Source organism: Phalacrocorax carbo, chromosome 1 (genome assembly GCF_963921805.1).
Source record: "Phalacrocorax carbo chromosome 1, bPhaCar2.1, whole genome shotgun sequence".
NCBI classification, from domain to species: Eukaryota; Metazoa; Chordata; class Aves; order Suliformes; family Phalacrocoracidae; genus Phalacrocorax; species Phalacrocorax carbo.
In genome coordinates, this window is record NC_087513.1 from 102,649,651 (window position 1) to 102,721,739 (window position 72,089).

A 72,089-nucleotide genomic window follows, 5' to 3' on the forward strand; every position below is an offset into this window, starting at 1 on the left:
TGAGGGGCTGCCGCGGGACCCCCGGACCGGGGGGCAGGTGCTGCGCGCCCGCGGAGCCGCCGCGGGATGGGGGGGGGGGGGGGGGAGGCGGGGCGCGGTCCCCGCCCCCGCGGCCGCTCCCGCCACCACCGGGACGCCGCCGCGCTATAAGTGCGGCCGCGGGGTGCGGCGGCCGCCGAAGATGCGCTGGCAGCCGGTGCTGCGCGGCGCCCCGCCGCGGCCGCCCTGCGGGGAGGAGGAGGAGGAGGAGGAGGAGGAGGAGAAGACGAAGGAGGAAGAAGGGGGAGGCGGCGGCGGCGGTGGTGGTGGCGCGGGGCGGCCGCGGCCGCGGCCATGAGCTGCTCGGACGTGGCCATGCAACAGCCCGCCCCGGCGGCGTGCGGGGCGCCCCGCTATCTGGTCGCGCCCGCGGCGGGCTGCCCGCAGGTGAGCGGCGGGGAGGGAGGGGTTGAGCGGGGAAGTGGTGGCGGTGGGGCGGACTGGAGGGTGAGGGGCGGCTTTTTGGGGAGCCCTCCCACACCCCCCTTTAGCGGGCTGCATAGCGCATCGCTGGCTGGCCGGGGCGGAGACCTCCGCCCCGGCCAGCCAGCGATGCGCTATGCAGCCCCCGGCCTGATTTGGAGATGCGGGGAGCTGGTGAGAGTGCCCCAGAGCAGCGCAGCCTGGTAAGACCTTTTTTTTAAAAAAGAAAAACGATTTCCCCCCAAATTCTTCTATTTGCGGGGTGGGTGTTGGCTTGCTCGGCGGGAGTGGGAAGGGGGAAAAAGTTATTTCTCGCCTTCCTCGCCCCCCCCCCCCCCTCCTCTCCGCCGTCGCTCCTTACTTAACGAGCCTCCCCGCTTTGCCGGGGCGGCGCGGTCCGCGGGCGCGCACACGGGCGGAACCTCCGCCGGCGGCGGGGGAACCCGCGCTGCTCCCCGCGGACCGGCCGGGCCGCGCCGCGCCGCTCACAGCGGCTCTCCTCGAATATCGGCTCCGGCGGGTTTCCAGCTGAATTTGTTGATCAGATGTATTACAAAAAAAAAAAAAAAAAAGTGAATCAGGAAATTCTTATCAGGCTGACAGCATTTTTAGACTATGCAGTGCGTGGGTGAAGTGGGACTAATATTGACTTGGCCCTAATGTAGTCATCTGAGAATACATTTTTTGGTTGTTGCTGCATTCCATAAGGTTTTATCATTATTATCCATGAAGATTGTTTTCTCCGTACATGGGAAGTGACCCCTAATATCAACTTGCCTGGGAGACATGAATATGGGCTAAAACATTAAAATTCCAATCGCGTGTTATTGGGTTTTTTCTTTATTGTTGGGAGAGAGAGCACGTTTGCAGAAATGATACCCCAGCAAACTTTTCCAGGTTGCTCTTGTTGTACATTGTAAATGCAGGCTCTGGAAAACTTGCGAGTTTTGTCTGTTGCAGTGTGCCTTCGTTATTGTTTCTCCTCTAATCTAGGTCACAGCTTGCAAACCCTTCCATCTATACAGTAATTTTACTTACGAACTTTTTTTTACTGCATGAACAAATCATGCAGGTTAGCCTGCATGATTTGGAGGGAAAATAAATAAATAATCTCAAATAACTTGACTCTTTGACTAAGAGACCTAGAAGTAGAAAACTGTAATTGAAACTTTGGTGAACTTTTTGGCGTTTAACCCTGTAGGTGATCAGCTGTATTCCTCTTCCAGATCTGGGGTGTAGAACACACAGTACGTGAAAATCTATTGAACGATCATTAGCAGCTGTGTCACGCTCAAGTGCAATTGCTTTTTATTTTTAAACAGAATCATGAAGTTTCTCCACCAGCTGAAAGCAGCACCATGTATTAAATGTCCCAGAGGCACCCTAATGAATGCCAAAGTTTCTTGAAATTTCATTTTAAATTAACTGAGTTCTTGTGGGTCATGCTGTTTAAGAAAAGCGGAGGTAGATATGCAAGGCAAGAAACGTAGATAACTCTGTTGAGCCAGTACAGCTCATGGGCTGTGGCCAGCACGATATATCCCGTTACCACCAAAAAACATTCTAAACCTTGCCATCCTACATGGTATTGATAATTTGTTTTAGTTAATCCTGCTTGTGCCAATTTTCCTGAAATATTTGGAGCTGGAGGGTCTTCACAAACTGGTCAGATGTCAGACTGGAAAACCGAGCTGTCGTTGCTGAACTAAGAATGTTGCACCCTACAATTCTAGCAGCTGCGAACTTTAGAGCAGTTTATGTATTTTCTCTGAATCCAATCCTATTTAAATAATAATTTAAAAAAGTATACATAGAATGAACTCATGCATGTGTAGTTGTGGTGGAAAGATTTATTTTTTGAGTAACGAATGACATTGTGAAAGCCTCTGTTACTTCAGAATTGTCCTGTCAGGGACATTTAATCAACTGGTAAAGAGCATAAGAAAGAAGGATGAAGAATCTGTTGCCAGGTTTTTGTTTCTTCTTACACATGTGTTCAACATGTAAAATGCTCCTGCGCTCTTCGTGAGGATGATGACCATTTTAAAGAATGTTCTTTGCCGGAATTAAAACTGTGGTTTAAAAATAACGGTGAGGGAAGATGAATTAGTGGGATATCTTAAAAATAAAGCTCCTCATTGGATCTGATAAAGCGGAGCTCACCCTCAAAATATCCAAGGACTCTATTGAAGCATTTTTTCAGTGTTGTTGTACTACTCTGGTCTCTTTCAGTACCCAGTAAAATGGTTTGTTTTCTGAGAGAGAGCTCCCCCGTGCTGTGCTCCTGTTGGCTTTCCTTCTCTTCTCAGTGCGAGGAGACGTAGGTGTGTTATTCTAACTAAAGCTTGTGCATCTTCATAGGTATTTGTAGTAAATTTGTCACAAATGTGTAATAAGTTACGCCTGCTTTCGCTATCAGTTTTGCACCCTTTAAAGAGCCAAGGCAAGATCCTTAGCTGTGGAGCTGCTGTCGCAGGCGTAAAGGCTCAAGTTCTGGGCTGCGGCGTCTCTCTGGAGAGGTAACTTCATCGTGGTTTATAGGTCGCGTGCCGCGTACGTGGGTCAGGAGAAGAGTCTCCAGCAAGCGGCTGGCACTGTGTCTCTGTATGCAGTGAAAGGGGTTTGAAAGGTTGTCTCATTTTCTTTTGTTTTCTATTTTTTTTAAATAACAGATTGCTTTTAAATGATGGACTAGCACGCACCCGGGTTGCACAGAAGAGATCTTTTTAAATTTTTTTTTTTTAGGGGGTGGTCCATCATGCCTTTTGAAAGTTACCCCACTCTAAAGTTATTCCCACATTTCTGTATCTGTAGTTTTCACTCCCTTAAAATCAGCGCGGAACTGATTTTTGCCTTGCACAAAAATGCAGAATTTCTGGAAGCTTAGCATTCACCAATCTGTAGCCAAGAAAGAACTTGCTGGCAAATTAATTCAGATGGGATTTTTTTTTAAAGCGCTTAATGGACTGAAGCCTGAATTCCTATTGAATGTTAATGGCAGTGGAGGCTTAGCACCTTAGATCTTTGAGATTGCTGAAGTCCAGGGTGTTTGCTGGAGGGAGTTAAGTGGAGTATGGATATACGAATGCTTACACGGTGCCAGAAGGAACTGATGAAAATGGGGTGTGGCCCTAATTCTACAGATAAATCAGGGTTTCCATATTCCTTTGCCAAAAGACAGAGCGAGCGTGTGCCGGCGTTACAGTAAGAACGCGTTCCTCTGTGTGGTAAAGAGCCGTGCCTGTGCGAGCGTAAAGCCCTGCAGAATGGCGAAATTAAAACGCTCTTCACTCTGTGCTTTCCTGCGGGGCTGTGCAGATGTAGTAGTAAGTTTTGACTTTCTTACAGGTTGGGCGAGGAATGGGTGTAACAGAGCTGCTCATTCGAAGAGACTCTGGAAACACATAATCAGTGAAGAATCCCATTGTACTCTTGGCGCACAAGAAATGCTATATGGCTTGCCACGCCCTGTCAATCTAGGTATAGCAAGGTGCAGAGCTGAGGCTACGGTAGGATTCACTCTGGCTCATGAATAGCTGAGCTTAAGACCTTTGAAATGGGAAGTTACAGTAAATGGTAGTTTTGGAATTTCTCCATGGTATGTAGATGTAGCGAGCTAAGCCAACACCATCCTTGCTAAATCAAGGCTTGCATAAAGAGTTGTGATATGCTCAAGTCAGACTTTCTGCTGGCAGTGCTGTAGACAGACTTTTTCCAGATAAGGGCTTGTCTCCATTAGCAAATTAGGTCGCTAACTCAACTCTTCCTTCCAAACTAACAACATTGCAGACAAGGACAAGTTGCGTTTAACTTTGTGTCAGCTGGCTGTAGCTAATCCCTAATTCACGTACTGTAGCCTAGTTTTTCAGTGAAGTTCTTTGTGTCACATGCTCACAGCTTTGAAGAGGGATTATTATACTGCTTATAGAGTGTGGCATTTTCAGTATCTCATGCAGCAGACAACAGCTTCACATTTACTTTTTGTAGTTCAGATGCTTTCTCAAGGCTTGTTCTGAAGCCTGGTGGTTGCTCTACTAATGACTGCACTGGAAACTGCATCAGACCCATATAACTCACCTTTAAAGGGTACTTTCCGAATTACAGGTTTTAAAATCTGGATTAAGTCTTGCCCTGTGGGGGGGCTTTTGTTTTGTTTTGTTTAATCCCACCAGAGACTACTGATCTGAAAAATCTGGCTTGCTTTACCTTGTTGTTCTGAGTGGGACCAAATTCTATTTTACCTTCCTCTATCTACGTAAAAATAGATCTTTAGACTTTAATTGTACACCTCTGTTTAGAAGTACAGCAAGAGATGCAATAAGTTAATTCTTTTTCCACTGCTTCCCTCCCTCAGTGGAGCACAGCAGGAGCTCCAGGCTCTACTGCTGCAAATCCAGCAGCTCACCTGCAAGCAAGCACACGGCTTTGCTCTCGGCTTGCTCATTTGCGAGGGTAGACGGTAGCATTTTGTGTCTTCAGGGCATGCCGTAGATAGCACTTTCAGACCCAGCATTCCATGCTCTGATTGCTTGAAATTGTCGTCTTCCTTGAATACTTTCTGTGTTATCAGTAGGAGCCTGCTTGGCAGACAGCTCCACAAATGGAGGACTGTCCGTGATTTGCCTGGAGTTTGTTGCTGAAATTCCTTCTCAGAAGCTTATGTCAAATGACAGCCTTTTTCTCAGGATAGGGTCATATAGTGTTTCCTCAGTGTTTCTTTATTTTTGGTTCCTGTTCTTTCTCTCATAATGGAAAATCTGTAACAGGTGGCCACAGGCACACCAGACTTTCATGCTTGGGAACATAAAGGACCATATGCTGTATGATGGCATGTATGGAGATAATAAGTTGTAGGAAGAGACAACCAGCTTATATGTAAAATAAGAGCTGGCCTGAATTTTGAATTCAGACTTGGCTAAACTAAAATGTTCTCTGTTTTCAACTGCTCAGTTGTTTTTCCTCTTTTGCTGCCTACTAGCTGGTTTCAGCTGGAAGTGAATTTTTTTCTATTTGCAAAGAGGAACGTTCTGACATTTTTACCAGACACCCTGGGTGAGATCTGGGACCCTTGAAGTCGGTTGGACTTTTGCCACTGGCTTTAATGTGGCCGGAATTTCACTGTGTAAGAACTGTTTTGCTTGGTTCTGGATAGGGTATGTCAGAAAATAACAGGCATCTTCAAGATGGGAATTTTTTGTGAGATTTTGGACCACATGCTTCCGTGGTCTGAAAGTGGTCATTCTTCCTCCAGAAGACAGGATGATGCTTAGCCAGCACAAACCTTCTCTTTAATATGGCCATATTAATGGTGATTTGTTATTGACCTTTAGTTTCCTTTTGTTAGACAACTTGCAGAAAGAGTTTAAATTCTCTTTGCAAGAGCCTGTTTGTGAGTATATGAAATAACAAAAATAATGTTGGTTTAAGCTGAATTCAGCCCACGCTGTACAGCATTATTTACCCAGAGGTTGTAGCATTCACCCTTCAGCCACAAACTTGGGCCTGTTATCTAAGATGCCATCAGGTGCTGTAGACGTTGGGTTTCCCTAGTTCCTGGTCTGCTAAGCTGACTTTCATTTCTGTATTCTGGGTCTTGGCCAAGATGAGATATTGTGTGTTTGTTTTGTTCTGTTTTTCAGAGGCTGCTTAATCTCAGTCTCTAGTTTTTAAGGAAGAGAGAGGTGAAATTCATTAATATATTAAAGTATTGGAGACCTGAACGTAGGGAAGAAATAACATTGTGTTTGGTCAGAAAATACTCTTTTTAAAGATCTTACAGATACTGTTGGCTGCTTAAAATATATGCCAGAACTATTTGTATGGAAAAAGTGCAAGTGAAACTGGGCTAGCCCACATGAGTTATCAAAAACCTAATCTGGTGTTTTTTGTTTGTTTTTGTTTCTTCCCCCTGCCCCCGCCCCATGATGGTGGGGCCAATTCGTTTAGCAGTCGATGATCCTGCATACTTTTCCACTCACACAAAAGCAGCCAGAAATGCTATGAGAAGATTACTGTTAGGGTCAGAACAAGAAAGACAGAATTTTTGTGCGGGCAGGGTTTTTTAAGGGAGTTAGGGGGAGAAAAACATTATTGGAGGATGTGTACAGTGGAAAAGGTGTATATACACTGCCTACAAGGAAACTTCTTTAGCCACTTTATCTCACTGTAGTCTCTTACTTAGAGTCCTGTGATGACAGGCTGATAATTTCTTCCTGAAATACCAATTAAGTAGATCTGAATCTTATCAGAGGCTTGATGCAGTTTTGAAAAATTTAATTTAGAACTCCCATCCTTCACAAAAAACGCACCACAAAGCACAACTTTTCACTGTAAATCTTCAGTCCGCGCACACGGCTTTGCACTTGTCCATCAGTACCACCACCTTTTTTTTTTTTCTTTTTACATTTAAAAAAAATTAAGAAGACAGATTTGGTGTTTTTGAAAACAACAAGTGCTCAGAGTATCTTGTAATGACTGCCCATGGACTGGAGGGGAGGGAAGAGAGTTGAAATGGAAAATGAATCAGATTCTTAGGCTGTGGAGGGGGGGAACATTCCTGCACAGAGAAGCGACTCTAGAGATAAGTTTTAATTTCCTGAGCTCCAGTCTCTATATAGGAACACTGAAAGACTTCCTTCCTGAGAAGCAAGTCATGCCAGGGGTTACATTAAATGATGTGTTTCTCTATATAATCCCGTGCTTGTATATGTATTTACATACTCATGGTATAAATACAAATAGCGTACCTATAATGACAGAAGTCCGCTTTTGAATGTGTTGCATGAATTAAAGGTCTGGCATATACACTGCACCTGAGATGTCAATATATTATGACTAGATATATTACAATATCTGTTTAGACCTCTATAAAGGATCTCTTTCCTACTTTGTCTCTATGTAAAGAACAAAACCCAACCAAAAACAAAGTGAAAAAACCACCCTCCCCAGCACTTGTCTTGCATTTTTAAGAGGAACTGGGTTATGGTGCACTTTTAGGAACGATCGAGTCGCTGAGGTAGATGTGTTACAGACTTCTAATGCATATATATCCTGTATATGCAATAGTGTTATAACCATTTCTGTCTTACCAAGGACTCATCGTTCCGTGATTACTTAGGCAAAACCATGAAGATCACTAAAAGTGATACCTTAGTAAGCATTTCAGGAACAAATGTTGGGAGGCTTTTTCTTTGTTTATGGAAGGCACAAAGCATTTGCAAAAAAGTATACGTCAGCCCCAATTCTGCATTGCCAAAATTAGTTTCAGAGCCTCAGGCTATATTTCCTTTTAGCAACTAGTTTCTAGTAAAACTGTTTTAATTTGTCGTATCCTTCTTTGGTTCTTTCCTTTTTTAAAATGAATCCCTCAGTTTTCCTTTATATGTTACAGGATTTTGGGATAAAACTGTATGTCTAAATAAGTAATTGTGCTAAGCAGAGCCACAGTATAACTTGTTTTGTGAAGCACAGATTTACTTGAATTCCAGACCATTGTCTAGGTATCCCATACCGTAAAACAAAATTACTTACATCCCTCATTGCAGTTCATGTAACAGCATCAGTATTAAAGTATTACTGAGATGTTCTGTTTGTCAGTTAACCTGCCGCAATGTCAGACACATTGCTTAATTTCTACAAGCTTTTAGTATTATAGGTTTTAGTTCCACTTGTCAATAGCTGTTTCTTACAATTATTTTTTCATAACCATTCATAATTAAAAATAAGCCTCACAGTATCTATTTTGTGTCACAATGAGGGAATTTGTATCAGCTTACATGACTTTAGAAAGCACTGAGTGTAAATATATTGATGGTATATAAGGTTGGAAAATGACTTTCGATTATTTCTAAATCGGACAAGCCTATTTATTGTATAAATGGAACTTTATAGACTGTGTAGTTTAACTCTTTCTTTAGAACAACTTTGGAAAAAGGGAAAAAAGCTGTAAACTTAAAAGAGATTCTGATGGTGCTAAAGTGTTGCCAAGCAAACCATAAAAGATAAGTTAAACTGTGATTCTATAGAAAAGCTATGAAATACTTCTACATATGTGCTGTAGTTGTTTTGGGGTTCCTGAAGCTGCCTGTGTATAAAGTCAGCTGTGGAAATGGCTAGCCAGCTAAAAGCTATCATTCCTGCAGCTTGACTGTTGTGGGGAGGTACTTTTTTTTTTTCTGTGAAAACAGTTGTAAAGTGGAACATCTGAAAAATATGTTCCATGCAAAATGGATCTTCACACACATTTATTTTGACATTTAGGTTTGATTTGAGAGAGAGGGAAGATTCTGAAATAGTCATTCACAGATGGCTTGTGCGGGTTTTATTTTTTTTTGTATGCCTCTCTGTGTTTTTGGTTTGGGGTAGATTATTTTGCATGTGTTTGCAGACTTGTCAGTTCCCCTCTTCCCCCAGATCGCGTGTTTAATTTTTTATGACTTGAATTTTCATCCTTTTTTCCAGAAGCTGATGTTTAAAAAAGAAAAAGAAAAAAGGAAAAGGGTCAAAAAAACTCCTATCCCAACCCCAAAACAACAACAAAACTCCACCCCAAACCAGCCAAACGCCACCCCCCCTCCCCAAACCGTACTCACCATCCTAAGGCATAGCTCCCTATGATAAAAATTTTCTTGGCAGCGAGCGAGAATTTATGTATTTGTGGACTTTGATAATACAGTGGCAAATTTTTCAGGAAGCACCAAATTCTCCCATTTTTACGTCTTCAGCAATAAGTAGATGTGGGGAGTCCGGAGTCTCAACTGGGGAGCGCAGCTGGCAAAGCCTGGTGCATGTTCAGCTAGATGGGTGAAATGCAGACGTTGTGTTATCTGGCCACCCTTCCACAGAGCTGGACTTGACCCCTGTAGCGTTTACTGAAGGGAATAGCCTTTCCAGTTGGGAGTCAGGAGTGAATTCATAGAATTGCTAGATCCTGTCTGTTTTCTTTTGAAGGTATTGACTGAAAGCCGTTGCTATTAAACTGTGGTTGTGAAATGTGCCTGAGCAGCAGGTCCATCTGGGTGTGAGGAATAAAAACTCTAAGTGGCGCTGGTAATCTCTTCTTTGTGAAATGTCGGTGCAAAATATCCTTGTATTTCAACTGTAATTATGAAATGACTATTCAATGTATTCAGTTATTTTTCTTTAAGGAAACCAGATGTTGAGCTTGCACTGAATGCCATCAGTGATACATCTCTTGTTTGTTTTTAATCCCAGAAGAAGTTAGCTGTATACAACAAGATGCAGGAGTCTCTGGAAGTGACCCTTCCCAGCAAGCAAGAGGAAGACGAGAAAGACCAGCCTGCTGAGATGGAGTACCTTAACTCTCGCTGCGTCCTTTTCACTTACTTCCAGGGAGACATTGGTTCAGTAGTGGATGAACACTTCTCAAGAGCTTTGAGCCAAGCCAGTAGCTTCAATCCAGAAACTGCCCTTACCAAGAGCAAGGCAGGACTAAGTCCTCTGTGGAGAGGTAAGAGGAGCAGTAACTTGCTGTCTGTGGTGTGGCTCACTCGGTCTCTGTAGCAGTAACGCATATTGCATTGCAGCTGAAATTTTGCTCCTCTGTGGAGGTAGAAAAATCCCCCTCAAATTTGAAAGAACCCAGTTGCTTCTTGGGGTTGAGTGATCTGAAGTATTAAAGGGGAAAGAGGTGCCAAAGGAGTGGAAGAAGCAGTCATCTCCCTCTCTTGCCATAGCCCGCGGCTCTGCCGAGGCCTGGAAAGAACAGGGCAGAGCTCATGTAGCTTCAGAAATGTCTGCTGCAAGGTTGGAGGCTTATTTTTAAGCTCCAAGTGTGAAACTTGGCCTGTGAGGCAAGAGCAAAGCTGTTCGGAATGCTGGCCTTGGACGTGAGGAGACCCATGCAGCCTTCTCGGGTGACTTTGCCAGGCGATTAAGATTCGTCTACGGCTGCTTTCCAGGTAGGGAGGAGCCAGCACAGGCTGGAACAGGCTTGGGTGCAAGCCCTGGCCCACGTGGCTGCAGCCTGCCCAGGGGCAGAGCTCATAGGGAGATATATCCATTGCTACTGGCTTCCCATGTCTAAAACAGGGACAACGTTACTCTGCTTCTGAGCAGGGAGTACACAGGTAGTAGGTGCTGTGAGGCATTTGCTTACTGCCATAACACTTGCCTCTTGTAATGAATATAAGCATGATCAACATAACAAAGAGCAGATCTTTCCAGATAAACTAGGTAGACCTTACAGATAAGATTTCAGAATCAGTGGCTGGAGAAAGCACGCTGGTAAGGTGCTGTTTCTGTTCTGTTGAATGTGGCAGTCTGAGTAATTTTTCAAATCCACAGCTGCATTATTTCTGATCATGTCTGTACGTGGACTGGCAAAGGGCTGTGAACTAAGAGTTGTGAGCAATGGCCTTGCATCGGGTTGAGTGAGAGAGATACCATGAGGATCCTTGTAGGAGTGGTGGTGGTGGTCACAATCAGTGATGTTGAGCTGAGAGTGTATTGATGAAAGTCACAGATAATAAAGAGAGACGGGACTTTTGGAAACCGCTGTGAAGAGAGAACTAGCACAGAAGGGCTTGCTTTCCAGAAAGATGATGACAAATCCAAGGAAGTTTAAGCAAAGGTCAGCCCAAGCGGCTAGGGAGCTAGAGGAATTTATGGCTTGAGCCGGGACCATTAATGTTAATGGGAAATTTTCCGTCGACTCGACTGAGAGCAGGATTGAACCTATGCTTACTAAAAGGGAGACTGGAGCATTTATAAATGGCCCAGACAGGCTATAAATGTTTCAGAGATGGGATCAAGGCAGTCCCCAGAGACCCCGTGCCTACAGCAAGCCCTCCTCACTGGGCTGGGAGACATACCATGGGTGGGGTTGTGTGTCTTCTCTTTGGCCTCAGACATACCCTGCTATTTTTCCCTGGACCCTGGCTCCCCCCACGGTTACACAGCCTTCCCCAGAGGGCTCTGCAGGGGACAGGGTGGCCTAGCATAAGGGTTCTTCAGCCATGATGCCTCCTGACCCAGTGTGCCCCTTGCTGTCAGCAGGGAATGGAGGTCTGCATGTCCTGAAAGTCTTCTGGGAATAAAGTAAGAGGATATGCCCTCTGCCGTCACTGCACCTGCTGAAGTCGTACGAAAATCCCCAGGGAGGCTGCTGGGCAGGGCTGCTTGGTTCTGCGGTGTGGACGCTGAGAAAGCTGAGGGTATTTGCTTCTCCGGAGAAGGGAAGCTGACAATAATTTTATCAGGCACAAATGAGTTTCTGAAACATGCCTGCTTGAAAAGAGTGGGGAAGGAGAGATGCTAACACCTTGGTCTTCTGGTTGCTGTACAGTTGTCAAAGATGCTCAGTTACAGCAAATGGATGTGAATTTGTATCCCATTACCTAAAGTTAAAATACTATCGGCCTGAAGGTCTTGTATAAATAACCTTCATGGGAAGTCATAATTTTTGTCAATAAATTACTCAAAGATAAATAACTAAAAGCAAGGTTTTGCATTTGCAATAGCCATTTTGGAAGGTACAGATTTAAATGGAAAGTGTGTAGGCATGAACTGGCTACTCGGCTCACTGTGTTATTTCTCCTTTACCTGAAAGGAGGGATTAGTAATGTTTTCTGCTTTTTTATCATCTTGTTGTGCGATTTTTGTAGTGTCCTGATGGAAGAGCAAACTGTACATTCATCATTAAGGTGATACTGTGGGGTTTTTTGTTTCTATGAGGGATTTTGCTTACATATAGAAAATAGAACCTGTTGTCCTGAAAAGAGCAAGTTTTCATCCTTTGTACATTGAAAATACTGATCAGTTTAGGCTAAAATAAACTTCAAACTGACTTTTTATAAAATATATTTTCCTATAACAGGCTCCAGTAACACGGACTTTGAATATTCAATTGTAGGCGTAGCTACCTGAAGTCTTTTGCAGGGGCTAATGGAACTAATGATATCTTGAAACTGATGTTACTTTAATGGTATTTTTATCAACATTTTTTTCCTAGCTGAAAGTGTTGGGTTTTTTTTCTTTCTTGTGTTTTTGTTTCTTTGGTTGGGCTTTTTTTTGTTCCTCCTGCCTTAAGTGAGAAGTAATGTATTACAGAAAATTCCATACATTGTCGTCTTTACAGCATGTGCGCTTTGGCATATTTTCAGTGCATGTTGGCCAGCCACCATGAACATTTGCATTAGTCACCACTTCGTGGGATGTGAGATGTTGCCATCTCCCTGCCTTCCTGTACTTAGAATAGGAAACTGTGGTAACCGTATTATCTTTCCTGGCAGACAATTTTTGTTAAATGCCTCCTTCCCTGCTCCTGAAAGCCCTTGGAAACTACTGAGATTATTTTAATTTCTTTCTCAAGGACAACGCTGAAATGGCTGTTTCTCCATTGCCATGTCCCATAGAGGCCAGATATCTGATATGATGGTGTCTGTAAAGAGAATTGGTTGTCCTCGCTGTTTTAAAGGTGGAACAGAAAGGACACCCTTCAAACACCGTGGAAATGTGTGGTAGTTGGGGTTTGTGGTTCAACAGAGATGATTGTTGTTTTGGGTTTTTTTATGGGGTTGCTGCACACTTAATATTTAGTAGGATCCTCTGTGAGCACTCAGGGTGGATGAAATTTGCTTTCATGTTCATACAACCTGGATGGACCCTGTATCTCTAGTGACATGACTTGACCTTAAACAGTGAGGTTGGTCTCTGCAGCTACACTCAATGGTGTTTCGGTGGGGGCTAATCTATGACAGTTTCTGACAGCAGTAATGGCTTTGTGAAACGTGCACAGGTTTGAAAAATGGAGATGACCAAACATGTTTTCTGTGGTCTAGACCTTCTGCATGATTGGTAAGGCCAATCTGGTATGAGATCTGGAATGAATTCATCTTGGCAAATTCAGTGGCTTAAAGTGCTCTCTCCTGATATTAAATTTGTCCTGCAGATACTTTGTGGTTTTCTGTGCTTTTTAAAAGTGAAATGGTTTGGATTTAGGGCTTTTCTGTGCAGATAACAGCCAGATAGTTTCCAAAAACTCTCGATTACAGAGATTGATTTTCCAGAATACTGGCAATGCATCGTCAAGCTGTGCTCCTCCATTAAGCAGTGAGGAAAACAACAGACTGGACATGAAGAAGCTTGGTTTTGTTTTGTTTTTTGTCAGCCCTGCTGCCAACACTGTAAGCCTTGTGCACTCTCTGTCTCGGCCTAATCCCTTGTAACAAGGAACGGTTTACAAACAAGGAACAACAGCAATTTCAAAGGGGTGCTGAGGCTTCTGTTATATGCTCAAAGCTCTCTCCAGTCTTCTAGCATGAATTAAAATAGAAAATCACTGCTAAAAAAAAGAAGCAACCTTTTGAAGAAAGCCATGTTGGATTATGGTCTGCTAGATAACCTTGCAGCCTCTGAAGCGGTTTGGCACGAAAAGAAGCGCTCTCTTTTTGTCCACAGTACATTTGCAAAGTTTATTTCTAATACCAGAAGTTAATGGGGTTCAATAAACTTCCTAAATCAAAGCTAACTGATGTGTGGAAAAAATTTATATGATTTGAATGGATTTTTAAACCAGGTACACAAGTGTCCTATTGATGCAGTCAGAAAACACTTTTAGGTTTTGTTTCCAAAATATTTTTGTCAAAGCGAACTTCAGAGGCAGGAGTATTTGAAGAATCTGTTCATTCTCAATGGTGTCTTCACCCAAGTCTCATTCCAGTTGCTTGTTAAACAAAGCAAAACAAAAGGTCATTTTAAAAAAATATATAAATATTTTTGTAAATGTTATGTGAGGAACAGAGGATTCTTTGCCTCCTCAAATATTAAATTTCCCTGGCTTTATTTCTCTGTAGGCTATTTTTATGACTGTTCTTTCATCAGAGGTAAAAAGTCCTGTATTTTTATGTTTCCATCTTTGACTAAAAAACCCTATTTGAGCTGAGACATATTGAATGAAGCAGTACTTTCAAACATTACCTGGCAAAAGGATTGTGAGAATGGAGATGCCAATACTTTCGTACACATCAAAACCACTAACCGCTCCTTCAGAAAAGGAATTTTTAGAATGTGATTTCATAATGTAGAGGTATTGGAAGCTATTTAAATAACACTTGAGCCCTAGCTGTAAGAAGCAGGAAGGCTTTAATTTCTGACAAAAGCTTCTTTCAGTTACATAGGTGAATCTGCTTGTCAGATCCTGCTGGGTACAGGGCAGTGTATGTTCTGTAAGGGACTAACGTACGATGCATTAGATATGATCTTTATCCCATCAAAACATGCAATTAGTTTGAGAAGGTCTGGTATTCTTCATTTACCAAATGTCTCATATTCTGCAGTGTGACCTGGTTCTCTGTCGTCAGAAGCGTTTACAGCCACAACAGCTGTGTTTCTAAGTGACATGTTCTGCTCCTGTCAGGAGTTAGCCTCTCCTCATAATTTCAAAATTCCTGTACCAAGATCCTCAGAGACTTGTGACTCTTCAGGCTGGAGAAGAGAAGTCTTCTCAGGGGGATCTTGTCAATATGTGCAAATACCTGATGGGAGAGGATGAAGTTGAGGGAGCCAGGCTCTCCTCAGCAATGTTTGCTTCCAGGATGAAAGACAATAAATATGAATTAGAAAACAGGAAATTTCATCTGAGCACAAGAAAACGCTTTGTTGTTTGTTTTTGTGTTTTTGTTGTTGTTGTTGTTGTTGTTGTTGGGGTGGGGTTTTTTGTTTTGTTTTTAATCTTCGAGGGTGGCCAAACACTGGAACAGGTTGCCCAGAGAGTTTGTGGAGTTTGGATCTTGGTCAAAATCTGACCTAGACACAGTCCTGCACAGCCTGCTCCAGGTAACCCTGCTTGAGCAAGAGGGTTGGACTAGATGGTCTCAAAAAGGTCCTCTCCTACCTCAACTCTCCTGTGATTCTGTAATTGCTGGGGAAGCTTGAGTTCAGTGATACAAATTTGAAAGATTAGAAAATCATTGTGGGGTTTTTGTCATTGAATTTGTTGTTCAGCTTCAGTCATACTTCATTTCTCTCCTCTCTGCCAGAAAACTCAGCAATTTCAAGCCAAAGGAGCAGTTTCCCAACTTCATTTTGGACCAGCTCTTATCAGCCTCCCCCTCCACCATGCTTAAGTGGAGTACACCCTGATTTCCCCGTTACTGCACCAGGCACCTTCCCAACACCAGAGCCCGGCAGCTGGCCAGGACACGGCCTTCATCAGACTGCCCCACCTCCTCCCCCTGCTGCATCTGAATCCTGGCATTACCCTTTAGCATCTCAGGTGAGCCCTTCGTATGCACACATGCATGACGTGTACATGCATCATCATCACCCTCATCCACACATGCACCATCATCATCCCAGCTCGCACCGTGACCCCCGGTACGGGTCCCTGCTGATGCCTGCAGTCCGCACAGCCAGGATTCCTGCTCCCCAGTGTGACGTGACAAAGACAGATCCCGCTGCTGTCACCAGCGCTACCTCAGCATGGGCTGGAGCCTTTCACGGAACGGTGGACATTGTGCCAAGTTTTGGGTTTGACACAGGTAAGGTGGTTTGATTGTGTCTGTGACTTGTTTTAGCAGGAAGAATTTGAGTAAAGTGGACTCCCTGCAGCTGAAGCAGGTTTTGTTCTCAGAGCCTTTCCCATATATATTTCCAAGTGGGAATCCCTCCTGAAATCACTGTTAGGGCAGACGAGCTGTGAAACATCCAGCTCTTGCTGCCTTTTGCTGAGAGACGTTTGCCTTGGTCCCATTCAAGCCAAATGAGTTGTGACATGATATGTGGTTTTTGGTTTAAATCTTGTGGGAAATGGTTAATTAAACTTCCATGTGGAAGCTTCCAGCTGCTTCAGCTAGTTCATATGTTCATTCATCAAAATATAGCTCCAATGAGGACTGGACTAATAACTTGTCAGTACATGAAGGCTGCATCCTACTCATCTAAACTGGACAGTGCAGCATTTCCTTCCTGTGTAGTATCCACGTCTCACATAGAGAGTAGAGATGCTGGTTGAGCTGTGCTTGCCATCAAACTAAACTTCTTTCTGCAGGGTCTAGGCAGAGGTCTGTGGATTAGATCCATTTTACTGCAGGGTCTGTAGCCATAGGACAGCCTCCCTAAACTACTTCTGCAAGCTTTGACTGTCAGGCTCTCATCTCAGTGTTAGGAACAGTCCAGCAGCCCTCACTGTTTGTAGCTGCTTGTGATCAGGTGATGGGTGACTAACAGTTTCCAGTGCATCCATCCTGGAGCTCGTATGCACTATTGAGGTCTCCTTTTTCTGCTTCGTACTTGTCTGACCAGCAGCAATCCTTGCAGATTAGTACTTCTTAAACATGTTATGTTATTTATTAAGGAACTACTAGGTTTGCATCCCTCTTCCTTTTTCCTTAAGGTATCTGTTTGTCTTCTTGATAGCTCTAGCTAACTGATTCAATCTGTGAGAAACACTTCCTTGCTTTGATCAGTGTGCAGGGGAACAAAGAATTGGTGGAGGAAAAAAATGCTGTTTCTTAAATATGAAATAACATGAATCTGATTATAACTGAGCTAACCTAACACAAATATCTCTCTTCCCTTATTAGCAATTGGGAACAAATAATCTCTTCTAAATACCATGCCACTTGCTGCCGCAAGAAATTAATAAAAAGCATAATAGGCTTCTTAACACTAGGCAGTTTTATATCTATTAATAACATTTCCAGCCATGCCAATGATACAAGAGGAATTATATTTTGTGCTTTTGGGTATGTGTCGTGGTTTAGCCCCAGGCAGCAACCAAGCACCACGCAGCCACTCGCTCACTCCCCTCTGGTGGGATGGGGGAGAAGATCGGAAGAGTAAAAGTGAGGCAACTCATCGTTTGAGATAAAGACAGTTCAATAGGGAAAGCAAAAGCTGCACACAGAAGCAAAGCAAAACAAGGAATTAATTCCCTACTTCCCATGGGCAGGCAGGTGTTCAGCCATCTCCAGGACAGCAGGGCTCCATCACATGTTAACAGTTACTTGGGAAGACAAACACCATCACTCCAAACGTCCCCCCCTTCCTCCTTCTTCCCCCAGCTTTATATGCTGAGCATGATGTCATCTGGTATGGAATATCCCTTTGGTCAGTTGGGGTCAGCTGTCCTGGCCGTGTCCCCTCCCAGCTGCTTGTGCACCCAGCAGAGCATGGGCAGCTGAAAAAGTCCTTGACCAGTGTAAGCGCTACTTAGCAACAACCAAAACATCTCCACATTATCACCCCTGTTTCCAGCAAAAATCCAAAACATAGTCCCACACTAGCCACTACGAAGAAATGTAACTCTGTCCCAGATTAAACCAGGACAGTATGAAATGATAATCTGACAAGACTGGGATTTCAAGTTTTGCCTTTCTGAAAAATTCCATAATGGGAGCAAGCTATCCTCTCTGAAGTGTGAACAAATTGTCACTGTCACAAGCCCCCTGGTCTGACAGTAGCCCCAGCAGTCCAGCTCCAGAGCTATAGTATTTTACTTACCTTTTGGGGATGGAGCCAAGAACTGTGTAAGGGACTGTTAGTCAGGAGGAACCACTTCCTGGCTTAGGTATGAGTCCAGCCTAGGTTGTGGGTTGTTTCAGTGCTGGGCAAGTTGGTTTGCTTACAGCTGCTTTCTTGGTAGTAGTACGCATAATAAACCAGGTGCTTTTTCTTCTGTAGGAACACAGTACCGCAAAAAGGACTATGGGTTATAGCACTGCCTTACAGGACTAATACAGCCTTTGCTCAATGCTGCCTGCTCCTTGTGAAAATCCCTATGGAGGGGTACAGTTGGATGCTAATTTTATGAGGGTCCTGATTTGGCAGTGCTTAACAGTGGCTTACATGTCTTGTAGTTGTCTACTCAGCATGGGAGGCAGTGGAGAAGGCCTGAACTGTTAAGTTCTCACCCACGCCTGATGTATGGGTTTTAGTTCATGAGTTCCTGTGGGGGATAAGAAAGAGGGGAAATGTGTGACTAGTTTGCAGGAACAGAGGATCTCAGCAGAGAAATGTCTCAATTGTTTGTGACTATTCAAAATGGCCACACACTGAAACACAACAGCAAAACCTTATAAGGCAGGCCCAGTTTGGCATGTAAAGCTTTGGAAACAAGGGAGCAAGCAACAAAACACAGCAGTTGGTGGTAGCCTGTGACATTACAATCATTTGCTTTCTTATCCTGCACACTCATCAATCCTATGCTCTCCAAGCAGAGGCTTGCTGGGAAGGGCAGGAAGGCTCTGAGCTCCCTTTTCAGCCTTGCCTGCAGCTTGTAGATTTGAGACAAATGCTTTAGTGACAGGCATTTGAGGCCTGATCATGGTGAAAAGAGGGAGCTTAATTGTCCCAGTGTTTTGCATGCATCTCAGATGGTGTCATCCCAGGGAAGGTGTGTTGTGCCGCTGAGGAGAGGAGCGGGCTGCTGAAGCACCACACTGAAGCATCCAGCACTCACCAGCACAGTTGAGGCTTTTCTTGCTCCATGTTAACTCCAGGGGAGAATTATACTGGATCCACATCACACAGAATTTCACTACATTTAACTCTAATGTGAGACAGCAACCTCAGCAGGGAGGCTAAAATCTGAAGGGCCTGGAAGCATGTACTGGTTTTCTGAAGCATAGAAGTGGTTTCTTCAGAGTAGGATAAGGCCATAGTGGCAAGAAAACTTCAGTTCTGGAAGTCTTTGCTCATATATCCCTGGAGAATAAAATACAATAACCTGAGGAGCTGTCAATATATCAGATTCTATGAGCTTCAGATGATTTATATAAAAAAGCTCATTTGGTATATACCTAGACATTGCTTTTCAGAGTCCGTCAGATACGAAAATTATTTCTCCCCCCTTCCCTTACTGTGGGTCACATTTCTTGTGCTACTGTCACATGTGATTATAGAAACATTTGCAAAATTCCTCACGCTGAATTATATGGAATGATAGTGTTGGGATCAGGGCAGGCTGGCTGTAATCTTACCCTCTTCCAGCTACATTGTTGCATCTCTGCCATACTAAGCCACATATTTGATCTCATGAATGGATGATGCTCAATCACTTCAAAGGTTAAGAGGGGGTTCCCCTTGCATGCATGGTATAGTTTGGGAATTTATGTTTCAGAACAGATTGTGTAGGACATCAGCGTATCACTGTTCATGGAGCTAACAAAGTATTGATCTGTCTTGCACATCTGTTTGAACTTACATGGTCCTGTTTTAGAGGATGAAGAGGGATTTAGCTACCTGATTCCCATTAAATGTGGCTTAATCCTCACATTGTGTGCTGCAAATTAACCCTTTTGGAAGCTTCTTTATTGGTACAAGGGGGATTAAAGAAAATGCTAGTCGACATCAATACCTGTTACGTTTGTGGTGGCTGGTATGCAGTGTCTTTCCAAAGCTGAAGCACCCAAGCTATAATGCTCAATATAAAAGGATGTTTTATATCAAACATTGATATAAACACATTGATATAAGCACAACACGTTCGTACTTTAGACCACAATTCCCTGCCCTGCTGATGTCAAGCAAAGCAAGGTCAGCCCCTAACAGCACTGACTGCAGTTCACAGCATATGTACAGAGAGCGTTGCTGCAGCCATAATCTCAGTGTCGGGGCTAAATCCTTGTGTTTACGTTAAAGGTGCACAAGCCGAGTTGAGCACTTAAGACCAGGGAGGTGGGGAGGGGAACTGCTGTCTTGCAGTGGAGCTGATGGTTACGGCTGTCAGTGTTTTCCTCAGGAGCAGAGTGGGAGGCTACAGAACTTTAGGTGGTCAGTCCGATCCCGCTGCACTGGGGAGGAGGGCAGAGCAACTTGCCCTGCTACTGCAGAGCCTAGGAGGATATCCTGTCCTGCTGTTGGGCAGATGTGCTAGAGGAGGCTTCCTGTAGCCCAGCATGCTAAAAGCAGAGCAGGATTATGGCATATCTGAGGGCTGTAAGTCTATCTTAAAATTGAGGTGCACATCCTTTATCATAAGAAGTTATGCACGTTGAGGTGCATAACTTTAAATTTCGGTGAATTAATCAACATCCTCTAGTCCTGGCTTACTATGGAAAGCCCACTTTTGGAAATGCCTTTACATCAGTGTGTCACGTTGAGTATGGAATTTGAGTGGTCAGTCTACTGCCTTCTGTAGAGTTGTTTCTCTTCACACACACCCCATGAGTTTGTCACAACTCATTAAGATTGTCTAGATGTTCCCACAGAACCTGCATTCTGCTTTGTGGCAGTTAGCTATAACGTTGGTATCCCAGAGACAGGGAGTTGTGCTGGTGTGGTGGCACTGACTTATGCACCGCAAGCGAGGATGTCTTTGCCAAGAGGAAAATATTCTTGCAGCAGGCTGCAACTGAAAGTTTTCAGTTAGTAGCAGGGTTGCACTTGGATGACATGTTAGGACTGCAGGTAGCCTTGCCATGAAGTAGGTGGGAATATAATGAGAAAAAGGCATGGAAAATGTTCTGCTTTCGGTTCTGTAACTAAGGCAACTTTGGTTTTTTAGATTGTTTTCTGTGGCTGTTTAAACTTAATAGCTATACCTTAAACGTCCTTGTTACAGCTACCTCTGTTTGTTGCAAAGATACCTAACTAAGAAGGTGTCTGTTCAGCTGGTTATTCCCCTTTGACCAGTTGCTACCGTCAGGTGGACATCCTCCTAAACAGGTGTGTGTGTCATTTTTTTTAAAGCTGCTGGGAACCATATAACCTGTTGCCCTTCTCATCAGCTTCCATTGCCTCTGGTGGCCCTTAGTGCTCCACTGGTGAACTTAAATTACTTCCTTACACTCCAAAGGGTTTCTCCTGCCTGACTCCCCTTCTTTTGTTGTTGTCTTTGTTTAGAAAAATTGTAAACAGCAGGGGTAAAATAACACAAAGTTGTCACCACTAACTTTGAGGGAGCTTTGAAGGAAACTAACAGCAGTTTATGGTGATTCTGCCTCGAAAACAGGTAACTCTTAAGCAACAAGGAGACATCCTCACTGAGTAAAGAGCCTCTGAACATGTTTTTATAGGCATGCTTTAGTTGAGGGATATCCCAGGTTTTCCAGTCTAAAAAAACAGGTGCAAGTGCATATGAAATGGAGCAGAAAGCCACTGAACATGCTATAGCTGTGTGCTCTGCTTTCCCTACCTGTTTACTGCTGGACATGCAAGTGTTTGGACACCGCTTGGGAATCCTCACATGGATAGAGCCATATACTGGTATCTTTTATGGGACTATTAATTGCTTTGTAGCTCAACTCTGAAATTATGTTGATCATCATTAAAGATTTCACTGCTTGTATTCCTAAAACAAAGAGGTGGTGGTCAGATCTGAACCTGTTATGCCTATTAGGCTTTCTGAACACATGGGTCTTCCTTTGTGTTTCACTATGTGATCAGATATGGAAATGAGAGATCCAGGGATGGATTTGCCCACATGGTTCTGTGAATTTTCACAGGTTAATGATCAAATGGTCGTGGAACTTCAATGGTTGCAACATCACTGGGGTCTGGAGTTGCACCTACTTATAGTAGTGGTAAAATTGGCCCTAAATTCTTAGCAGATCAGGCAGTCGATGCATTGGTCTTAGTACACAATGTAGCAGGGCAATATATAGTATGACACAGAGGGGAGCATTGCTGTCTATATAGAAATAATGATTTACAGTGGGAAGTGCACCTTCATTTTACGAAATGTGATTTGCTGGTTCAAACTGTCAAGGGGCAGGTTTTAAATCAGTGAGTCCTAAATGCCTTACTACTAATACTACCTATTAAAATACTCGCCTGCACCTCACTCCTTTCTACTTGCCCTATAAACGAGCAAGAATGTATCTTTGGGAAGTTTCATCCTCACCTCCCCCTCTACTGTCTGGATTTTAGGTATACGCCCTGTTGGGTGTAAATCTAGCGAAGATTGAATCCCTCTGGAGCAGAAAAATCCCAGATTATAACACAGGTTCCAAGTCTGTAATGCTAAATCCACAACATAGCACCACATTTATTAGATAGTCCTCACTTTTTATAAAGGAAAATGTTAGAGGAACTCGTAACAAATGCAAGCTGAAAATCATTAATTTTTCCCATGTGGAAGCACTAGCCATTCTTGGCTAAAAATCTGACACTCTGTAGGTGAAATTATTTGGGTTTTTTACGTGCTGCAGGAACGTTTTCCCTCTTTCCCCTGAAAGATGAAATGCCATAGAAACTGTGAGATCCTAAAGTGTCACAGGCCTTTTCTAAAAGAGGTAGAGTCTGTGGCTGGCCCCTGTGAGGAAAGGTTATTCTGTTGCATACTGGATTGTCTGTGCAGACCTTGCTGGAGGATTTTTATCACGCCATGCCATGCTCCAAACAAGGCCAAAACAAGGAAGCGCAGACAGGGTTTTATCAGCATTCCTGAACTGCCTGAGCCAGTCTAAAATGTAAGCGTGGTTTAAGCTCACCCCACATAAACTGTAAAGTTGGGAGCAATAGCAATCAATGTTACTAACAAGTCCACTAGGCTGGTAAGTTTGGGGGCTTTTTTTGTTTTGTTGTTTGGTTTTTGTTTTTTTTAAATCAAAAATGTTTATCCTTACTTTCGTTGCTTGGGGAGGGGGAGGAAAAAGCTCTATCAAATTTTAAATTTTCTTTTTTCCTTTTCTGGCATGTAGGTCTACAGCATCAGGACAAAAGCAAGGAAACTTCTTGGTTCTGAAGTTCAGCTAAATTAAGACCAGCTAGAGCTGGAGTAAGCGCAGTTGGGCAGGCGATGCAACAGTTGTTGACTCCTTCTGCATGGGGCAAAGGACACACATGAAGATGAAGAGCCAACCATTCTGGTTTTGCTATTGAGCCTTTTGTTTGTAAGGCCATTTATGGGTCCCACAGTGTTGGAAAAAACCAAAAACCTAACTTCTCTTTCTTTCCTCATCTGAGCCTGCTGCAGCTGGGCAACCTAACTCCTTTCGCTCCTTTAACAGTGTTTTGTTTTGTTCAGCTTGATATTTTTATGAACAGTCTCAATTGTCAGGAAAAAAGACTCTCCCTTGACTACAGTGCGCCTCCTTTCAGGAATACAGTATTTTGTAGCTCTTTGTGCATCTATTTTTGTAGAAATACAGAAAGTTTGGGTAAGGATTGATGGGCTATTTTAGGATGACATATTTTTTTAAAAAAAATTGTAAAATTGTTAAGTTCTGTTTAAAGAACTTGCTCTCAGAGAAGCACTGGCAAAAAAATGTATAAAATGCTATTTTTAGATGTCTGTGATGTGTTTGTGCATTTTGAGTTTTTTGTTTTGTTACCTCAAATGTCTATCTTTCCTTTCTTTTTAAAGAGCTAAACCTTCCTTGTTTCCACATCACTAGATTTTGATGTTTTTGTCCTTTTGTTCTAGCTTAAGCAAGTGTAATTCGCACCTAAAGTTTCAGCCAAATATTTTTCCTGCTGGCGTTAGATTGTAGTAAGGGTGTTTTTATTTTCTTGCTCCTAAAGGTGGCTTTGTGCTGTGCCGATTGTCAGAAACTTGCAAACACCTTTAGCATGGAGGAAAGCCCGGGGTTACAGGAATTGCATTTCCAACCCATCCATTCTTTCAAAATGGACCAAATACTCTTACGGATTTAAATCAGACATGAGTTTGGGCTTCATCCACGATCCATTGAAGCTGTTGAACACAGTCCCCTGTGGGTTATGCTTCAGGCCCTCATAGTGCTTGTCAATATCAGTATACTCTTATTTTAATTCATGAGGGATGACTTTCAGCTAAGCCATTTCAAGGGTGGTAACTTATAACATCAATATTCAGGAGAGAAATGGCAGTTTTATAAAACCATGCGACTTGTGGAAACAAAATGTTTTCAACTAGCCTGATATTTTTGCTGAACACCTCAAGGAAAGCGCTGAAATTTTCAACTCCTGTTGACTTCAAGACCTGTTTGTCTAACCTAAGATTTGCTGTGGGCCTTATGAGACCCAGCTCCAGCTCTTGAATTTCTTGAGAAGTTGCACGTGCTCAGCGTGCATAAATTCAGGCATCGCTGCTGTCTGGGTAAGCACCTGACCTTGGAAATGACATGGTCACATATAGCCACATGGCTCTGCAAAGTTTTTGGGAAACCCAATTTCTGGCCTGGGCCTTGGATCTGACTTGATAGTAAGGACTTTAGTGGAAGCCAAGGTGAACATGATGCAATCCTGAACAAGGGCTGCAAGATTAACCTTGACAGCCACAGTCCGGCAATGGGCTGGAGCTGGGTCAGCCCCCATGCCCAACCCTAGTGACTCCAGTGTGAGTGTCAGCATATGCTTAGGTGGGTCTGACCACAGGATCGGGGCGTGGGTTGCCAGACCCTACCTATTGCTTGGAGATGTTGCCCTTCTCCTCTGTGCACCCAGGGTCCCTCTGTGGTATTTCCCAAGGCTTTTGAAACTTATTATATTTTTCTTACCACTGTTTTCAGACATCCCTGTCTGAAAGACAAACCAGCTAAATGGAAACCAAGACATAAGCACATGGCTGAGATAAGAAACAGTTTCATTTTAAGGCAAAGAGCATTATAAATGTAGGTTTGTCAGGTGGAGACCACATGGATCTGCCTGTGAAAGGGGAGGGGGAGTGTTGGGATATGCATGCCACTCCAAGGTTCGGGCCCCCTTCCCTGTGCTGCTGCTTCTCACCAGGCTTTTTGAACTTGCTCCTATGAGGTGTTGAGCGTTCTCTCTTGCCACGTGAGAGGGCTTGACATGCTGGCACTGGAGGCATTAGGATTATGTCACAATTTGGCAAGACCTTTAAGTGTGTACCTTGTTGATTTGAAGTTTGAGACAGCATAAAAGTACTGAATGGACTATGCTTAAATATTATTTTAAAATAGTAGGGTTGTAGTTTCTGTGTTGGGATGCTGAATTAAATGTGGTGGGTTTTTTTCCCCCTCATCTTTATAGTCCATCAGTATTTCTCTTAATAAATTTCACTCTCATGACAATTCTATGTATTATTGCTGCTCTGGTGGAGATAGCTCCTCAATTTGTCAATTAATTCATAATGCAATGGGAAAACTGTATGGGAGGGAACGTAGTAATAGCTGACACGCTTCACTTTCTTATCAGGACAGTACAGTTCAGGAAGTATCTCAAGAATAAGAGTTCTGACTTAAGAATTCTGACAGTATTAGAAATACTGGGAGGAAAAAAATCCAAGCTTTTTTTTTATTTTTTTTTTGGACTTGACAAAGCTGGAAGGCAAAGAGGCAATGTATCCTCTTTGAGCTTCGGGGCTGGAGAATTTGGGTGGCGGAGGGAGGAAAGTAAAAAGCACCATTTCTTCTGGAGGTATAGTGTGTTTGACTTCCTGAAATAGTTTAAAGTCTAGCAAGAGCAGTCTTGCATTGCCTTCCTCTTTGCAAGTTCAGATGATGAGGGACCTCCTCCTGCTCCCTATAGATGTCAGAGCAGAATGGGACAGGAAAAAACAGGCCCACAGTTTGCACTGGAATCTCTTTCTGGATTGTTTTATTGAGTTGATGGGTAATGGGGATGAATATGTGGTGACACTATTGCCTCTTCCACCTCAAGGACTACTGTCATGTGCCCAGTTTCCACTGCTGGACCTGTGAGTGCGCTGAAGGAACTTCTGTTGCTCTGCAGGCTTGGGGAGACAAGTGCCAATAAAAACCTGCTATCATCTATAGCCATTCATGCACCAGTCAATCAACTTTGAAAGTCAAATAAATTTTTTTTTTCTTCAGTCACTAACCATCCCCTGTACTAACAAGTGAGTTGAAAGTAAAAGCACGAGCACATAGCGGTAGCCCTACTTCTGTGTTCTACAGTCTGAAGGATGGGAAAGAAAAAAATCCTTCCCTGTGACAAACTTTTAAGTTAAATTCGGCAGATTTACTTCTCTCTCTCACATACACGCACACTTACACACATGCACAAATGTGCTTATGAGAAGCAGATGTTGTGATGGTTTTGTTCTTTAAGAAAGAGGGGAGTGCTTGCTCGCATTGTTGCAGTTACAGAGAATTGATGGCAGTGAGAAAGAAACAGAAATGTTAAGACTGCTCAGGTTTCCAGAGATAGGAGAAAAAGGCCCTTAAAATCAGGTCACAGACAAGTTATGTGTCTTAACACATTACTAAAGGAGTTGTTTCATTCTTTTTGTGCGTGGTGAGTTCTGATGCTGTCCCAAGAAAGTGGATGATTCATTTCGTGAGGACTTATAAAACATGATGTACTCTGTCACTACTTCTGGGAGAACATAGGGAAATTATGGTTTTATTTTAAGAAAATCTACATACTAAACTCCTTAAAGTTGTCCAGGATTTGATTTTATTCCTACTAAAGTTGAGAAATCTGCCATCAATTTTTGTGTCTTAATTTGAAGACTGGGAGGGTTCAAGCTGTCCACCACTTTTTGAAAAGCAGATACCAGTTTGTTTCATCTGGGCATTTCCATCACAACAAGATGATGGAGTAGTGCAGCTACTGACTGCCCAGCTGATTTGATTTCTGGAGAGCTGAATAAGCTACACTTGGCAATAGTAAAATGCACTTTGTTCTGATTCGTCTCCTCACCAGACACATAAATTCAGTTATCAGTTTATCTGATACCTCTTTCATAGTGTGAAGATCTTCAGTGAATGGCAGTTTTCTCTCAGTTTTCTACTTCTGCCTCATAACAGTCTTTTGAGGATGAATCTCTCGTCACAGCTTTCAGAGAGAGCAGAGGTGGTTGGAGGGAAGTGTCATGTTTCCCCTCACCTGCACTTAGGATCAACTTGCCTGTAGCCAGCCTTTCTGCTTCTAGGCTATTGTGCATGTCTTGCTCTCCTCCCACAATTCTTTATGTGCATGTATATATATGTGTATGTGTATATACGTATATATGTATGTGTATATACATATATATGTATGTGTATATACATACATATACACACACACTTGTAGCAATACTTGGTTCCCTCCGTTCCACCCTCATGCTTCAAATGCACATCCTTTGGAAACGAAGTGAATGGACAGCACTAAACCTCATCTGAGACTGAGAAAATGTAGGCATTTTATTGCGTTCTCTGTAACCTCAGTAGCAAATGGAATTTTTTTATACTTGTAAAAAACCAAAACCAAACAACAACAAAAACCCAACCAAAAAACTGAATTCAAACCCCCTGATTTATTGTATCTGTGAAGATGACCATGGAGTCAGGAGAGTTATGTAGAGAGGTGCAATATATTGCCTTTCAGCAGACAAGCATATCTTTTTGATTATGATTCTTTTAATTAATTTCAGGTACAAGCTTTTTCTCCATACCAATCAACCAGCAACATATATTTCTTATAAATGATTTAGAAATATATATATTTTAAAATTTGACTTCTTGGCTTTAATACATCAGCCTTTGAGCTTTTAAAGGGTATTTGGATGATAAATATTGTTTGTGTGTGGATTTTTAAAAAAAGTTGATGCATGTTGTTTGGAACTGAAATCTCAAGTAAAGCAGGAAGGTATTTAAAAATAAATACTGCTTTTACATGTTAGCCCTATGGGCACAATCTGACAGTTGTGATGCAGGAAGATGTCCCTTTAAAGACTAAGGGACTCTTGCCTGAGCCAGGTCAAAATCCAGTCCCTGTGACAGGAGACACAGGAGCAATCTTCTTGCAAAGGCTGAGCTGGTAGAGCTGTAAGCAGAGACGATCCTCTCCAGCATTGTATGTAGATGGTTGGGCAGCCACCGGTCAACATATTAAAATTAGTTTGTGTTGGCAGGTTCATACTTTCCCTGTCTTATGGGGTGAACTGGTTGCCAAAGGGAATTTGAGATGCCCCTGGAAACCTGTGTTTTAACTGCCCTTGGTCTGCACAGTGCCCATGACCCTCTCCCTCTTCTTGCTCTGCGGTCTCCATGACACCACAGTGGGACCTGTGAAAGCTGGGCTGGAGCTACCTGTGAAATGCAGAATGTTTTTAGCTCCCAATAAAGATATTTTAGGGATGGGCATAATTAAAACATCATAGTTGTCTTCTGCACCTGCTTAAAGACTCGAGCCTTCAAGCTGGATCAGCTGTGCATCACTGATGATGGCTGTTTGCATACAGTAGCCCAAGTACTGCTTCCTCCCCTCAGTGTTTTTGGAAATCTTCGATGGCATTGAGATCATTGGGACCAGCCTCAAATGCCTGAATTGCAGTCCAGTGTTGGCTGGCACAGGGTAGTGGCCTGGGGTCTGGTCCAACATCGGTGGACGTCAGTTGGAATCAGCATTGATTCCGGTGAGCTTGGGCTCAGGTAACTAGTACCTATAGACAATCCATATTTATAGCAGTTGAGGTTTACAGTAATCTAGTAAAGTATCTGCAGAACTATGCTGCACTTTCCCTGTTAGCTGTTTGTAGCTGTTGTTTAAAACCGTCAGTCAGATCAGGGTCCCTCTCCTCCCCCCACCTGTTTTCCAACCCTGCTTCCCTCAAAACTCCATTGAACTTTTTTGCCCCTCTCATCCAAACTGATGGGGTGGCTTTGTATAAAGAAAAATGTCACTGTTTTAATTACTGAATAAATAATTTAATGTGAATTTTATTGTAATATTTTTATGTAGCATTTTTTGGTTCGGTCTGTATTTCTCAATAATTAGCTAATGCTTTCTTTTTATTCTTATGCAACTGAAGAACTCATAAATCTCTTTGTAAATTACAGCATCCTGAGTTTCTATTTTTTTCATGTTATTAATTGTTAGAGCCAAGGGTTTGTCTTCTGTTGACAACATTGTAAAACAAGTGTTCTAAACCGTTTCTCTACTAAAATTGGACAGAGTGAAAGCCTAGCATCAAAGGGATTTCGAACAAGGCTCTCTTGAAGGCAATAGATTTCCATCTCAGATACTGTCAATTGCTTCTGCTACAATGCCTTTTTTTTTCTTTTTAAGTGTCTTTTTTAGTTGAGCATTAAAGCTCAAGGCTATTTTACAATCAGACCTAGCAGAATCACTACCTGGCATTTCTTAGTGTAAGACCCTTTTTAATTTTATCATTTTCTGGCAGTTTTGACTGTCATCGAGTAGAGACTTAACATGCAAGTGATTTATCTCGAATTGACTTTTTTGGCAAAGTTCAGTGATTCCCAGTAAGGAGGTAACTTTGCCCTTGCTAAAATTATTTTACAACTGTTTAATTAAGAAAAGTTTGCATGTCTGTGTTCTGGCTGAAGGTTTGGTGTTTTGGTCACATACATCATTTAGTGTTCCAACAGAGAGGAAGAAAAAAGAAAAACTCCAAACTTTGGCCAAGCACTGAGCTTTTGAAAAATTGCCACTTGCACGCAATCAGCAGGGAACTGTTAAGAGTTTAGTTGCAAAATCCTGTGAAGATCCTGACCATATGGGATGTACTCGGTTTCAGAGCATCAGGAGATGAGCAGGATTTTCCCCACACATCTTGCTCCAGACCCTGTTTCCAGGATCAGACAGCAAGCAGGGCACTTTTTCTCTGTGCAGAATCACTTTGTTCTTCTTTCTTAAGCTGTGAGGAAGAGATGGAGAGAGCTGCCAGACAAACTCACGGAGAGGAAGGCCAGGAAAGGAGGAGGCTGGGTTCGAAAGCTTCCTGTAGGAGAGAATAGCGTTGGGAGCTACCGGGAGAGAAGCAGTCTCCATGGACAATGGGGATGAATACGGGACGTGCAGACCACTGAAAAATAAGCAAATAATGCCTAAAGATTGCTTGGCGAATACATTAAAGACGGGGGGTGGGGGTGGGGGTGGGGTGGGGTGGGGTGGGGGGATGTGACAGACACCAAAAAATACCAGAATAAAGGTTGGACATAGAAATTTGGTATAAACTAAATGTCAAGGAAAACTTAGGATAAACATTATAGGAAATCTTTCTTTGAAGCGAGCTGTGTACACTGCAGTTCAGTCTGTGAGAAAAGATGTGGGAGCCCTATTACTTTAAGACAATCACAATTATCGTCAGGGAAGCAATTGTGTTTTAGGAAGCAAGAGTGCATTAAGCCAGAGGGTGAGCTAGCTGAAGTGCTTTTTCTTCTCCTGATAACTTCCACTGGTCTCACCAGAGTAGGGCTCCAGCTATGTTGCCCCACACCTGAGTTTCCAGGTGCTTATGGAGGTTATTACTTCTACGTGCTTTCACTGCATCACGAACTGAGAGCAGGGGAAGTGATGCTCAAGAGTAAACACTATTCTGTGACTGATTTTAATCATGATGACCCATGTCCTCCATTAATGTAAATCAGTGTCACTCAGTTGGCTTTAGTGACATTAATGCCCATCAAGAATGTCATTGGTTACATCCAGATAAATCTAATTTGGGGTGTTATCAGCTGGAAACTGGGTGCCAGCCTGGTGCCTGGGGGAGGTGCTTCCCTTGGAGCCAGGATCAAGCCAGGTGACCTCATCAGTGCTCAGCCCACCTGGCGCAGGGGAAATGCCATGGAAAATGTGAGGAGCGGGGTCTGGCATCCTCCATGCTGGAGATGGAGGTGAGCGTGGCTGGGGGCCAGCTGCTGGGACTAGGGCTGGCTGGCTCCAGTTAGACAGGGGTGCCATCAGCCCTTCATGGAGACCCCAGGCGTGGGGGGGGCCAGTCATCCCGGCAGGACCTCAGACTCTGAGGGGTTATGCTGCCTGCATGACGTGGGAGGCCGGGTGGGGACCAAGAAAAGACATCTGGTGAGAATTCCTCACGGCTGAGCTGTGCGTTGGGCTGGGATGCCGATTAATTTAGCTGATTTCTTTTTTGGGGTTGTTGGGAGGAGGAAGGGGGCTGGATGTCACAGCCTTCCAGTAATTGTCTCTCCTTCAGCATATCACTTTTGCTTTCTTTGAAGGAAAGTGAGAAATTATATTTAAAAAAAAAATATACAAAAAACCCCACCCCAAAAACCCAAGCAAACAAACAAAACCCAAACAACAACCAACACCAGGAACTACACCAATGTCTTTGCCTTGACAATAAATGTACATCTGCAACAGTTTATCACTATGGGAAAATGAGCGGGTAATAAAGTTTTGATGTTGGCTGTTGCATGTACAGAGGTATCACAGGCTTTGAAAATGATTTGTTATGTGAATGCCCATAGTAGCACCAAGGTTCAAAGGGAGGTGGTTTGTTTTTCATGCCCATTTAGTTATGAGTAACACCAGCTCTGATTTCCTCCTCCCACCAGCAAGCAGTGTCCTACATTGGAAGCCAAATATAGCAACAAAGATTTCTATATCTGGCCAAAACCAAAAAATCTGTTCCCTTTTAAGAATAACACTCTATACTTTTCTGATGGAGATGGATAAAGAAAAAATTCAACTTTAAGGAAGCCAGTTTCTCAGTGGGAAACCCCCCAGTCTCTTTCAAATGCTCAGTGTAAAAGGTATGAACTATGTTTTGACATCCGTGTAAAAGCCAATGGGGAGAATTCTGTGGAGCCCCATCAGTAAAGCACTTCTGGGGTGGCAGTCTGGATAAATCTTCCCCACTCATTGGTGTGCTTTTTCTGCCCTGCTTTGTCTGTCCTCTGAGCAACAGAGCCAATACTGAATGGGAACAACATGACTTGCGTAACTACCCCTGCTTTTTCTTCACCTTTTTCTTTCTGGTTTGCTTTTGTGGAGAAATAATTCCTTGGCTCTGAGGGACAGACCCCTGCTCCACCTGGCAAGTAAGCGTGACGATGCAGCATGGATCAGCAGCATTGCCCCATGCTCCCTTCCTCTTTGGCTTTCTCATCGGGGGAGTATGTGGGAAGCCAGCCCTCTGCTCTTTCCCATGGCCAGACTTTCAAGTTGTGCGGTGCCCACAGAGGGTGACCAGGGATGGTGGGGCTGCCCAGTTCCCTGCCTGGCTGGTTGGGCTGGAAGAGAAGGAATGTCTTACAAATAAATGCCATAAATGTTCATGGCCAAATCCTTCCTCAGGTAATCATTTGACCTTTTCTGAATTGGAGCTAATGCCACTTGGAGTTGAGCTTAAAATCTCTACCTGTTTTTAGCTGGAATATGCTTCTTAGGGGGAGGTAACACACCCCTCCACCTCTTTCTGATCTTGAGCTGTTTCTTTGACTTTTCTACACCATCTGAGGAAAGCTATTCAGCCTTTCCTTCGAAGGATTTATTCCCATTCCAACCCACCCTCACCACCCACCCATAAGCAACTGGTATCTGTGACATGCGAGCAAAAAAAATCCCTTTCTCTAATGTACCGGCTGCCCTTGTTTCACAAGCGTTGCCTCATTCATTTTCAGACTGTTTGGCTGAAGGCCTTTGCTGTAAGGTGACTACTTCAGGATTATAGAGTTAGCTCTTCCTCCTTTGGAAACCTGGGATGTTTTTTTGTTGATTTCAGTAGAAGCAGCCTTGGACCCTGACGCATTTTAAAACCAATGCAGGGAAGTGTCATCCAGCGAGTATATTTGCACTGGATCTGTTCTGCCAGACATGTTACTGATGAAGTTTTAAATAAACACAGGGATGTTTGGAAATACTTTGTGTATGTAAATATGTAAAATATGCAAAACAAATCTAACAGCTGTGGGGTGTACTCGTTGCTGACGTGACGAGGCTTTGTGTAATGTTTTTTTTCCATCATCCCCTCTTTTTTTAAGCATCTGTGTCTGTTCCAAGATAATCACTTCTCTGTGATTCCCACCGGACAAAGAGGGAGGAGGCTGGATGGGCCTATGTGATGCCCTAAAGTCTGTGTGAACTTCTGTGAAGAACCTCTTACTCTATGGTGAAACCTGCTTTCCACAGAGCACAGGAGCACATGCCCTGAGGGCAACACACAGCAATTGCTATTCATTAAAGGTGGGATGGCGCCTGGGCCAGACTGAACTTGGCCTTTCAAGAACCGGAATGCAAGACACAACACGTAGTACACAGCATTCACGGCTGTCCTCGGGTGCTTCATAACTAGCCTGACAAAAGCATTAGTCATCGGTGTGTGAGTCTTAATTTCCTGAATTGAATCTGTTGCTCAGGAAAGGGTGACATTTTTGTAGCCTCAAGTCCTTTATTCATCCAGGGAGAGACGAAGCCTACATATGCATGTGATCCTACTGAAGGCACTGGGAGGACTGCAGTAAGAAGAAAAGAGTCACCCAGAACAACCCCAGTCCATCACACTACTAGGCTTTTCACAATTTTTTTTTTCAATTAAACAGTGTGCTGCTTTTTAGACATCCTTTCAGAGAGGGTAATTCATCCTCTATGCACAATAAGTCTCTGCACCGTCTCTGAATTCTACAGGATATTTTGTGTGACTTAGCCACCTGTTGTTTTTAACGTTCTTTTCCACCCCTACCCTTGCTCTTGTTTTCCAGTTCCACTGCTTTAAGGGCAGTCTTCCAGACTCCTGGCTAGATGTCAAAGTGGATGTCCAGGGACATGACACAGCCACTCTGTCACACAGTTAGCATCTGTGTGCAGGGGGAGCATGACCTGTCCGTAAGCTGTCATGCTTGGACTCGTGGATGTCGGAAGGTGAAATACAAATACAAGCTCCATTTGTTTGTTTGGTCTTTTCAGCCACAGCAAATGGAAGAGCTTGGCAAAAACAACAGCCCTGGGTAAAGGGCAAAGGGGAAGTGGAGCATTGTTCAGCAGGATCCCAGCAGACACTCTGACTCCCTCAGAAAAAGTGAAATTTACTCTGGCAAGGGAGATAGCTTAAGTGCATCCTACAGAGACCTGCTGCTGCTTATTCTCCTTGCTCCCAGTTAGCCTAGCTGGACTTTTTGCTGTGCTGTCAATGACATTTCTGTGTGAATAAGCTTGAAGGGATCTTTAGAAGATCTAGTACTGTCAGGAACCTCATCCCCACCTTACCTGTGTCCTAATGCAAAAAAAACCCAACTCCATGGAAACAGGACATTCTGGCAATCTATAGCATTTTACAATGCCTTAATGCTATATTCTCCCAGTTTAAAAAGTGACAGGTTCCTTAACTCTTGTTTCGTCAGCTCTTGTCCCACATGACATCTTCCAGTGACGGTGTATATTCTACCACCAGTTTCCCCTTGCAGTGACTGGAAATTGCTACCAGCCTGGATGATGCAGTAAAGTCTTTGAGGCCACTGTTAAAGCCCATGACTTGAAAAAAATTGCTGTTTTGTGGTTTATATGTGTCCTGGTGAATTTTCTGTTGTTTTCTGTGATGGAGAAATGGTTGCTTTTTGTATGAAAGCAGATACCAAAAGACCAGAACACCCTAATTGTACAGAGAGCCCCAGACATGGGTGAGCCAAGCAGACACTCAGAGGAAGAAACAACTCAGGAACAGGGTGCTGAACTTCTTTCTTTCCCCCTCACTGCAAAGTCTGTGTGTTGTCCTGAGAAGACCAGCACAAGAGGTGGCATTTAATTCTTCACTCCCATATCCGTAGGCAGAAAGCAATTTATTTTTGTTGCTTTGAATTTATGATATTTTGCAGCATGTACTGGTCTCATCAAACGTGGACAGCAAGCTCTGAAACCAGTTGGCCAGCGATTTACCTGCAATATCTGATGTTCTCCATGAACAAACTCATCATTCACAATGTGCACTTGCAAAGCACTGTTTGCAATGCAGGGGGTTGGTAACAAACAGGCAATTACATCAAAATTTGTATTTGGATTTGAAACATAGAGAAGCTTAGAGGAAAACTGAAGCCAAGTAGGATCCTTAAGCTTCAAATCTGCCCCTTCAGAAATTATTCCCTTCTTATATTTTGTACTGTATTTCAGTGATTCTTAACATGACTTCTCCTTACTAAAGGAGAAAAAGTAGCTGTCATCCATGACAGACATTGCTGATTGTTTTGCATGTGGCTGTTTGCTGATTTGAATAGGTCTGAGAGGAAGTAGAGAGAACCCAGATCAACTGGTAAAACCTCTGGCTCTTCCATGCACAGTTTAATTCATCATTGCAAGGACTCTTCTGCAAATCTCAAACCTGTTATTTTCTTTTTAAGAAATCAACAATCATTATAATTTCATCTCAGCTGGAATATTATTTTTCCCTTTTTTTTTTCTTCTTTTGATGGGTCAGATTTAAACCATCTGCAGGCAGATGGAAAGCAAAAGTGGAATTATTGTTTTCACCAAAAAATTTTGCAGCTGTCAGGGTGTGTTTGACACAAGCCTGATGGCTGCAAACAAAGACAGGACACATTGTCCCGGCTGGATATCAGAGAGCATAAGAACTCTTCATGGCCAGCTCTTACTTGGAGAACTTGGGGCTAAATGAGGTAAACAAGATCATTACTTAGCCATACTCAAGGGCTTTTCAGAGAGAATTCTTCATTGAATTATGTACTGCTTTTCCTGGGCCTCAGCGAGACCCAGTTGGTTTCAGAACAAGGGGGTGACTCTCTAAGTGATAGTCACAATATATCATATAGACCTCTGCTTTGTGACTGACCTACCACATGGCAGAGGCTGCAGCCATCACTTCCAGTACCTGTCATGATGTATTGCTTTCATAACTCAGTTTAATTTATGGCCCCATCATTAACAACTGCAGCCAATGAAAAAGGGCTTAAAGCAGAGCTTTCGAGGAGGAGCTATGACTCCAACACTCCTAGTGTGAACTAGAAGATTACTTCACCGCTTTGTGTCTGGACAGTAGTGGCTCCTTGGTGATACCAACACTACTTCTTTTCAAAGGAGGCCTTTCTGCAGGAGCATAGTCTGTGTGAAAGCCAGATCCACCACTGGGAGCTCCTGCATCTTGCTGCTGTGTTCTTGTTAGGATTTGTAAGAGTAACAGTTCCTGCTGCTTGCACCAAGTTAGGATCTTCTAGAAACATAAATGAGTTTCCAAAATGGACTAAAACTCAGATCTTCTTACACAGTTGTAGGTAGCTTTGCCTGTAGAAGTGTGATATTTTTCATTGGCAATGTGAAGTTTATAACTGTAAGGCCTTCCTTATATGATTTTTTCCCCATTTAATGGCAGACTTTGCTGTGGTTTTGTGTGGAGCTTTTTTTTTAACTACTTCAGTATTAACATCAGCAATGTGGGATAAGACAGTTAACAATAAAATTTTTGTCCTTTTCATCATGAATTTTGAGAGTAATAATCCTATGAAGTCATTGGGAGGTGTATGTTTCTGCTCTGAAGTGGCAACCGTGTATCATTTCCATCTCCCAGGGCTGACACTGTCATCTTGGTATTTATTCATATTGTGTTTTTTCCCCCAAATAATTTGTCTGTAGTCATCTGTAGACAGAATGTGCTTGAGCTAAGCTAAAACTAAGAGAATAAGACATTCATGAACTGTGAGTTATTATCTATCATTAAGTCATCTGAATCCTTGCAGTGCACTAGTTTTGAGTTGCACTCTTGTAATTCTGTGGTTACTGAATGCGTTGTACAACAGCTCAAACTGAAAGCAACTTTGGAAAGAGTTCGTCAGATAGCTGGGCTTCTGAAATAGCTGAGAAGACCTAGCGTCCCATGGATCTTGGATCAAGGTAAGATGGGACTGTACTGCTGCAGTTGTTACAATTTGGTGAGTCTGGGAGGAAGGGAAAGCCCTGAAGATGTTTCAGTTCTTTTATTTCAGCTGTTCAAGGATCCAGAATCCTACCTTCAACGAGAAAACCAAGAAATCAGAGATCTATTGGCAATATCATCACAGGGAGCCCGGAAAAGGTAGATCATATAGATTAGAGGCCAAATCCTATTCATGTCACCCTCATTAATCCAGCAAGTATAAACCTGTTGGAAAAAGTAATGAGATTTAGTATTAAGTGCATCAAAACTGACTTTCACAAAGGGAATATCTTTTCCTACCTCTGTGCTTGGTATACAGTGCTTGGAGGTATTATTTACAGCCTGAGGAGGAGGATGCAAGGGGCCATGTTCCCACTATGTACTCTGCATAGTTATTTACACCAGCACAAAGTGGGTGTGAAATGTTCCCCTTCAGCACTGGTTATGCTCATTTGCACCCACTTAACACCAATGTCAAGGAGCACAGAAGTGGCCTAACAGTGGAAAAACCATCCTCAGCGTCCTGCTGTCCCTGGCTCAACCAGACTCCCCAGGACAAGCCACACCATTGCCATCACTGGGGGTCGGATGTCTGCCACCTCCCACAGTGAGAAGTGTGAGAGCAAGGCAAAGCAGCCATGTCTAGCCAACCCACCTCAGCTCCCCTGGCAGTTGTGCTGCTGCAGGAGATCTGGTTTCTCCCCTGTTTTTTTTTTTTAAGGTCTGGAAAAAGAAGCCAATATTCACTTGGACATTTATTCCTTTGCTGCCCATTGCTATCTTTGCAAATGAAAAAGAGAGAGGGTACAAAATGGTCTCAAGGAGCTCAGGCTGTCCTGGTCTCCCAGAGCCATTAATTTTCATGTGGTTTTCTGCTGTCTGTAGGTTTAAGAGATTAATTCCTATATGGCAGATCCAGTTACAAGTGCCTCACTGTGATCTCTGAGCAGGTGCATCTGTAGCAATCCCTGTCCCTCCTTGAGAGGAGGAGCATAACAGGCTCATATAACAGAAGAACCTTAAATAGAGTAAGAAAGAAAGTAGTGTAAGAGATGCTAATTTACTGAGCTCTGAACTTATCTGTGGGACATGTTGTGGTTTGACTCCAGCTGGCAACCAAACACCACCCAGCTGCTCATTCACTCCCCCCGGGTGAGATGGGGGAGAGAATCAGAAGAGTAGGTAGAAGGGAGCAAACTCATGCGTTGAGATAAAGACAGTTTAACAGGGAAAGAAAAAGCTGCACATGAAAGCAAAGCAAAACAAGGAATTCATTCAGTACTTCCCATGGGCAGGCAGGTGTTCAGCCACCTCCAGGAAAGCAGGGCTCCATCCCACGTAACAGTTACTTGGGAAGATAACTGTCATAATTCCAAATGTCATTCCCTGCCCACCCCTCCTTCCTTCTTCTTCCCCCAGATTTATATGCTGAGTATGATGCCGTATGGTGTGGAATATCCCTTTGGTCAGTCAGGATTAGCTGTCCCTGCTGTGCCCCTTCCCAGCTCCTTGTGCACCCAGCAGAGCACAGGGAGCTGAAATGTCCTTGACTAGTGTAAGCACTGCTTAACAACAACTAAAACATCAGTTTGTTATTAACATTATTCTCATCCTAAATCCAAAACATGACACTATACCAGCTACAGTGAAGAAAATTTAATCTGCCCCAGCTGAAATCAGGACCTGAAGCCGTCCAGAAACAGTTAGTAGAGAAAGCATTGTGGGATACAAATGCAACTTGCAGGTGATACAAACAGTGGTCAGCCTCTGCCTCTCAGGAAAAAGACACATATTTACACAACCCCTGCCAAAAGCCACATATAGAGGCATGCAGTTCTGTCAGTGGTACGGGTCTGTTCCTTAGTGGTATATGTTTACCTCCATACTGCTACCCTAGCCATGGTCTTTAAAAGTTCAAATGGGAACAAGAAAATAGTTATCAGGTTATATTTTTTCCCCTCTGCCTACAAGCTGATTTACTAGGGAGAAGTGTTCTATGACAACTTCCCAAAAGTTCAGCAAAACTATTCCTCCAATTTGTTCTTTCTGTCCTGTTACAGAAGTGTTTTAACACCAAGATGTTATCCAAAAGCAATACCACTGTATTGAATTCGAATTGAATACCTGAATTGAATACCACTGCATTGTATCGATTCAGGCCGTTTTGTACACATTACAGTCCTATAACAGGTGTTGTCTTTCTCAGTACACAGCTGAATATGGTCTGACTCCTTAGCAGCAGTGATAAAATGTCTGGAGGGGGGGAAATACTGAGTAGAAAACACAGTGTGATGGATGCTGTTCTGTTTTTATAGGTGTTGGTTCACTGAAGGGGCATCATTAAAGGAGACTTCACTTCCAGGAGGGTCATGAGCATTATACTTTGTGATAAGTACTTTCCAATAGAAAGCAAAGCAGCATGATTAGCTGATTAAAGGTGAGGATAATAGCATCAAAATTCACAGCTGAGCTGAGCATACTACTGACCAAGCTGAAGGAAGACATAAGAAGTTTTTGTTGTATTTCATCAGACTATTGTTGATGAAGATGAAAACTCAGGTAGGTTACCACCTATTTTTCACCAGTCAAATTGCCTTCTCTGTTTTTTTGTAGGGAAGTCAGCTAAGCAAATGATACTGATCTGAGTGGACCTTATATTTTCTGTGATCCTGTTCCTGAAGTCAAGCAAGTTCCCTGGTTTCTCAATAACTATCCTAGAACTGTTTACTTAGTAAAACTTACAAAAGCTGGCTGAGATTCTTAAGCAGGAGGAAGCTTAGAGGCATAGCACGATACTACTATTGATGTGTTTCCTGTGTTTTGAGGTATGGTTATTACTTACATAATTATTTTCTTTACTGAGAATCATGCAGTGTTCTAGATTTGAGGTTCTCTCCCCCCTGCCTTCTTTTTTTGTTATTATTTTTTTCTCTGGAGAATTTCTAGAGAAGCTTGTGTTCCAACTGAGGACTTTAAGGGGTGCAGTCTTTTATTGTGCAGGATGCTCAATAATAGGTGTGCTTCTGGAAATGGGTGTGACAGCATAAAATCTCCTGCTGTCACAGTCCTTGAGTGAAATTGTAGCGCATCTGAAGGCAGATGGTGTTTTGATATTGGCTTTGAAAAGGTCTCCTTTTTGCCCTTATCTGCTTTCCCAAACTGCTTTTTTTCTGATTGTGAGAAGCACGTCCACCCCTTCAGAAAAAAAAAAAATACACGTAACTTAAGACTTTAAACTTGTTATGAGGATAAATATCTATTTTCTGAGGACAGCATGTATCAGTTGCTTGGTTGTGTATTTAGACTATTAATATAGAGATTGTGCAGGCAAAAGGAAGTTTAAATATATCAGTGGACAATAGTATTAGTTCTCACATTGTAGTCTTATATCAAGGGTTCTAGTATGACCAGAGGCTCATTCTGTGTCAATTGCTGCATGTAAATACATTTCTTTATGTTGGAAAAATTGCCTTCTGCCTGTAAGTGTAGCTGAGAGATGCTCAGAGAACAGGAAGGTCCCCCTGCTGTCAGGAGGCAGGTGAATGCAGACAGGGATGGTATTGTGCAATAGCACATTATAGTACCCTGTGAAACAAATACCTTTTTGACAGACAACGACAGATAACATTAATTACAAAGGCAGGAGATTTAAACAAAACAAGCAGATAGAAATCCTGAGAAAGGATTTTTCAGAATTTACCTCTGCCAATTTTTGTGTGGATGGTTATAATTGTGACCACTAGGCGTGGCCTGTGCAACAGCTTGGCTGTTACCATTTATAAGCAATTATTAATAACACCATTTAATTGCAAGCTAATTTCCTCTAAGGCAGCTTATGCTTGAAGCTCCTGTGATTTAAATGTGAAATGACCCCATTATTCCTTTATTTAATTGATATTAACTGAGACTGATTAACATACGAAAGTTAAACCAACTTTAATTAGAAAATCATTACTGGCACCTCTCTAATTATTATTGGAGGCAGCAGCATTTTCAGTGGCACCAAGCCGTTAATATGAAAAGCAGCTCTATGAATCACATTGAAAGCAAACGGCTTTGGACCGAATATACCTATAGAGGTCTTGTCGTCTTTTTTTTTTTTTTTTAAGAGATAGAGATTTAAACTGTAAATCTACCCTTAAAGATATGTACAGGCTCTCATATTTATAAACTACTTTGAAGATACCTGTATATGTATTTAGCCTTCATAGTGCACTATTACAGCAGGCTGCTTTTCTGTCCTTAACAGAGAAGTTAAGATTGAGCTTATTTTCCCCAGTTATACAAACAAAGTCTCATTCACAGCAGGGTAAATTCCTCCAGCTGTTTGTGGCATGGATATGAACAGCTGATCTCATCTGAAGAAGTCAAGCTGGGAAACAAGGGGGGAAAAAAAGCTGTTAAGCAGGAAGTGAAATGTGTAATGATGTAACTTACTATGAAATTGGTCATTCAAGACAGTTGTGTGCTTTACATGTACCTGCTTTTATAGTACTGTTTGGTTTGCATTTTGGATTTATTTGTTTAACATGATGATTTTACCACTGTAGAATAAATATGTGCTATTATAACCACCTTGATATGCCAACAGAGGCACTCGACGTGGTCACAGATGTGGCCTTAGAAAGGAAAAATTTTACATTGGTTAAAAATTGTGTGCATGTTCAGGAAGAGGAGTGCAACAGGAAAAAAACTGGAAGTTATATAGCTTTTGAAGCAAGAAAAGAGCTTACTGTATGGAGAGCTTCTCTAAGCTAGACCTATAGCACCAGGAAGTGTTATGTCAGCAAGCAGCCTGTCCACAGCTGTCCACAGAAAACCTCCCAGCTCTGCTGTTGGGGGAAGACTCCCAGCAGAGGCAGGCCTGAGGACAAAGACTAAAGCACAGCCTGATGTTGCCATCTGCACCATCATTTTGGGACTGTGGATCACAGACACCATCCTCTCCTGCTAGTGTTCACTGAGATGTCAACATTTTCTGGTGATGGGGTTATTGAATCATTCAAACCCTCCCTAAACTGTTACTTCTGTGAGCAGCATTGTTCATCACCGTTGAGTATTTCTGTATAAAATGTCTTTCGTGCTGTAAAGATCCTATCTGAACCTCTTTTGAATGGCTGCAGCACTATTAGAGAAAGCCAGCAGATCAGATTAGCTCTGTGACACTGAATTTTTTTTTTTTTTTGGTAGCTCCATCTGTATGAAACAGATAGAAAACATGATTTAACTAGTTGCACAGCAATCTTTAACACATCAGTCCATCTCCAGGAGGTGTAGTGGAAAGATACAGTCCTGCATATGTGTATGAAAGGAGGAAAAGGTACCTTTTGCATATTTGTCTCTTTTTGACCCTTGTATTTTGCTCACGTTAGAGAGTGACTTTGTACACAAGGGTTGTATCTGAAGCGTGAAAAAGGTTATATGTCATTAGAAAGGTGTACTGCTCTAGGGTAACATCTGTCAGTAAATAAGCACGGTTGAACTCACGTGCATGTCTTGGTGGGCATGTGCTGTGTGCCTCAGCCTGGCGTCTCTGGTGGCAGCCACTCAGGCAGCAGCAAGTGGCAGCTTGTTAAGCTGCAAGATCTGGGTGGCCACCCTGGGGCTCCCAGTGGCTTTATCTAAGTTTGCCTTGTAGCTGTTGTGAGTTTACCTTTTTCTTTTTACGCTCAGTCGCTTTTAAATTGAAATTATATGTATTGCGAATATCAACTTCAGAAGCCAGCCCAGTGCAGCTTCCTTTGCAATCAAGGCCTTAATAAGACCGAGATATCTTTTGGTATCTCTTCTTTAAGAAAAGGGATTTGCGCTTGCGCTCTGCAAACCAGATCATGTGCATCACTGTTGCGGTGCTACATGAGAGCGGAAAAGGAGCTGAAGACTATGGAAGAATACAATGTTAGTTTCTGAGAGCAATTTCAGTCTGTTCCAGTGAAATCATTAATGGAAAATCTACAATAACTAATTAACTACATTCACAAACTAGGCTTGCAAAACAAGATAGACTTGGACCACATCAGAAACTGGAAAGAATGTTATTATATAGGAACACATCTTGATAAGCTTTAAGATTCTTGGAAAGACTTCTGAATTCCTGTTACAAAATTGGAAATAATAGGAAATACGTATTAGAGAAATTTCAAGGATGCATCCTCCAAATGCCTATTATTAGGGTGTTATGAAAATATTCTGAGTCATTAAAAATAGATATACTATACCTGTTTTAAATTTCTGTGACTCCTCTCAGTAAATGTCTTCTGTAACTATAGTTGCAGAAATAAATACAAGAATTTTGGTGACTGAAGGAATGCCATGAAGAGAAATGGAGCAACTGAACATGTGTTTCACGCTAATAACTGATGGGCCAATTAGACAATCTAACTGATAATACAACTGACATAATATGCTATAAAAGTTACAAACTGTAGCAGGTATTGAAGATGAAATTCTCATCTCACATACATTCTCTCCTTTAATACATGTATTGAAAGTACTGACAACAACTTTGTATACCTTTAAAAGGATATTACTTTCGGTTTTCATAACAAGGCATTCCAAGATGTCTGGTTTTTATCATATCTAGGCAAAATGGAGAAGGAAATTCCTTGGAAAGTGAGAGCACTAAAGAATCAGTGGGCAGAAAATGTTAATAGAAAGATCATATTGAAAGATCAGTTCAGTTACTCCTATAAGTCCTATTTTTTAAAAAGTATTTTGAAAAGTATTTAAACTATAAGTGTATCCTTATTTTTTGAGTTCACGTCTTTTCAGCCCATCATCTAAACTTAGGGGAAGTGTAGAGCTAATATAAGTGGTTGTATTTAGGCACAAGTCCTTGGTGGGATCAAGATCTTTGCTCTTACCTAAGGTAGGATTAAGCTACTGAACAAACAACCACCCAATCAAAAGAAGGAACCTCCCCTATCAACACTCATGTTTGTAAATGCTAAATTAAAAGGACTCCTTTGGATATGGAGCCAAAATTACTTGTATGCCATGTGTGAACATAGATAAATGGTTCTTGCTTGAACCATCTCACTTTGAAATGACAGACTTGTAATACCAAGCACAACCCTTCCTCCAGCTGAGGCTCCGATTGTGCAGCTGTCATTGAGCAGAGCTTCTGGGCACAAATAGCCTCAATGCAGGGATTTAAAAGGACAAAATGTGTGTGCAAACTTGGCTTTCTTTGACTTTGAACTACCTAGGCAACTCTTGTCGGTGGAAAAAACATTCTGTTCAATTTCAAATCAGAAAATTGAATTGCCGAGTATTGCGGAATAGATTCAGACAAGCACAAAAACTGACATCTGAAAACATTTGAAAAGCTTTATTTACCCTCACCTAAATGAGAACTGAATTATCATACTATTATGCTTATGTAGTGGAAATGTAGTTCTATTTTAAAATGCGAACAAGAGAGTGGTAGAAAAGACAAGATATGGATGCTACAGTGCAGTGGTAAAAGAAATGTAACAGAGGCAAAAATTTCATTTCTTTTCATTACAGAGAAAATAGTTCAGGCCAAATCCAATTGCACTGGAGTGAGGGAGAAGATCCCCATTAACCTCTGTGCAGCTGGATTAAGCCTTCAACTGGTATAACTGACTTCCTCGGTGGATCATATTCTACATCTCATCCTGTAGGTTCCTAAGCTTTTTCAGCTGCATGCTGCTGTAAATAACATTGGTAGTGCTCAGCATTTTGTCCTTTTTTTTTTTTTTTTTTTTTAAAGCATGGGAGATGTCACTGAGTCTGAGAAAGAAGAAATCCATCACCAGTGGATAGAGCTTGGATCAGTGCACTGAAAACCTGTTCTCTGAATGCTGTGGGAATTAGATCCTTTTGTACACATGTACATAGAGCCACTGACTTAAACCCTTCAGACTGATCACGAACTTCTGGAAATCAGAGTATCTTCATTCATCATCAGGAATTCATGTTAAGATTCATGACAGGTTTTGCATGTTTATGGAAACCAAAGGATATAATTGGGGAAAAAAAAGTGCTGACTGACAAAAAGATCTTTAATTTTGTTTATATATCATCAGTGTGACCTAAAGACAGTTGCTTTAGCTAAAGGAGGCTAGATTTCTTCAAGAAAAGAAAAAGTACTTTTATGACAAAAATAGGTCTATACCCCATCGCTGAGCCGTCATTAGTTTTTACAAGTTCCTTCCTTTTGCCTTGTTCTAATTGGTGGCCTGTTGGGAGCCCTGAACACAGAGCTGTCAAAGCAACCCTCTTTTTTACTTTTTTGTCACATTCCAGTATAATTAGACAGATGATTGTAGTAACAAACACAGTACCAGCTGTTTGAAGCTTAGTACTATTTAAGTATTACCATGCCTTTATTTTAAAGGTACTGAAACATATGGGAGTCATAAGCCACTTCTCGCTCTCCTTTCTCTGCTAAGCTAGACTTTTGTATTCACATGCTAAGCCTGTGTTTGAAGAAAGGGGGAAAAGAAATAATATTTCTGAAATACCCTGTAATAACTACAATTCATCCATCTCACTCATGAAACTCCAATTCCCCTTTCTACTCCGTCTCTTTACTGACATTATTTCTCTGGGCACAGAAGAGTGACAATAACACAGAAACAGGTTGTTGCAGCTTTAGCAGCCTAAGACTCAATTAATGGCAATAAAAAGAGTAATAACAGTAATAAAGACTTTGGTTTCGAATGCTCTTTTCCTTGAAAAAAACTCCTTGAGGCAGCAGATGTACCCTTTCTACATCACTGCTTGGGTGGCTACTGGAACTAATTTCCCTCCCAGGATTCAAGTTTTCTGCAGTGGAAGTTGCTGTCTCTTTTCAGATAGAGGAGAAATTAGAAAAATAAATATCTATGTTTTAAAAGGAAATCTTATATAAAAGACCAAAAAGATAAGAAAGGAAAATACAGCAGTAAGTAATTTAAAGATATCAAAAAATTACAGCCAAATTCACCCTGTCCAATATTACTCAGAAATCTGCAGAGCTATTCCAGGGGCTAAACTAACCACAGAACTTGCATTCTTGGTTATACAGAGCTAGCTTTCTGCCAAAGTACTTTAAGACTTTGGCATCTTTTGCTTTCATGTAACCGGGAATCAGGTCCTATAGATTTATCCCCTCCACTCAGAGCTCTGTTCAGTGAAATCCCTGGGCTTTGCTTTCTGTGTTTATGATGGGTGGGAGGAATGTGCAGCAGGAGGCTTGAAGGAAGAACGAAGCCAAGGATAATAGCAGGCTTGGTATTGCAGTATATAATCAGGTTCCTCTACTGTGCCCATCGCTGGGGCATCTCTGTGTCTCATGGTAGTGTAACAAAGGGGTGTACTTAGTGCCTGTCAGGTACGAATCCTACTATTCCCATCATGAATAGCAATACATTTTCTGCTGTGTAAGAAGATTTTGGGTCTTTGTGATTTATTCTCTTTAAATACTGTGTATGTTCACATATGCGCATTCACAAGCCAGCAAAATGTCTCTGCACTTAGAACCAAATGTCCGGGATTGTCAGCAGAGGTTTTGTGGTGCAGGTTTGGCTGGGCCCCTGGGAAAGCTGCCCCCCTCCCTGGCCTGGGTGGCAGCGCGGTGCTGCCGGTGGCTTGGTTCGCCGGGGCTGCCCGCGCTGAGAACACGCAGCAGGTGCAGTCACTCTGTGTCGGTCGGGCATCCTGCAGGGTCTCCGCAACAGCTTATGGTTTTGCTTGAACTGGAGATTAAAATCTCATTGAATGAGCTCTGTGTTTTCGTTTCTTTTAAAGGATTGTCAGGCTATGACTGGTCTCCTTTTAAATATGGAACGAAAATAAGCATAAAAACTTCTGCTACCCTAGCCAGCTGCAGAAAGTAACGCCTGCTTGTTCTCAGACATACCTGAATTCAGATTGTATAATGGAGATTACTTCCTGTAAATTCTAATTAAAGATGATTGTATCATATCAAATGCTTTATGAATATTAGTAACAAAGCTGAAAGCAAAGAGAAATTTAAGATAGCAGAAAAATATTCTGGCTAATTTGAAGGGGGGGTAGGTTTGTCATGTGTTTCAATGTTTTCAACAGAGCATTATGAATGGATATTCAGCTGCATAAAAGATGAAGTGCTTTTTTTTTTTCCCCTTCCTTTTTTCCTCTCCTCAGCTCCTTACAACTTTTTGAAAATTAATCCTTTCCAACAGGCTGATCTTTTTTTTTTTGATGTTGAGTCAGTGGACAACTGAGCTATTTCACACTTGGGGAGCCAAATTTTGTCTCCTATTGCACATGTTCAGGCCTAAATTTGGGCCTCAGATGTTTCAACAGAGACAAAATTACTGCAGGCACAGGGTGTTGAAATTTACACTGACGCTCATGTAGGTATGCTGGGAGATAATACTTTCCAGGATAGGAAATCGTTTCACCTTCAGTGAACAGTGTTGGAGAAATAAATCAGCTTAAAAAAAAGCCCAGCAAAATTAAAGAACAGAAGATATGGTTTAATTGCTCAAGGGAAGGCTGAACGGAACTTTAAAGTCATCCTCGTCCTTTTGCAAGGCCAGCCAAGCCTCTGGCATAAATCAGAGGAGCTTAAAGAGTGCTCAAGTTGGTGTTGTGGGTCACCACTGTGCCAACGGCACTTCCTTGCTCTGGCCTGACCCTCCCTTGCGCCCAGAAGAGGGTGACACAGTGATCTTAGTACCATTTCAGGATGAAAATCTGACTCTTGCTCCACTGAGACAGAAGAGAGGGAAGACGGTGGGATGACTGTGGCTGGAGCCATGGCAGTACAGACTCTACCAACACACTGGACATGTGAGCCCTGCCATTTTAAGATAACTTTCTGAAAATATATATTAATTTTCACATACATATATATATGCTATTGGATTTTAGCTGTGAACTGAATGCCTTTAACCTGTATTTTGGCCCAAAGCTGTCTCTTTAATGGTGGTACTGCAGAGAGACCATACAGACAAACACAGCTGTGACTTTATGCTTAGCTGTTGCTCATGCACAGCCCTAAGCAAGCAAAAACATTCTCCCAAGATGCAAGGAAGGATGCTGAGGTGACCCTTGTTCTCTCTCTCCATAAACTCAACTCGCGTAAGACAGTATTCAGCAATGGATGAATAGATGGACCTCAGTGTAAAATTTTATCTGAATAATGGTGCCTTTGCCAGCTCAGTGTTTCTTTTTTTTTTTTTTTTCCTGTGGTAGTTTTTTGGTGGATTGGGGTTTGTTGTTTTTTTTTTTTATGGGGGGGGGGGGTGAGTTGGGTTTGGGTTTTTTTTTCTGGGATTTTTTGGTTTTTCTGAAGGTCAGCTTTGCTGCTAGGAATAAGATGGTTTCCTACTGGGATGATTACAACCAGTTGGCTGATGCTGAAGAGACCCCACTATATAGTATAGTTACAAAACATGAGATGATCCGAGAAAGCTTTTTTCATCTATCTGCTCTACTATTGCACCAATTCAAAAGCAAGCAAAAAAGAAAAAAAAAAAGTAACACCCCCTCCCCAACTGTGGTTATCTTAAGAAAGCCATATTGAATATTGAAGCACTTGAAATGTTTTGACATCAGTCTTAAAGCTGAGCTGTGGTCATTTTTGCTTGGCTTCTTTTAATTGCACCAAAAGATACACTGTGCATGGAGTTTTGTTCTTAAGGATGAAAATCTAAAGCAAAACATGTAGATTGCTGAGAGAGGATGGTTTTTGCGCCAAGTGGACTAGAACGATGATGGTACCAGAGAAGTACAAGATTTGATTTTCAAGAGTTTATTTACTTAAAGAAAAACAATTCCTTATTCTGAGGATTTGCAAATACAGTACCATGCAAGTCCATGAAGGACAGTACTTGGAGTATATAATATCTACCTGTTAAAAATAAGCAGACTGTGTGTTCTCCCTAGTGCTTCCTTCTAGGGTTGTATTTTGGCACCTTTTAGTGTGAAGTGGAGTGAAAATCATAACCAGCTATTCAACACTATGAATGCAAGGAGGTGAGATGCCAAGACAGAAGCATAAGGCCATATGATTTGTGCAACTACTTTAATTAAGCTGCCCAATGACTTATTGTGAGGAAGCTTACAAAATAGGGCCTGTGCATATTAGAGTGATAAAGCAAGTGGCTTGTGGCATACCTAACCCGCAGGGGAAACAATTTGTTTCTGGCTTGGTGCATGCTACAGAAGTTTTTCATACTTGCTGAGCACTTAGTTGAATTTAGATGGCACAGATCATCTTCTGGAAGATACCTGGAAACTTAATAGTATCCAGGCCATTTTCATAACAGAAGTTGCTATTTACCAGTATGAATTACTTAACATTTCTCTTACTGGCAGATAGCCTCTTTTATGTCTGGATGATAAACCAGACAGACTGAGATTATATAACAAAGATGCACCTAAGGCGTTAAAATATCCCTGTCTGGAGGCTGATCACAATGTAGCCAGGGCACTGGAGGGCCCAACATACAGGCTAGCATTTCTGGGGCCAGGTGGAAAATACGAGTGGTTTTTGGCCTGATTTGAGCTCTGTGCTGTTTAAATATTTGTACCTGAAATAATCTGGTTAGTACCTGCAGCTGTACCTGTTTATTGGTGGGTAAAAGTTGGTTTGAGAGTAAAGCTTGACCTTCAATTTTGCTTGAAATGTGCTCTAGTCAGAATTATGAGACATTCTTTTCTCATCTTCCTGTATCTGAATATTGTTGAAATGGTGTTATGATCTTGATGATAAAATCTAGTATAAGGCCATTGTCAGACTTCTGAAGAGAGTCAGCAACTTAACTCTTCCATGTCAAAGGTATTCGGAATTTTCTCTGGATTAGCTTTGGTCCCACAGCTGCCTATTCAAAAGACCAGTATGGTTTCTTCTCTGTGCTGCTTAGCATGAGACTGGCTCATAGTACAGTATATTTTAACCATGAGAGGTAAGATCACTTCTGCTAAGCCACAAGCATTTTGTACAGAGATATGGTTTTATTCAGCTTCCTTCTAGACACTAATTTGCTTTGCTGCAAGCTCTGTAAGACTATGCACATGTGTATATTTTTGGTTAGTTATTTCAAGACAGTGTTTAAAACTTACAGAAGGCAACTTTGAATTTTAGTGGGGAAGGGAGGAGGAGACAATGACTTTACTTGGAAATAATCACAGGACTTGCCCAGTTAATGTTTCCCTTCAAAATATCAGGGATGGCTAAGTTCAGCTCTAAAGGCCCATATAAACTTGGGGTGTGCATGTGGAGCATTGTTACTTCACTTTTTCACGGAATCGTTGAGGTTGGAAGGAACCTCTGGAGGTCATCTGGTCCAACCCTCCTGCTCAAACAGCATCACCTAGACCTGGTTGCCTAGGACTATGTCCAGACAACTTTTGAATACCTCTGAGGTGGGAGACTCCACAACCTCTCTGGGTAACCTGTGCCAGTGCTCAGCCACCCTCACTGTAAAAAAAGTGTTTCCTGATTCACATCCTTTTTGACTTGTAATTGTTCCATGAGGCATCAGTAAAAATTTTATTGACTTTAGTGGCATCTGTTGGGTGGACAGTAGGAGGGAGGCAGTCAAGCACTTGTACCCAAGACTTCTCAGGGTCAGTGCTGAACATCTTGAATCACTTACCCTTTTCCTTAGGTTGCTGCATGGACTGAAAACCAGCAGTGACCTCCTCAATGACCAAAGCTGTCTTGATAATCCTGACTCCCTGCTCTTTCCCCACCTGTCTTCCTCTCCTGTCACCAGGAAACAATGCTGACACTTCTGCACATGAGTATGATTATCCATCTCACCTAATCATCATGCATATCCAGTGACTATTACCCATTTCTGAAATGTCCCTTAGTTTGAAAACAAATTTGACATAAATCATGTGAGGTTAGAGGAATGCTCTGTGTGTTTGACCACCTTGGCAGGTAGAAAGCAGAGGTAATGAGTGTCTCTCCTTGTTCTCAGAGCATTTATTTCTCTCTGTGCAAAAGGGGCAGAGGGAAGTCATTTATACTCTAGTGTTGCAGGCATAAGTAGTCAGATGGAGGGGCTTAAACCCTATTCAAATACATCCACTGTTGCAAAGCAAGGAGAACACCTGTAAGAGTGGTTAACATTACATTTATACCTGTTTCTAAGTCTGTGCAATTGCAAAAAGTTGAAATATTCTAGAGGTAACAAGCAGCTGGGAATCAAGCTTTGATTGGAAGTCAGCTGACCAAGGGTTTGTTTGTTGGGTTTTGTTGTGTTGTTTTTTTTTTTTTTAAGTGTCCTTCTATTATGCACTCAAACACTTCCTTATTTTTAGAGGATCTGTCTGAGATGCCCATTGCAAAGCATGCAGTGCATACCCAGAAGCAGCATCAGCAGTTTAAATCTATGTGAAATATTTTGGCTACTTGCCATTTTTTTGCTCATATATTTAATAGCTTTCTTAACATCCTGGCTTTCTGGATTAGCAGAGAGACCTAGCAAATGGAAGCCAAAGAGCTCTGTGTGCATGCTCATGGGTGATAGGCACAAATTAGAAGGGCTGTGGGAAAGAAGCCCCCTGACGAACAGCTGTTGTGCCATGTGCATGACCGTGTTGGGGAGGGGGAAGGCAGGTGGTTTTCTGATCAATGATGTTATACTGGTCAGAGCCATCTTGTGGATGCAGTTATGGATTATGTCCCTTTCACATAATACGAATTTATGCCTCTGTCCCCATAGGGGGACCGGACTGCAGTGAATTATACTTGCATAGCTACAGTATGGTTCAAATTATGTGAGTAGACAAGACTTATTTCCAGTTTTTAATGAAACAATAGAGACAGATCCAAAGACTGTCAAAATTAACAGCAGGATTCCTGTGGGCTGCTTTCCATTTATTCAAGAGCCACCTAAGAGGGCACTTTACCCTCTAGAAAGAATTTAAAATATAATTTTTTATGACTCGTGGGCTTATTTTCCCTTCCAGGCTAGTGGAGAGGACTGCTGTTATTGCTTTTGGGAGGTGGCTCAGACTCTGGTATTGGATGAGAATTCTTTGAGAATATCATTAGGAAATACACCACTTCAGCATTTTTAAAATTGTAAACATACATCACTGTAATATACCATTGTTATAAAATAAATATCTGATATTCTGGAAATATGGAAAAATCCCATTTGTTTTAAGAACCAAAGGATGGCAACTTTTCTTCAAGATCACAAAAATATGCCTCTTGCTGCTGAAAGCATGCTTTGCGTTAAATTCTAGAGTCAGTGGGTCTAGGCCCATGTATGTGTTGGCAAGACTGTGCCTGACTGCTGGATGTATAGCGTATGGAGATGGCAGCAACTCTGTGAGACTGACTAATGAAGATGGGCACAGCTTCTGGCTCTCCTTGAGAAGTAAAACCATCCTTTTCTCTGCCAGTGTTGTAGATCTTTGAAAGGCATAGGTGGAGCTCGCCTATATGCAGTGTTTTGTGTTGCTTGTGTGTGCCTTTAGAAATATCCTTCCTTGTTGTGTCCCAGTAGAAACAAGTATCTGACACTGTTTCTGGTGCTCTAGTTTCCTTCCATAATCTTTTTTTTCTGTTTCAAACCCTTCCAGTGCAAAAGAAATCATTGCCCCAGTTGGTAATTAATGGCACTTTGCATAGCCATAAAGGCTCACTTATGTGAATCTCTCTGTACTTTCTTGAGGTAAAATTTTAAACTACTATTTGCCTGATCCAGGACACTGACTACTTCAACCTGTGTGTTTGTAGCAGTTTTACTTGACCTAGTGTTTCCTCTTTAGTTATTTGCCACCTTTGATTTCCTGTTTTTTGCTCATTTCAGTGCTAGGTACTGATGTAGCTATTATTTTTGACCAGTAAGTCCCACGAACATGATTCTGCCTCATGCCGGCATAGCTGATGGCTGACCTTCCCCTAGAAAAAGATCATTTGTCAAAATAAAATCATTTAGCAGAGATTAATTTGAGGCATTGGTATTTATAGCTTTTTTTTTTTTTTTAACTAAAATACTCTGTTTGTTTGCCCAAAATCCATTTTCATGGTTTCTTCTTTCCTTCCACCTTTTATAAATCTGTCTCTACTTGAAAAAATAGCCACATTTCAGGCAATAGTGGGCTTTTTTTTTTTGTCCAGCCAGATATTTAAGTTGATGCCAGAGGAATTATTTTCAGAGTTTATTCTATGAGAAATCAGATTTCTTTCAGTCTAAAGGCACACAAATGGCCAATGTCAAAATGGTTGAATTGACACACATGCCAACTTCTAGATGCTTTTCTCTGAAAGCCATTTGTCTGGTGCCATGGTGATCTAACTTTAACTGAGGCAACAGTCTAGCTGAGATTATGCAGAGCCCAACCTCTGAGGTAAATGGTACCCTCAACATGCAGGTGTTGCCATGACAATAGTTGTCAGCTTTGACAAGGAGCACTCAAAAGAGGCACTTCTGTCCAGCTGGGAGCACAGGTGAACTTAAGGATGGCTGTGGTCCTGGAAAGGTAATGTTTCAGGCCATCCTACAACAACTGCTATACTGCTTTCTGGTCTTCTGCATCTTGCTTGTTGGTAAGGCTGTGCTGAAAAACTGCATGGTCAATGGATGCAAGACCCAGCTACAAAAACCGTGTGGTGTCCTGTGGTAAAGATACAACCAGGACAGATTTTCCTGCCGAGCAATAGCAGATTACAGCAAAAAATGGAGATGTCTTATCCTGGGCTGTACCCCAACTGACTGTAGCCCTGGCTCCTGCGTAATGTCCCAGTACCAGCATTTCTGGTTCAGCCCTGAGTCTGCCTCTGTTACTCCCCATGTTTTACATTGCACTGCTCTGAGGAGTAGGATGAGACTCAAAAATGAGGAAAGAAGACAAATTTATTCCTGCTTTAAATTCATTCTAGACATATCCCCCTGGGGAAGGGCATAGTCGGTGGCAGTGGCCTTTGGCCAAGAACAGGGTTTGAATGTAATCATGCCCTTTCCCATGCACTTTAAAAATCACATTTGAAGTGAGGGTTATCACTAACAGTGTAAACAACTCACAGGCCCCCATTTTGCCCTGTGAATTAGAAACAAGCTCTGCAGCCTGTCTCCTATTCCTGTCCTCCTTGCCGTGCAGACATGGGAGGATTACAAGGAACAGAAGCAAGAACGAAATGTCCAAAACACTTCTTCCTCTGAGGGGTCACGTATTGAGGAAAGGTACCACACTGAGATTTTTTTCAGAGCGAGAGGAGTTCCTCTGCACCCTACCAGGGAGCCACTGTACTACTTGCTCTGTGTCAGATTCCACGTTTGCCTAGAAACCTCACAAATGGAAAGGCCCTTCTGCTGTCCCACTGCTTCCAGAGAGCAATATGAAAAAAAAAACACATAAGAAAATGCCCCCTCTGAAGTGACAGCTCACAAATGAGTTCTGCTATAATATGACTACACAGGCATCTCAAGATGGTATTTGGTAATAGTGAGAGTGATTTATTTTTAGATCAGTGAGTCCTTCATCACTTGGTCTATCTATATGTCTTCTCATTAGCTCAGCTTTTACAGGAAAAAGTAGTGCATAATTCATTGTTTCCGACTAATTTTGGATATAATTTTCATACTGAATTTACCAGTTCACTGTTAAGTTTCTTGAAGTGTAGGCTTGGGGCTTATTGCTTTTTGGTTTTGTTTCCTTAGCAATAATATTTATTAAAGCATCCCATTGGGAAAGGTATATTAATCTTTCAGATTAACAAACAGAAACTCTTGGGATCACAAGGAAACTCTTTCCTGGAAGCATCCAGAGTATGTGGTTAACATGTATTCTTATATTCCTGAGGCCCATACTTTAAAATGGGAGAAAAACCTGTGCTAAGACTATGTATTATTTTTTTATTTCAGACACATTATAAAAGTATACATGCACCTTTACTGCATACAACATTCGTCACTTTGTCTGGCAAGTCTGCCTTTTCTTAGTGCTTCTGTTGTGCTCTTCAGTCTCAGAAAGTGAATATGCATCAGGTTCAGTATGGGAGTCGTAGGTTCCTTCCTCCATTTGTTATGGGCTTTATCTTCCTCAGAAAAATTTCTTGGTGTTTAACAAAAATGTAATTCAACCTGACAGCCAGGTACCTGAAGTTGTTAAAAATCCTGTTCTGTGCAGTGTCTTGTCTTTATTGTGGTAGAATCTGAGTGTTCTCCACAGCTAGAAATGAACGAGAAGACTTCCGATAGTCAATACAGTCAATAAAGTTTTGTTTCCATCTCATTCCAGAGAAAAGTTACCAAGATAGTTATTTACCTGATTGCTTGTTTTTTGAGATCTGAGTGTGCATCTGAGCAGAACGTCAAAAGTTTGGGTGCCTTAGGTTTGTTGCTAATGTGGGTTCAGCTGATACTGAATTGCATGGGTTTTGGCCTGAACGTAAGAAAGATGAAGCACCTGTACGAAGTGCCAATGTGATGCCCATCTACAGGAAGGGACGGAAGGAGGATCCGGGGAACTACAGGCCTGTCAGCCTGACCTCAGTACTGGGGAATATTATGGAGCGATACATCTTGACTGAGCTTACCAGGCAAGTGCAAGACTAAGTATACCAGGGGATCAGGCTCAGCCAGCATGGCTTCATAAAGGTCAGGTACAGCCTGACCAACCTGATCTCCTTCTATGACCAGGTGACCCACTGAGTGGATGAGGTAAAGGCTGTAGCTGTTGTCTACCTGGACTTTAGCAAAGCCTTTGACACTGTCTCCCACACTGTCCTCCTAGAGAAGCTGGCATCTCATGGCTTGGACGGGTATACTCTTCACTGTGTAAAAACACTGACTGGATGACCGAGCCCAGAGAGTTGTGGTGAATGGAGCTAAATCTAGGTGGTGGCCCATCACGAGCGGGGCTCCCCAGGGCTCAGTGTTGGGGCCAGTCTTTTTTGATATCTTTATCATTAATGTGGATGAGGGGACTGAGTGCACCCTAGGAAAGCTTGCAGGGGACACCAAATTTGGTGGGAGTGTTGATCTGCTCGAGGGTAGGAAGGTTCTGGAGAGGGATCTTGACAGGCTGGATCAATGGGCCAAGTCAATTCTATGATGTTCAACAAGACCAAGTGCTAGGTCTTGCAATTCAGTCACAACAGACCCATGCAACGCTACAGGCTTGGGGAGGAGTGGCTGGAAAACTGCCTGGCGGAGAAGGACCTGGGGGTGTTGGTTGACAGCCGCCTGAACATGAGCCAGTGGTGTGCCCAGTAGGCCCAGAAGGCAAAAAGCATCCTGGCTTGTATCACGAATGGTGTGGCCAGCAGGAGCAGGGAGATGATGGTGCCCCTGTTCTCGGCACTGGTGAGGCCGCACCTTGAATACTGTGTTCAGTTTTGGGCCCTTCAGTACAAGAAGGACATTGAGGTGCTGGAGCGTGTCCAGAGAAGGGCAACGAAGCTGGTGAAAGGTCTGGAGAGCAGGTCTTATGAGGAGATCTTGAGAGAACTGGGGTTGTTTAGTGTGGAGAAGAAGAGGCTGAGGGGAGACCTTATTGCTCTCTACAAATACCTGAGAGGAGGTTGTAGTGAGGTGGGTGTTGGTCTCTTTTTCCAAGTAACAAGCATTAGGACAAAAGGAAATGGCCTCAAGCTGCATCAGGGGAGGTTTAGATTGGATATTAGGAAAAATGCCTTTACTGAAAGAGTGGTCAGGCATTGGAACAGGCTGCCCAGGGTGTCGGAGTCACCACCCCTGGAGGTGTTCAGAAAATGTGTAGACATGTCACTTCAGGGTATGGTTTAGGAAGCATGGTGGTGCTGGGTTGATGGTTGGACTTGATCCCAGAGGTCTTTTCCAACTTTAATAATTCTATGATTCTATATCCAAGAGGTATCAGTGCCAAACAGAGCTAACAACAGCAAATTAGAACACAGTACAAGGCTTAAATGCATAGGTAAACCCAAAGCCTAACCTTGAAGGTTGTTACTGAGGGACAAACTTAAACCTCAGGATTCCTGGAGGAGTAACTTGAGAGAATCTCAAGTTTTGCATTTTTTGTTGAGATTGCCTATTTCTATTTCTGAATAATTCCAGATCTGTAATCTTGTGTGGAAAGGACAAGAGCTGGTGTAATTGGAGTCAGACCATCAGCAGTAAGGAGCTGAGGGAGTTTCTGACCTGCTGTGGTCTATTACAGGCATCACTGCCTTGTGAGTCAGTGAGCAATGCAGGTCTCGAACTTGTGGCCTCTCCTTGAGGATCTCTTGGTGCACGCCCTTAACCATTGGAGACAGCTCAGTGGCAACTGCCTCCCAGAAATGATATTTTCTTTCACTTGCAAATGTAACTCTTCTTGCGTGGGTTTAATTCTGGCTAACAGTTCCTGTGCCATGTGATGAGCTCAACCTGGCACCCATGGGTAATGATGATTAAACTCTGACCTAGGTTACTGCAAATTCCAGTAATATCACTGAATCACCTCTTCTCCCATTTCCCCTGAGAGAGAGCAGTAAAGTAGTTGAGGAAACCAAGAAGGGCTTGATGTTTCATTCCATCAGTCTTTTGTGAAGCTGAACGAGAATAAGGTGGGCAAACAACCAACTAACTCCCCCTCCTGCTGAGGGAGCAACATTGTCCAGACAATAGTCAGCCATTCTCAGTGGTGCAGGCGTGGTGTAGTGTAGAGATACAAGAGTAGCCCAAAACCGCCACTTGGTTTAAATGTTTTGGTCGCAGTCACTACCATCACCCTTGGCAGTTTATTCCATTGATTAATTATTCTGCTGACTTCCCAAATTCTAGTCTAAATTTAAATAGCAACCCTGCTGCTGCAGAGAGTAAGCCAGCCCTTAGGAGCCCATCTCTGCCACCTTCGCTTATGTTGACTCATATTTTGTAATACATAGGAACTGCTCAGGATGAGGAAATTCATCAAAAACAGGCCTGGCTGTATATTCACAGTAATCTACATGAGATCTGGCTTCTGGCATTCTCCATATCCTGGAAAAGTGAAGAAAATACTTGTTTTCATTAAAATGAAAAGCATGTTTATGAATTACTGCAGTTCAAAGCAACTCATTAACTTTCCCTGGGATCACAGAGGACTAGCAGCTTTCCCTGGACTGGTTTGAATGGGAATGATGAAAATCATATCCACAGAGCAGGAAGCAAAACGCAGGAGATGGTTTTGCCTTTACTGGGTTAGCTCCTGGGTGCTGATTTTATACTGATATTCTTGGATGACATTGCTTCTCGTTCAGGGATGTGTAAAATATTAATAAAATACAGCAAAATATTCATTTTTCAATGATAATGAATCCTCTGTAAATGTTGAGATTTCTAGGCTGAAGCACCTGGTACAACTCACAAATCCTTAACAGAAACAGCTTGTTTTACTAGCAGCCAGTCCTTGATAGGTTCATCAAAGAATAACTTTTTTCTCTGATTCACTGTAACCACACAGGCAGAAAGATGGTTCAAGGTTCTGATAGTGCCATCTTGAACAAATTACTGATCTTTCCCTACTCCATAAGAAAAGACCACAGTGGTATTAGTGACATACCACATGGACAAAAAACTGCTTTGACTAGATCTAAAGTCTGATATGTTTTGGCAAATCCGGCATCTGTCTGAATGAACTGCAGAATTTATCTGTGTATCAACTCCACTGGATAAGTGAAAAAGACTTTTGCAATGACTTTTCCTTTTCTGAGTGATTTAAGATAACTAAGATAAATATGCTCTTGGGAATATTTATTAATATTGGAAAAATTCTCTGAAAGTCTTCAAGATCTAGTATACACTTGCACTTTTGATAACAGGTTCTTCCTCAGATGCATAGAAATATCATTGACTAAAAAAAGTGATTCTGAGTTTTGAGGCTAGTAAAGCCAGTTCATCAAAACAAAGTGTTTACCTGGAAACCATTCGTATTATTCCAGACCACAAATCTACCAAATTATCATACGGTTTATAAGATTATGTGAAATTCAGTGGTTTTCTGGGAAAAAAAACCAAAACCTTGTTGTGAAAGTAACATCAAGATTTACAGCAGACTAGACGTTAACTATTGGGTTGTTTTGTTTTGTTTATAAGATGGCTGCAGATATGTATAAAGAAAATGGAGAAACTGATGGTTGGAGTCAATGAAGTCAATGAATGCATGGTTAGGATTAATGTGGGATGAGTATATATGTGTCTATATATATATATGTTTAAAAAATTATTATCCCAAAAGGTATTTCTGAATCACATTGGTATATTAACAATATATTTTCTGACTTCAGGATTAGTTTTGACTACATCATTGCTGAGAATTCCAGAAGCCAGAAGTTGTAGCAACTTCTCTGAAAGACAGCTGAAAACATATGAAGGATTCATAGTTCATAGAATTATAGAATCATAGAATGTCTTGAGTTGGAAGGGACCCGCAAGGATCATCAAGTCCAACCCTGTCCCTGCACCCCAAATTGCAACCCCGAATTCACACCATGTGTCTGAAGGCATTGTCCAAGTGCTTCCTGAATAACATCAGGCTTGGTGCCGTGACAGCCTCGCTGGGGAGTCTGTTCCAGTGCTCTACCACCCTCTGGGTCAAGAACCTCTTCCTAATATCCAGCCTAAACCTCCCCTGGCCCAGCTTTCTGCCATTCCCTCAGGTCCTAGTTATATACACAGGAAACTTAGAGTTAGTACAATAGTATAGTATATAGTATTACTGTATACAAGGACCTTCTTACAAGAATCTAATTCACTAATTTGATATATTGTTTCATGATCAATGGGAACTCTCTAGTTTTTATTCACCCAAACTTTATAAACACTATCCTTTAATTATTTTATTTTCAACAAATTTAACCTTTGGAATGTTTTAAGATAAACATAAACATTCATGTATCTAAGTTACTCTCAGATCCGTAGAACTATTAAAATACCATATATATTCAGTAAAATGAAGCATTTTAAGAAATTTTTATTAGGTAGCCTCACAGTGTTCAGGGTTTTTTTTCTTTTTCCTTCAACAAGTAGGCCCACATCATGCAGTGATATTGCCCTTGAATAACTTCTTCAGTATTTGTAAGAGTTTCCCTAAGTACAAGAGTTCCTTGATAACAGCTCTTACTGCTAGCCAGATCTTGACACCAGTAGTGAATCTCCCCAGTAGTCCAATGCAGCAAATGGGTGGATTGGAATGTCTCTCAGAATAAAAATAATTGATTTGTTGTTGGTTTTGCCCATACAATAGGAATATTTTGCAGACTCCAGCAATTATTCTCTCATTCGTAATCTACAGGGTTTTATTTTTCATTTCTTCTTTATGCTTACCGCCTCTTTGATCACCTACTTAAAAATTACAGTAGGTTCAGTGACACTTTTGGCTAAAATGATTCAAACCAGAAGACAAAAAGGAAAATAAAAATTTGGACTGGCTTCTTTTGTGCTTATGAGGATTTGGGACTTGTATACATGGAGGCTTGCGCGACTCAGAATAAGTCATTTCATGTTACCAGATGTGTTAAAATAACAATCTCAAAGATGTTTATTTAAGAATCAAAGTTAGTTCATTATTTTGGGTTTACTTTAGTAAGTAAGTCGGCCTTTAAGCAAGCCAGTCTGCTTATTTTGACTTATTTTGAAAGTATCCAACTTTCCCCTGTCCTTGTGAGAGAAGAGAGGGTAATCATGCTGCAGCAATGCCAACCAAGGTCACCAGTATGCTTTCAGAAGGACTTTGCTATTTAGAATATTTTGGAATAGGGATTGAGCCAATGTTTACTTTCTACTTTAAAAGTGCCTGTCCTCAAAAACCTGATACTTACATAGATGATTATAAATACAGGAGAAATATAAATAATGACAAAACCTTTCAGATTGAGCCAGATTCCAAAACATAAGTAACCAGCAAGAAGACAAATGTCTTCCAGCAGTTGTATGATTTGTCTTGTTTCCATACAGTTTCCTCCTTACCAAGAATGTCAGCAGGTACAGCTGTTTTACAGCGTCCCTTGAAAGTTAAGACTTTGGCATGGGCCTGAGGTGGCTGAGGAGGGGACAAGTTGTGGGTGACCCTGAGTAGAAACGTCATCCCCCCTCCCAGTCCTCCCTTCTGCAACTGGGAGCCTGATGGCATTAGTAGCCCTGCTGGTTTGAACTGTAGCAGTAACTCAAAGATAATTTCACAGGCTACTAAGTTTCAGACCACAGAGGTCATGGAAAGCAGAACTGGCAAATTGCATATTCAGTGTATGCTTCTGCCCCCTAGGATTTCTGTCTACATCAACCCTGCCTTTCTGTGTGTTTAGGAGAGAAAAGAGTCCTCCAGATATCTCTCGAAACATCTATGCTGGCAGGTTACCTCTCACTGTTGTCATAGGAGCGAGCCAATGCTCAGGTAACAGTCAGAAGGTGCAACAACAGCCTTCAGTATGAAGCACCAACCCCATTGTGAACTACCTGATGCAAGCTATATGAAATATGTCCTTCAGCACTCACTTTTTCTCCTGGTTTCTATGGAGATGGATGATTCTGCTTCTCATTTTTAACTATAATTCTTCTGGAGAGGGAGGAACATAAATGAAAATGCACAATAACTTTCATCAATATTTTTACTTAATAAAAGAAATATGTCCTGTTCTTGAGACAAAGTCAGGAGATCACATTGATAATAAGCCAATTCTGACAATGTTTGTTTTCTGTAATTCTGAAGTTGCAACAAAGGGCTAAATTTGTGTGCCTGTCTTTTCTTAAAATAAAGTTACAAATTACGTTTGACTCTGCTGAAGTCAATGGCATTGCCCACAATGGACTGGGCAAACTCCACGGGCATCAGAGTAGCCAGGTTTTGCACAAACTGTGATCAAGGGGATTTCTTGCAATGAACCGGAGGATGAAAATAAACATTGCCCTACTGTGTCTTAGACCTCAAGCAGACAGTAATAAAAACTATTTGAGTTAAGTTGGATAATCTGTGACTTACTGAAACACTGAAATTGTAGAAAAACTCTTACTTCCTCAGCAGTTGACTTGCTACATAATAGTGCATATATTGTTACTATTCGTTAATAATGCATAGCAAAGATATCCTTTATGACCGTCAGCTGAATGAAGGTGTGCAATATAGTTAGTCTTTTGATTCTGGGTTTCTTGTTCTTCTTAGTAAGGGTCACAGAATCACAGAATGGCAGGGGTTGGAAGGGACCTCTGGAGATCATCTTTTCCAACCCCCCTGCTTGAGCAGGTACACCCAGATCAGGGGGCACAGGAACGCGTCCAGGCGGGGTTTGAATGTCTCCAGGGAAGGAGACTCCACAACCTCCCTGGGCAGCCTGTGCCCCTGCTCTGGCACCCGCACAGGAAAGGAGTTTTTTCTCATTTTCTCATTTCTCTCTTTATGTCCTCTACCTTTCTGAACCGGATAAGTCATGAAGAGTTTTTATTACTGCATTTGGAGTGGGCATCATTTTGGACAGTGAGGAGTGCATGATACAAGTAATCTCATACTATTGCCAGTAAAACAGTCTTAGTCGTTTGTGTCACTTGTGACCATAAGAATGGGATTATTAAGCTCTGAGTCTTAGAATACAATTTTTTAATTGTTTTTCTGTTTCTCTAAAATCTGGTGCTCAGTTACCACAAGTCTACTGGAGTTTGCATAAGTGGAAGCGTACATCCTTGCAGCATTTCTCAGTATCCTGACAAAGTTGAGAAGCTTTGTTTTATGTTTTCTGATGCATGTTCCTGGTCTTGGAATACAAGAATTAGACATGCAGAAGATGGATTAACAGGCTGAATTCAAGTAAAAATCTAACACAAAAGGAAATTTCCTCTTTTATAAGATAAAGTACAACTAAAGCAAACTTGGGACAAAATGTGCACTTAGTTTTTGCCAAAATTTTCTCCAAATGACAAGCCATCCAGTTTGACTTGTGAATTCTGTAGGAAAGCCAAGCCTCCGTAACGTTATTACATACTAATACAACCTTTTCACCCTACCATCACCTAGAGCAATGTGGCATGTTCATGCCCGGTAGGTTGTCTATTTTTTTAATTATGTAATATTAATCTAGATGTAAGCTTTTTTTTTCATTGGTTCATTTTGTGTGTGAATGTGGAACTGTTTCCTGAGGTGAAGGAAGTAGATCAAAACAGGGGAAACGCAAGAGTGTTTTTAACTGCATCAGGACGATGAGTTGGAGGAGGGGGGAAAAAATACTCAGTCTCATGGGACAGGGATAGAAAGATTTTCTTTGCCAGCCAGTGAGATCATTTGTCTATTGTGAGCCTCTATCTGCTTGGAGACATGCACCTTGCTCTGTTTCCATAAGGTCCAGGAAAAAAGAAAAACTAATTGCATACTTAATTTTCACTACTCCTGACATGCTATTCCTGTGTTCTGTGAAACCAAATTTTTCAACTGGAGTAAGGCATGAGTTCAGCATTCAGAGTAGGTACCTGCCAAATCTGAAGCCTTAAAAAGGAGAGAAAGGAGGAGAGAAGGGAAGCTGAGTTATTCCAGCTCAATAGAGAATTTGACTGTATGTAACAGCTGGACAACCTATTATCTTTCACATGTGGACAGCCTCAGAAGTGTCCAGAAATAATAATGCAGTTGGGCATTCAGTGAGTAGGAGAAATCTTTACCCAAAACAGTAAAGAGGGAGGGGAAGCCACAAGTCTTTTAAAATGAGGCTTCTCATGAAAATACTGTCACAAATGGCTACTGCATGGCAGCAGTGATAAACTAAGGCTAGGGGACAGCAATTTGAACATCACAGTAAGCTCTGACAAGTGCCAAATCTCTAAATCAACATCTGCCTTCAGAGGCTCCATATTCCCAAAAGGAATATTCCCTCTTCTGCTCTTATCTCCTGCTCCATCCTCTTCTACCTGCCAACAGCTGTGAAGGCTGGCGAGCTGCCTAGAAGGCTCTGCACTGTCTAAATTAAAGAGGCATGTTAATTTGGGAAGACTTCTTCAGGCCTCTGGTAGGTGGTGCATATGCCATAATTCTTCCTCATTCATGCTCTTCTTGTGAAGAGATCCTCTTTCAAAACATACATATGTTGACACACATCTGATGGGCCAAGGCTGATTTTTCTGTTCCCCAGGTTAACTCTATTCTCTGATCAGATGCTGACAATATGGCAACCAGGGTTGTACCCATGCACTGATTTAATTTCATTTATTTTTCTGGCACATGATTCTATGGACAGTTTTGGTATGAAGTAATTTTGCAAAGGCACGGATAGCTGCTCTCATTTTGGAGGGTATGTCTGGAGCCAGAGAAGGTGCAGCCAGGATGGGAATGACAGTCCTCAGTGAGCAAGAAGTCCTCTGGGCACAATTTAGATCAACCTCGACACTATTCTAACCTGTGGTATGGGAAGGTAAAATGTCTTCCAGCTGCCTGCTGGATCTGGAAGCAAGAAACATCAGCAGCCTTCCCCTGTGAGGCCCTGCAGAAACTATGTGCAGTAGCAGAGAGAGCTGCTTAATTTTAAAGGAACAAAATCTGGGAATTTTTAGAAAAGTTTCAGAAATTAATTTCTTTGGGTTTTGAGGTTCAGAAGAAAGCAAGAGATGGAAACTCTCTGGAAAAAAGGAAAAGGGCTCGTGCAAGCCTCAGTTTAGCTTTCCAAAATTTCAGAGTCTGCCAGGGAGGTCTATGCAGGATTGCAGACCCAAGGGAACAACAAACCCAGTTGGCTTAAACTGGCTTTCTTGCCAGCTCCCTAAGACAAGTGGGAAGTCCGAGGTTTGTAATCTCCTTTTAAGTTTTCTCTGGACTTAGGTTGCTTAGAGTTTGTTTCCTTGTTCCCTTCCCCCCACATCCCTGCCATTTAATAGGAAAACCAAGGATAAAATGTTAAGGTTCTCCTCTCTTTTTAAAATATCTCAAAACAAGTACAGAACAGAGCAGAGAGAAATAACCCCAGTGACCACTAGCCAAAACTCACAAGTAGTATGTGCATATCTGAAATAGTTGGTGCACTCGCATAGGAAATCGCTGGATATTTTACACCTCTTGCAGTGGTTTAGTAACTGGCTGTGGAAGCTCATTCCCCACTTGAGAAAGTCATGAATTATACAGTTTTTACATCTGTTGAGCATGTTGTGCTTCTCAATCATCCAACTATACTGAGCCCTAAGTTTTCAGCCTTCACAATGAGATCACTGTTTTCAAGCACGTTCTAGTGGCATTTTGTCAAGCCATGTGTGTTTTCAGGATGGGGGAAGGGAGGGAGGAACAAAAGTATGCTGCCGTTTCACAGGATTACAATCTACTTTTCAGCCTACATAAAACTGCGACTGACCCATCAACAAGAAATATTCTTTGTTTACTACTTCTTCCTCCCTTTGAAATGGTCTGACTTGTTAGGAAGAACGTAAAGGGGAGGAACACAAGTTTTTCACTTTGGATTTCAATACCCAATAATCTTAAAAAAAATAAACCCAACCAAAAACCCCTGAAAACAACAAAACAAACCCACAAAACTTCAGTCATCCTTAATCCTCCTCTTAATGTATTTATTTCACTGTACAAATACTAATTTCTGCTTCATCTGTATGGTGTTTTGAGTGAAACTCTGTTATTAAACAAGGGCTGACAATGTGAACCCCATCACGGAGATTAAGGGACATAAACTATTTTAATTTTGCTTAGGCACAGGCATAAGGAAATTGCATACACTAATTAGCAAATTTTTAATCAAAGTACTCCAGGTTCATAATAGCAGGAGGTAGATTCCATAGAACTAAGAACAAACAACTTGGGAAGGGGCAAAGAAGGAAAAACCTTTGTAGGAATTATCTTTGGATAATCCATTGCAGTAGAGATAAACAGCAAAATTAATACGTTTATCTTGAGTCACCCAGGGCTCATAGAGATCACTCCAGGCTGAACAATTCACAGGCAGATAATAATTCCTTGCACTGAATGGGTTTGATCATTGCCATATAAAGATTTTTTTTTTTCTGGAGACAGTCACTCATCACTTAAACAACAGTCAGCCATGGTAACACTTCCACTGGCCAAAATTCAGATGCAGAAAACACAAAAGCAATACATGACGAATATTGGCTACTCAATGTATAGAGGCAGCTTAAGATTTTATGCATCTTTTGTACTAGCTTTTTGGTTTTGGACTAATATCCACTTCCTTGTATAGTTTATATAATTTGAAAAGGAGGAATGGGCATTCCCATCTAAAGAGATTACAAGCATGGCACTGATGGAAAGGCACTGAAAATTATAGCCCCATGTAAAATAAGCTGGACTAGCAGTTGGATCAAAAATATTTCTGTATTCTTGCTGAGAAATAAAGAATGCAGAGGAAAACCCTCTAAACGCAAAACTCTTCTAAAGCACTTAGTCCCTCAGTGCTTAATTCAGGTAGTCTAAGTGACTGTAATTCATATGTTTTCCCAGTCCTGTGAGTGTGTAGGGCCAGCTGGGCCCAGCTGGGCTGTGGGTGTGCAAGGCGGGAAAAGCTACATGGCTCCCTCCTGTGTCCTGGGACAGATGTTAGACCTGGCTGCCGTGTATGCTTTCCCCACTGCCCAGAGTTGTGCAGAAGAATGGGCAGGGAAGAAAGTGGGTCAAGCAGGAGCCAAGGACACTGCTACACAGCCCCTACTTACCCACTGAGTGGCAGAGCCCACTGCATCTCACCTGTCCCTGAGCATGCCCTAAGCCCCCTCCTGAAGTGCTCAGAATGGCTGTGGCTGATGCTTTGTGATTGTGTTGAGATGCCTAGAGAAGTGTCTCAGCATGAGGACTAATCTTGACAGGGAGACCTAGCTTAAGTTAGACTGACCGGAGTTCACACCCACCAGCTAAACCTGACCAATTTCAGCAGTTTTCTCCATTAAGCTCAGGATAAGCCACGCTATGTGTGGACTGGAGAAACTGAACTGCCATCTCTCAGCCCCTGTTATAATATGCTTCTTTTTCCCCTCTTCTTTTTCACTCTTATTTTGTCTTTTTTCCCCTCTTCTCTTTTTTTCTTTTTTTCCCCTCTTTCTCTTGCTCCTTTTCTCCCTCTTTTCCCCTCTTCTTCTATTTTTCCTCCTCTTTTTTTTTTTTTTTCTTTCTCACTAACCTATTCTAGCTAAGCTCAGCAACATCTCAGTGAAATTTTTAAGAAGATCAAAGACAAGTGGTCTTTACCCTGCTCTGGCATGTGATTATAGCACTTCTGGTGGTAATCAACACTGTATAGCTGACAACCCCCTTCAGCAGGCTGGGCACCAGGTTTCGTCACTGCAACTGCCAGTGTCTAGTAGGGGCCCTGGGCTGCATAGCTCTGAGACGGCCCCCACATAGGTTTGGCTCTAACAGCAGGGCACCCCGATACACAAAGGGTGCTAGTAACCATGTTGTTGATCTATGGTTACCTAAAACTATCTCTGCCTACAGAGGACAGAGCCCACATCGGTGGTTTCCACATACATGCTGGAGAGTGGTGACTTGTTACCACCCAATAATGTGACTATGGAAGCAAAAGCTAGGCCAAGGTGTAGGAAAAATCCCTCTTTGGGCACAATATGGTTGTGGTTAAAGTTCATAAAAATGCTTGCCTACCTGCAGCTAAATGGAAGCTGTATGTTGTTTATATTTTCATTTAATAAGCAAATCCCTTTCCATATAGAATGAGACAAGGCTGAGGTCTCTGCTGGTTCCAACCGCTACAGCTAAGTGTCCTCATACTTTATTTAAGTTTTGGCAACTTAAGCTTGCTGTGTGATTCTGATTAAACTTTAACATCTGTGGTGCCTCTGTCTTTTCTGTTTAAATTGTAACATTCAGTGTTTCCATTATATCTATGGACAATACCCTGACCCTGATATGATTTTTTTTATCTTGTCGCAAAACTTCCTATGTACCCTGTTTTGCCAGGATGCAGAAATACTATTAAAAATAGGAAAAAAAAGCGCCTGTGACTGGTATTCTACTTGACACATAACAACTGAATGTAAACCGATGTGTAAAAACAAAAGTTGGCTGGAAAAACTATCTGAAAGGGAATGAAGCTCATCAAAGAGATTGTTCACTGTAAATAACTGAACTATATTTTGATTTGATGGTATTTACATTGAGCTCAGTCACGATAGGAGTTAAGAAAAGGGATGAAGACTTGAGAAAGGGGGGAGCCTACGGGCTAATATTAGATGCACTGTTTTGTTTCAGGACACTGTCACAAAGAGGATGAGAAGCTAAAACATCTTTGGTATTACCACTTGCATGTTAAATGGGATTCCCTCCTTGAAGATATTTTTTGCGTTGTCAGAGGAAGGAAATGGCAGCTGCGAAGTCGGGCTCCTCTCATGCCGACCACAGAGCCCACCCCACCCCCCTGGAAATCTATGCCAGATGCAGGAAAGAATGAGCAAGGTTTTCAAAGTGGACACTCAGCATATGGGAGGGCATATTTTAGCAACTAGAAAGCCTTGAATAATTTCAACAACTCTCAGTACTTGAAGCGGTTCTTTAAGAAAATCCGCTTCGAGGCTCTCAATTGTGTAAAATAAAGAGCTATATGTCTTCTTCCCGTCTACGTGGAAACCAAGTTTAAAATCAGCCTGCTGAATGCCTCTTTTTATATGTTGTCTGCATGCTTGCTGTGAAGCAGAAGTAGTAAAGCTGCATTTGGGGGAACAGTTAGCTGAGGTAATGAGGTAACTATGAGAAAGCAAAGGTCTTTGACCAGCCTCTGAGACAACTAGGCCTTTTCTAGCTCTCTGCCTGTGGAAGGGACCTTGACTCAGCCCAAAGCCATAGCTATTATAACGGGTTTATTAGAAAATGGTAAGCATTTTCCCTGTAACAGAAAAGCTCAATAAATGTTTTGTTTAAAAATATTAACAGAAAGGCTCAAATAAAACAGCTGAGCACCCAGAAGTCCAGCTTTATTTTCCAATTTTTTGAAATGATTTGATAAAATCTTGGACTTTAGAAGCACAGATGAAATATTTTGGGCTCACTTAGCTATAGGCAAAAAAGAAAAACCTGAACAAAACACAGTCTCTCCAAAAGTATCCACTTCAGGAGAGGCCTCTTCCTTCTTTTGCTGAAAAATGTTTTGATTGAAAGAATGTGACCATCTACATTTATTGTGTTAAGGATAGAAAGTTAATACAGGACATCTCACCTCTGCCATGAGCACACCTAGCGAATGGACTTGCTCTGTCCCTCACTTGGGAACAAAACCACCAAGTGCATGTAGCCTTTGGTGCGATGCACATCCAGGAGGAGATACAAGCTGGAGAGAAAGGAAGGAAACAGGTGTATAAGGAGCTGAAGAAAGAAGGAGAGCAGATAATGGGGCAAGGCTAGATCTTCTGAGAGAGAAGATTATTCTTCAGCTAGGAAGCAAATTACAGGTAGAAAGGAGAGAGCTAAAACAAGGCCACATGCTTAAAGGAAAATGTGTGCTTGCTGGTTCCTGAGCTTCAGTAATAGGCTTGTGTTCTCTGGTCCTCCACCACAGCCATCGTTTTAGTGCCCTAATTTCTTGACTCACTAACTGATAAACAATTTTAATGACATGATACTAGGGATGTTTTCTGAAGAGCTTTTCATATTTTCTATCTTCCAGTGTTGTAGCAAATTGCAGTTATTTAGGCACAGCTGCTGCCTGCTCCAAGCATGCTTATGGTGTCAAGGTAGGCTGTATGTTCAAATCTGAAGGTCGTGTCACAGAGCTCCTGCCATCAGCAATGCACTTGTTTTTCTCTTGCACAATGTGCACCTTATTCTTCTTCATGAACAATGGATTGAAGCTATACCCTTATTACAATTTACGTCAGCACTGGATGTAAGTGGAAATATTAGATCTCATTGTAAGTGGGGACATTTATTCTTATATTGGTGTTGTCTGTCTATCATGGATATACTTAACATCTGAGCTGCACACAATATAGAAGATTATATTAGGAATAACTCCTTTCTTGGGTTCCCCAGCTGGAAGCAATAAATCTTCTATAAGCCATACCCAGGCGTTCCTAGACACTCAGAATCAGGACGGTGTTGCAGCTCTCTGGGAGCAAAATGTGTCTTGGTAGAAAAGTTCTGCTTTGCCTTTCATTTTCAGCAACGACAAGGACTGCCTTTTTGAAAACTTCCCAAGCTAAACTGTGTTAGAAACTCTTGCTCAAATAATTCATAGCAGAGTTCAAATACAGTGCTCAATAAACATTAGCTTTGGTGCTGTAGCCTGCCGACTGGGAATTGCACTTCCAACGGTCATTTAAACACAAGCTTAAATAGAGATATTCTTTCAGTCCAGTACAAAGACACTCAGACCATTATCATAACGATAGAAAATGATGTGTAGTCTGGAAAAAATCTTTATGACTGTCCTTGATTAGAATACATATTTAAATGCATTAATGAGCATTAAGCATTCAAACTGGTCTGCTAAGTCATATCCTTTTCTATAGCATGTCCCTTGCTATAGGCCATTTCTAATTTGGGTTGTACTCTGTACAAAACTTTTCAGCACCTTCTGGGAGGTGTGTCATTCCCTGTCTTCATTTGGAAAGGCTTAATTCTGTGATGCCAGTACAGTAGTACTGGTAACTTAGCTGTAAACTTTATATTCCTTAAAGGCTGAACTTTAAGGACATTACATGCAGGATTCTGCTTTTAGCAATGTCTGCTTTGAATTGTTCCTGTTCTTTTTAAGTCTTGTTTCTTCCATATCTTTTGACATCCCCACTTTGTTGCCGTAGAGTCATAAATGTGATGGAATACTGAATTAGAGGGTACAAAGAAACTTTTTTTGTTGTTTTTCTGAAGGATTTTCAGCCTCCAAGGTCTGGACCCTGGAAGTAGACCTAGCAAATCTCTTCTAGATAGTGGAAATAGGGCAGTAGCATAACAGTACAGTTTGTCATGTCTTAACACTATCTTTCACTAGGTTTTGCTTACTTGACCCTCAGTTTCAGAGGACAAGGCACTTAATGGCATTAAAATTCAAGCTAGGCAAGGTCTAGAAACAAAAAGTGTATTCTGACCAATGGTATCTAAATATAGGTGATTCCATTACAAAAGAAAAACAAACCCAGAGAAAAGAGCTGTTTCTCTTTATTTTTAGTTCTTTGAATTTTCTCTTTTTTTCCCTTAGTAGTTTTAAGTTCAAAAACTTAATACCTTTTGCAGAAAAAACCCCACAGTATTACAATAGCAAAAACACCATGTCCTTTATAATGGAACACCTATTCAGGATATCAATGGGTTAGATGAGCCTTTCATAAAAGCATAACAGAAAAAAGGAGAACTGTGCTTATCATTTATAGGAACACCTCCTAGATAAATTACAAATAAGGGCAGCTCTGATACTGCATTCCATTTCAGTCACTTCTACCAAATATATAGGAAAGGATGTTGAGCATGCTCATGATCTGGATTAAATCAGGAAGGTCATCTAAAGACAGATTTAGATCTAAGGAGAACTAGGACTTAGTAAATTCACTTTAATCTGGCCTGTGATACAGTAACAGCTTTATAAAGAATGTCATTTGAGAGACTTCTGAATGCTGCTGCTCAGAATATAAAGTTCTTTCGGGTTTCTTTTTCCTCCTGAGAGAAGTGCCCCCCTTCTTTTTATCAGATGGTTTAAAAGAAAATTTGTGTTGCAAGCCAAAGTATGTAGGAGTAGACTATGTCCATTAAAACTTTTCATGGAAAGACTATGTCCATTTCCACAGTCTTCTTCCATTCTCATCTGCTTTCAAAACAAGAAGATGATCCCACTAACACATCATGACTAAAGCAGTTCTCCAGGAAGAAAAAAGATTCTGTATGAAATGTGGCCTTGCATTACTTTTAATATAAAATTGCATGGAGCCATGGCAGGGATGGAGGAGAGACAGTGAATTCAGCAGATTTTGCCCTTGCATTGGCCTTTAGTGACATTTGCCATAAAGTGAAGGGGCTGGAAGTTTTTATGTGTGACACTACAAAACCAAGAACAACATATTCAAGTAACAAATATAAACAAATTATAAACAGAACCCAAACCCCAGCACAAACCAAAAGGGTTCTTTCAGTCATTGATGGGAAGAAAGCTGAGCACCATAATCATTTGACAGGTTTTACCCAATTTATGTGTATTTTCTCCCCTCTGCACCTCCCCTCAAGTCTCTCTTCCTAGGATACCTGAAGAACGTGAAGAATCAGACCAGGTGGAAGGCAGACCAATTCTTAACATTCTGCATACAGAGTTACTCCTTTGTGTAACTCCTTTGCGTGTTACAAAATTAACCTTCAGGTGGCGGGTTGAGCTAGCTCTATA

At 41.9% G+C, this 72,089-nt stretch overlaps 1 protein-coding gene and 1 long non-coding RNA gene across 2 annotated transcripts; one reads left to right on the forward strand and one right to left on the reverse strand.

Moving 5' to 3' along the window:
- Nucleotides 1-313: 313 nt before the first annotated feature.
- Nucleotides 314-29,093, forward strand: VGLL3 (vestigial like family member 3). Its single transcript, XM_064469604.1, has 4 exons — nucleotides 314-426; nucleotides 9,676-9,931; nucleotides 15,462-15,962; nucleotides 23,067-29,093. The coding sequence occupies exons 1-4, from the start codon at nucleotides 334-336 to the stop codon at nucleotides 23,108-23,110; spliced, it is 894 nt and encodes a 297-aa protein (XP_064325674.1). The 5' UTR covers nucleotides 314-333; the 3' UTR covers nucleotides 23,111-29,093.
- On the reverse strand, nucleotides 6,719-9,679 carry LOC135316379 (uncharacterized). The gene is made up of 2 exons (XR_010375744.1): nucleotides 9,054-9,679; nucleotides 6,719-8,925 (listed from the first exon to the last, which is right to left on the reverse strand). It is a non-coding gene; the product is annotated as an uncharacterized LOC135316379 (long non-coding RNA).
- Nucleotides 29,094-72,089: the final 42,996 nt, after the last annotated feature.

Bases quoted from the DNA above. Each gene is read 5' to 3' on its own strand.
- VGLL3 (XM_064469604.1), top strand. From the start codon at position 334: ATGAGCTGCTCGGACGTGGCCATGCAACAGCCCGCCCCGGCGGCGTGC. The intron at 427-9,675 runs GTGAGCGGCGGG...TTTTAATCCCAG, and splicing joins CCGCGGCGGGCTGCCCGCAG to AAGAAGTTAGCTGTATACAA. The intron at 9,932-15,461 runs GTAAGAGGAGCA...CCTCTCTGCCAG, and splicing joins ACTAAGTCCTCTGTGGAGAG to AAAACTCAGCAATTTCAAGC.